The sequence below is a fragment of the Citrus sinensis genome, chromosome 6 (assembly GCF_022201045.2).
Source record: "Citrus sinensis cultivar Valencia sweet orange chromosome 6, DVS_A1.0, whole genome shotgun sequence".
Taxonomy (NCBI): Eukaryota; Viridiplantae; Streptophyta; class Magnoliopsida; order Sapindales; family Rutaceae; genus Citrus; species Citrus sinensis.
The window spans coordinates 12280372-12352460 of NC_068561.1; the positions used below are offsets into that span (position 1 = coordinate 12280372).

The 72089-nt window shown below is 37.3% G+C and overlaps 4 protein-coding genes and 1 non-coding gene across 5 annotated transcripts in view; 3 read left to right on the forward strand and 2 right to left on the reverse strand.

Annotated features, from left to right (window-relative positions):
• LOC107177351 (uncharacterized) overlaps window positions 1-1642 on the forward strand; it is a 1730-nt gene extending 88 nt beyond the window's left edge. The window contains exons 1-2 of the mRNA XM_015531040.2: window positions 1-778; window positions 877-1642. The exon at window positions 1-778 is cut by the window's left edge and continues 88 nt beyond it. Coding sequence (XP_015386526.2) covers window positions 1-778; window positions 877-1642 — 1544 coding nt within the window. The remainder of the gene's footprint in view (window positions 779-876) is intronic.
• Window positions 1643-5653: 4011 nt separating this feature from the next.
• Window positions 5654-7146, reverse strand: LOC107177349 (uncharacterized). Its single transcript, XM_015531038.2, has 2 exons — window positions 6930-7146; window positions 5654-6819 (listed from the first exon to the last, which is right to left on the reverse strand). Exons 1-2 carry the CDS (start codon window positions 7144-7146, stop codon window positions 5654-5656), a joined length of 1383 nt encoding a protein of 460 aa, XP_015386524.2.
• Window positions 7147-14663: 7517 nt separating this feature from the next.
• Window positions 14664-15673, reverse strand: LOC127903099 (uncharacterized). Its single transcript, XM_052443761.1, has one exon. It carries the CDS (start codon window positions 15671-15673, stop codon window positions 15131-15133), a length of 543 nt encoding a protein of 180 aa, XP_052299721.1. The 3' UTR covers window positions 14664-15130.
• Window positions 15674-30256: 14583 nt separating this feature from the next.
• On the forward strand, window positions 30257-31520 carry LOC107177348 (uncharacterized). Its single transcript, XM_052443820.1, has 2 exons — window positions 30257-30518; window positions 30636-31520. The coding sequence occupies exons 1-2, from the start codon at window positions 30308-30310 to the stop codon at window positions 30884-30886; spliced, it is 462 nt and encodes a 153-aa protein (XP_052299780.1). The 5' UTR covers window positions 30257-30307; the 3' UTR covers window positions 30887-31520.
• A 22172-nt stretch (window positions 31521-53692) lies between these two features.
• On the forward strand, window positions 53693-53796 carry LOC127903599 (small nucleolar RNA R71). The gene has a single exon (XR_008056308.1). It is a non-coding gene; the product is annotated as a small nucleolar RNA R71 (small nucleolar RNA).
• The last annotated feature ends 18293 nt before the right edge of the window (window positions 53797-72089 follow it).

A 72089-nucleotide genomic window follows, 5' to 3' on the forward strand; every position in this document is an offset into this window, starting at 1 on the left:
GAGCTTTTAATCACCCGCAAGCGTTGAGGGGATTAAAAAAAGGTGTAAGAATCAGCCGACTGTGGTATAACTTAGGAAGCCCCCTTGTACAGAATTACTCGTCATGGTATGAGCAGGCGAGGCGAGATATAGAAATCGAAGAGGAGAAATCGGCAAGAATAAAAAGTGAACAGTTGGACGAGCTGAGGCGAAAGGAACGGAGAGCCCCGACAGGGAGCGGGTCGGGAAAACGAGCTGGAGAATCTTCAATGATGGGCGGAATATCAGCTCGGTCCCGCCCTTACCCCATAGCTCCGAGATCACAGCAGTTCCAGCACAACCGGGCTCAACCTCCGCGTCCCCCATTTCTAGATCGGCAACGAGAATTCCGGCAGATGGCTGCCCACACCTATCACAACACTCCCAGAGCATTACATGCAACCAATTGCAGGACTAGTCGACCAGATCAGTTAGCGATTGTGCCAGCCCGAGGTGACATTCATGATAGCCGAGCAGTTCAGCTGGTAGACCAGAGCTTGGCGTATAGACAGTATACTCCATTAAAGATCTCCATGGAGAAATTGTATGAGAGGATCGAGGGACGAGGCCTGCTGTACCCTCCAGCCCCTATAACAAAACCGGTTCACCGACGGGATAAGAGCAAATTCTGTAAATTCCACGACACTCATGGTCACACTATCAGCCAATGTCGTGACCTGAAAATTCAGGTGGAGGATTTGGTGAGAAACCGTTATTTGGACGAATATTTAGATGGAATGTCCCCTGTCACTGAATCACAGTACACGCGGGATGAAGGGGCTGAGATGGGCTTGAAACGTGAATAGCCGACTATCCGTGTAATAGCAGGGGGCCAACATTGGCTGGGGATTTGAACAGGGCACGGAAGAACTGTGGGAGATATGCCCTGACTAGCAAAGAAGTACTTTTCAATTTGCTGGCAACCAAGAAAGCAAAAGTGCGACAAGTTCCCATTATTTGGACAGATGACGACGAAGAGGGTATCTTATATCTGCATGAGGATGCATTGGTGGTCAAGGCAATGGTGGCTGGTACAGAATTGCGACGAATACTAGTAGACACAGGCAGCTCAGTTGACATCCTGTCTAAGTCGACTCTAGATGATATGGGGATTGCAGACTTGAAATTGGAGCGGACAAATACATCCTTAAAGGGATTTGTAGGGGAACGGTTAACTCCCATGGGGATCATCGAACTCCCAATTACTATGGGGACGAAGCCATTTGAAAGAACAATGATGCTGGATTTTGTCGTGGTAGAGGAAAGAATGCCTTACCAGATGATACTGGGGAGACCATTCATGAGGATAAGCCAGTGCGTTGTATCCACGCATTACTTGGCACTGAAATACAGAGTAAATGGGGTGGTTGGTGTAGTAAAAGGCGACCAGAGGATGGCAAGGAGTTGTTATGCTACAGCGGCCAAGGAGACACTGCAAGTTACTTCTCTAGATAATCGAGGAGAATCCAAAAAGGGCCGCCAAGAGCCTGTTGAGAAACTGGAGGAAGTTGCGGTAAGCAAAAGCAACCCGAGCAGAGTAGTGAAGATCGGGTCAGGATTGGTTGGGGCAGTAAAAGGCGAGCTGATAAATTACCTACAGTCTCATGCGGATATATTCGCCTGATCTTATGAAGATATGCCCGGAATTGATCGCGGGGTAGCTTGCCACAAGTTGGCAATCAAGAAGGGGGCAAGGCCGGTGAGACAGAAGAGGAGATGCTTCAACCAGGAAAGGTACGAGGCCATAAACGCCAAGGTGGAGAAGCTGTAGAAAGCAGGATTTATAAGGGAAGCCAAGTACCCAGAATGGATTTCAAATGTAGTCCTGGTAAAAAAGGCCAACGGGAAGTAGAGAATGTGTGTGGACTTCACGGACCTCAATAAGGCATGCCCAAAGGATAGCTTTCCCCTACCTAAAATAGATCAGCTGGTGGACTCAACAGCAGGCCACAGTCTGCTCAGTTTCATGGATGCCTTTTCTGGATACAACCAGATACCCATGGACGAGCAGGATGAGGAAAGCACTGCCTTTATAACTAACATGGGTTTATTTTGCTACAGGGTAATGCCTTTCGGCCTAAAAAATGCAGGAGCCACCTATCAAAGGTTGGTAAACAAGATCTTCAAACCGTTGATTGGACACACTATTGAGGTATATATGGATGATATGATTACAAAGTCCAAAGAGCCGAGGGATCATGTGAAGCATCTAGAAAAGACCTTTGAATTACTGAAGAAGTATGAGATGAAACTAAACCCAGAGAAATGTGCATTTGGGGTCAGCTCGGGCAAATTTTTGGAATTCCTGGTAAGCCACCGAGGGATTGAGGCCAACCCCGAAAAAATAAGAGCGGTTACAGATATGAGATCTTCGCGGACAATTAAAGAGGTGCAGAGCCTTACAGGGAAGTTGGTAGCATTGAACCGATTCATCTCGCGGGCCACAGATAAATGCCACCCTTTCTTCCAAACCATAAAGAAATGGAGAAAGATGGAATGGACATCAGAGTGCGAGGAAGCATTTGGGCAGCTGAAGGAATATCTGGCCCGTGCACCGTTACTGTCAACTCCGAGAGAGGGTGACCAGCTGCTTTTGTACTTGGCAATCTCCAAGCGGGCTACCAGCTCGGTCTTAGTCAGGGAAGAAGAAGGGAAGTAACACCCGGTATACTACACGAGCAAGGCCCTGGTGGACACAGAAATCAGATATCCACTAATGGAGAAGTGGGCGCTGGCTTTGATAACGGCAGCACGCAAACTCCGACCATATTTCCAAGCCCACCAGATCGTTGTGATGACTGACCAGCCCATTCGGCAAGTGCTTCAAAAACTAGATGCGTCTGATCGGTTAGTAAAATGGTTCGTGGAGCTGAGCGAATTTGACCTGTCCTACAGGCTCCGAGGAGCAATCAAGGCCCAAGCCTTGGTAGAATTTATGGTAGACCGAGCTGAACCAGGGGAAGGAGATCGGGAGGAGCAACCGTTAGAGTAAGAGAAAACAGAGGGGATGTGGCTGGTAATGGTTGACGGATCATGTAGTGAGCAAGGATCCGGAGTAGGGGTTGTAATACGGAGCCCAGAAGGATCCGAAATAACGTATGCAGTGAAGTTCGAATTTCAGCTCACAAACAACCAAGCTGAATATGAAGCCTTTATCACCGGGCTCGGACTCGCACACGCCTTAAAAGCAGAGAGGGTAGAAATTCAAGCAGATTCTCAATTGGTATGTAATCAGCTCAATGATCAGTTCCAAATAAGGGGAGAGAAGATGGGCCTTTATTTGAACAAGGCGAAGCAGATGGTCAGGCTTTTCCAAGAGGTGGAGGTAAAACAGATATCCCGGAATGAGAATTACCGAGTGGATATACTGGCTAGGATGGCTGCAATTGCAGACCCGAAATTACCTAAGTTGGTTCCACTAGAGGTAAGGACCTCGCCGAGCATAGGGGAGGAAGTGGAGGTGATGAGAGTAAGCACTGGAGAATCCTGGATGCACCTGATTCGCGCGTATGTCCGCGACGGAGTTTTGCCTGAGGACAAAAGGCAAGCGAGAAAGTTAAAATGCCGAGCAGCGAGGTACACGCTACTAAATGAAGTGCTGTACCGCCGATGGTTCACTTTGCCCCTTTTGCGATGTGTGGATGATGAGGAGGCAGATTATGTACTAAGGGAGATTCATGAAGGAATTTGCAGCAATCACTCGAGAGCAAGAACTTTAGCCTTCAAGGCACTCCGGCAAGGGTACTTCTGGCCAACCATGCACCAGGATGCAAAAAAGATGGCAAAAAACTGTAAAATGTGCCAAAGCTTCTCTGAGGTCCCCACACAACCCCTAGAAAAGCTGACCACTATGACATCCCCATGGCCTTTTGAACAATGGAGAATCGACCTGATTGGTCCGTTACCGAAAGGTCGAGGAGCGGCAACCCATGCAATTGTAACAGTAGACTACTTCACAAAGTGGATAGAGGTGGGGGTCCTTAGCCAAATCACGGAGAGAAAGACAACGGATTTTATCTGGAAGAATATCATCTGCAGATACGGAATCCCTTATACCATCATCACCGATAATGGGAGGCAGTTTGACAACAACAACTTCAGAGAGTTCTGCCAAAACCTAGGGGTGGACCTGAAGTTCTGCACCCCCGCACACCCCCAGGCAAACGGACAAGTGGAAGCAGCCAACAAAATGGTAAAGAAACTCCTGAAGATTAGACTAGGAGAGAAGAAAGGAGCTTGGGTGGACGAGCTACCAGGGGTATTGTGGGCTTACCGGACAACTCACAAAACCGCTACAGGGGAAACCCCGTTTGCCTTAGCTTTTGGTCATGAGGCGGTAGTCCCAGCAGAAATTGGAGTAGGAACACACCGGACGGAATACTTCAATGAGGAGCAAAATGGCGAGCAGATCTGCTTGAGTCTAGACTTGCTGGAGGAGAAGAGGGAAGGGGCTTCGCAGAAAGTGGCCCAGTGTCAGCAAAGGGTCACGCGTTATTACAACAAGAACGTACGCGTGAGGCAGTTCCGAACAGAAGACTAGGTGCTCAGGAAGGTGAGCCAAAACACTAGGAATCCCAACCATGGAGCTCTTGGTCCGAAATGGGAAGGCCCGTACAGGGTGATACGAGCAACTGGACCAGGAGCCTACAAGCTGGCGTATCCAGACGGACGAGAGGTGAAGAGGTCGTGGAACGCCGAGCACTTGAAAAAGTACTTCCAGTAAGCAAAGTGCTATACTAGTTTTCATTTTGATAAGTTATTTCTGTTATGAGCACGGTGATTTGTGACACACACATATATCCCACACTTCTGTAACGCATTCAAAATTCAATAAAGATGAATTTAGTATGGAACCCTTCTGCTAGCAAGCCCATTAAATGCTTACTAAGGCAAGAAAGTGCATGTTTCTGCTCGGTCAACGAAAGACCAGCAGCTAAAACTTCGAAAAATCTACTAAGGCAACAAAGTGCCTGTTTCTACTCGGTCAACGAAAGATCAGCAGCTAAAGCTTCGAAAAATCTACTAAGGCAACAAAGTGCCTGTTTCTGCTCGGTCAACGAAAGACCAGCTGCTAAAGCTTCGAAATACTACTAAGGCAACAAAGTGCCTGTTTTTGCTCGGTCAACGAAAGACCAGCAACTAAAGCTTCGAAAATTCTACTAAGGCAAGTAAGTGCCTGCTTCTGCTTGATCAACAAAAGACCAGCAGTTAAATTCTGAAAAATTTTACTAAGGCAAGTAAGTGCCTACTTCTGCTCGGTCAACGAAAGACCAGCAACTAATTTCTCAAAATTTTACTAAGGCAAGTAAGTGCCTTCTTCGGCTCGGTCAAGGAAAGGCCAACAACAAACTCTACGAAAGTTTCTCTAAGGGAAGCAAATGCCTGCTCCTACTTGGTCATCAATAAACTAGTAGATAATTTTACAAAAATGGTGATCAGGCAAATAAATGCCTATTCCTGCTCGGTCCACCAAAGAACCAGCAGGCAAAATTAGATAAATTGTCAAGTTAATTTGCAAAAAACAATCCATGAGCAAACACCAGACAAGAGAGCCAATGGAAAGCAGCTAGAAATTTTATAAATGATTAATTGTTTACAAGACTAATGGAACTTTAAAATCTATACAAAAATAGACCTAAGGATTAGGAAGGTCGACAGCTTCAGCAGGTGAAGGATCAGCTATCTCAGGAGGTGGAAGATCAGCAATACTGGGAGGAGGCGGCACAGACCCTTGTCCCACTTCAAAAGCACGTCCCCCAGCTCCCCCCTCCTGCACCCCATCCAAAGGAGCCTCCGCCTGATCCTGCTCACCCTGTTCCTTATCTCCTTGGCCAACCTCAGCCATATACCTCTCCACTCCAGCCTCCAGTTTGCTCATGTCTAGTTCGGGATATTCTTCCTTGAGCACGGACTTAATGCACTTATAGCTGAAAGCAACTCCAGAGTCGTACTCGGCATCCAGCCGATCATCCACGTCAGTGGATTTGCCCTTCGCTTCGGCCAGCTGTTCCTCCAGGGATTTGATTTCTCCCTCAAGGACGGTCCTCAGAGTATCCCTTTCACTTTGGGTAGTCTGAAGATCAGACTTCAAGTCACCCAACTCGCCCTCAAGCTTAGAGGTAGTGGACTCAGCAATCGCAACTTTCTCCTCCAACTCCGTAACCTGCTTGTTTAGCTCGGCTAGCTTCTCCTTCGACCGATCAGCAGACTCGACCTGCTTCTTTAAGTCCTGATTTTCAGCTTGGAGTTTCCTTTCATGGCGCGTGACCCTGTTCTTGTAGCAGGAAACTATGGTAGCCAACTTGAAGGAGACCCTCTGGACAGAACCAGCCAATTCATTGAGATTCATACTCTCAATGTCTTGGACCATTTTCGGTCCCACTGACTTCCCATAATCCCTCTGATACGGGGTCAAGTAATCACCCTGATCACGAGCCGGAAGAGGGGAAGATCGATCCCCGGAGCGAGTGCTGACCTCAGAACTTTTTTCAGTAACTTTCTCCCCACCACTCTTACGAGGTGGGGGAGGGAGCAGAGCAGGAACATGAGCCTTGGAAGGGCCGACGCTGGACTTCTTTGGAGGAGGAGGAGGAGGATTGCTGGAGCTGCTCGAAGTCCGACCACGCTTTTTGGTCATAGCGCTGAGAATCTTGCTATCCATCCCAACAGCTATGTCGACTAAACCCGAGCCAACCAGATTGGTTGACGACATGAGGTCTTGGCAAGTAGACGCGTTCAATAGAGCCGTTTCCACCTGAAGCAAAGGTCGATCCTCAAGCCCCCCGATCAAACCCCACGACTCTGAAATAGCAAAGAAGGTTAAAGAACCCAATAAGTGGCAGTCTGATTAAGAATTTAGGCAAAAAATGAACGACCTGGGGTGACAAAATGTGTTGGAAGGTAAATATCACCACCCAACGAATGAGCTGCAGGACACCAACTTCCCCCAGCAAAGAAGAATTTGTTCTTCCAATTTTTGCACGAAGAGGGGAAGCCGGTGATTGGTTTCCTCTTCGCAGAGCTCGACATGAAATAATACCAGCCTGCTTCCTTCGGGCTGCTGCTCAGCTGGTATAGATGCTTCACTTCAACAAGGGAGTGCTCCTCTGATCCACACCTCTCCCACATCACTAACCGTTACAAGGGGCCAGGATAGACGTAAGCCCAGATATGCAATGGACATGCTCATTTAGGCCCATACTCAGGTCAGAATCTCCATATAAGAAAATGGCACCTCAGGTCCGCCCCAGCAAACAAAAGACCAGATGAGAAGCTCTCCGGGTTGGTGAGATTTGACCATCAGTTTCTACTCTTCACTCATTTCACTCGCCAGACCAGAAACTGAGGGACTGGTGTTGAGTACATAAAAGCACCAGGTCGGCCATGTTACTATTTCCGCCCCGGCACGGATCGCTTCAGCCAAAGTGATATGAGCAGAACACGGGGGCTAACATGAGCCGACCAGAGATGAATACAACCAGGGAAACATACCGACCAGAGGTATATACTGAGCCGGCACTCATCCCCAGAAAAGCGGGAACACGATCCCACAGAATCGCGGTAGTTGCGATTTTCCCAGAACCGTTGAAGGAAACGCGAGATCCACGTTTACCCACAATGTAACAGTTAGAGTCCCATGAGGGGCTGCCACTACCCGAAAAAGGTGGGATGAAGGGCAAACGGAAACGTGGGGACAGCGGCTATAAAAGAAGAAGAAATCGATGAAGAGGGGGACAGAAAAATGGTGAGGGGGAAAACGCTGCCAAATTGCAACCAGGCCATTTCCTTACAAATTTCTAACAAACTTCTTGAATCCAAATTACATTGTTTTCCTGTAAACACCTTGTGCTAACTTAGGCATCGAAGGGTTTACGCCGGCAAAACCACCGGCGTCTCTGACCCATTTTTGTGAACGCAGGTCTAGTGAGAGAAAGGAGGGTGATTCCAGCCTTAGTGATTCGAGCAAACAGTCGATAACATAAGCGTTGGTGAAAGAATCTGGTCGGTCCAAGGGCGAGTAGATTTCAGCATCAACAGGTAATATTGTCTTTGTACAGTCAACTAACGGTCAATGTTAAAGTTAACTGACGGTAGGGGATTTTTTACAAATAAACAAATTCTCGCCATCTACTTGCAACAAGCCCAAACTTCAGGAGAGGTTTTTAAAAATTACCCTTTAATTAATTGAATAATTTTTTAATCATAATTAATTGAAAATTTATGGGAAAAAAGTAAGGGAGTTGCCATAAACTTTTAATTAATTCTTAAAATAATTTTAGAAATGATTAAAAATTAAAATGCAAAATGTATGTATGTATATTGCATTTTAATTTTTGAAAAATAAATTCTGAATTTTTTTTCAGAATTAATTGAATATTTATAAATATTCCCTTAATTTTTTTCCACAATTTATTAATTAGGAATAAAAAATAAATCCTTTAATTAAATAACTAAAGGTATTCATATTCAAAACGTCAAACAACCATTAAGGGTAAAATGGTAAGATTAGCAAAAAGAAATTACACTTGGGAAGATTTAGATGTATTTTAAAATATCTTAAAAGTTTCAATTAGTTTTGTTAAATAACAGGAGAGTTTCCCATTTTTTCCCCCTAATTACAAATCAAGAAACTCAAGCAGTTCGGATGGCGCGCCTGATCCTGATTTCCAAAGAAGAACATCATCAACCAGGTGTAGTTCTTCTCAAAGAAGTATGAAAAAAACATGGCCAGGCATGACAGACTTTCTACACACGCAATTGCTTCCATGCTCCAAGAAAGCCCACGAATTTCTGCTTTATTAGTAGCAGTGCCCAAATGTTGGAGTTTCGTTTCTTTATTAGTAGGATTGTTGCAAATTTGTTATGGCATACAAATTAAACATTCTGCCTTCCGGTACAATTCGAGAAAGCCCAACTCTTCCTTCCATATCTCTCTCTGAATACCCTCTTATATATGCCAAAGTTTCTTTTAATTTTTCAGTACAAAACTCAGGGTAGTGCTTGTTAATTCACAGGAGAGTCAACTGGCTAAGCAAGGAATATGAGGTGAGGTTGATTGTTTGTTTTGTGCTTTTTAACATAATAAAAAGATCAGAAATTCCTTATAATTCCCACTCTTTTGATTGAGAGAAATTTTTGAGTTGCTAACGATGGCCTACCTGTTCATAAAAAAAAAAAAAAATACTGATTTTAGCATAACATACTCTACATGGATTTAAATATCAATCACTTAATAAATGACGTACTAGCTAGATATTATAAATAATATAGACCCACCATTAATCAGACGCTAAATCATATAGACAGACTTCAGAGGACTTGAAAGCATTTAACACGATGCTCAACTCTTTTCCAAGAATTGTCTTTGGCTGTGAAAATATGGAAGCTGCTTGTAATCATTACCGGATGAATCATAACCAAAACCATAGTTTAAAAAAATTATTAAGGACATAAGTGATAGAAACAAATTCTAAAACAAGAAGAAAATATGATTCTGCATTTTTTTATTAAAAACCTTCTTTCCGTCTTTTTTTTTTTTTTTTTACCCAAAAAGATTAATTTGGTGTCAGTTTATAACCATTCGTAAAGTTATTCACTTCACCTATAAGATCAGTTACAGATAGTATTATTTAATTACTAAAATAACTAATGATAAAATGTAAATAATTGTTTTCTTGTTCTTTATGTAAAGTGTAAACCGTTCTCCTCCCTGCACTCACCATTATTGCAATTCTTTCTTTCCTCAAAAGTTAACAATATTATGAACAATTTTGAAAAGCATGAAACTGTCACTCTATTATTATTATTATTTGGTTGCTTTCTGAGAATTTTGTTGATCTTTCAGGTTATGAGAAACCATTTGACCATCACAGTCGGCGGATCAAATGGCCAAGCCAGTTCTAATACCTGTACGTTCTCTCTTGTTTTAGCACTGCTACTTGCATCTGTAGGAGCGTAATGACGCCATTCCGTTAGTTTGATGTTGAATTTTATTTCCGTTTGTTAATTGATTTGAGCAATGTGGTGTCTAATGTGCTTGCTTTTGATCTAGTGGTTGTGAGGGTTTTAATAAGTAAGGGGTCGAGAGAAGTGAACTTTTTGATAGATTACTACAGGTGATCAACTTTTTCTTCAACTCTACTTCTTACATATTCCAAACACTACCACATAAATCATCGCATTATATATTTATTTACTGTTGTTCCACTTTGAGTGTGCACTCTTACAACAACGTATTTGCACCAAAATATTATTTTGAGGGGCAGAAATAATCTTAAGAACAGTGCTCAGCACACCTTGACTTTTTTTTTTTCTTCTTCGGCATCTTATTTATTATCTTAATTCTTCTACAACAAAAAGCTCAATATATAGCACCTAATTGCTATATGAACGAAAAAACATCATGAAAATAGATATGAACGAAAGAACATCATGAAAATAGTAAAAACTCGCAAAACAAACTCATATACGGTCTTCTCATATATTGATAGAATAGAAGAAGCTTTCTGGGACGAGATCAGAGTTTTACAGCCAGGGGGCGAGATCAGAGTTTCTAAGTAAGCAATTTCTTCCATTTTCGCAAAATGGAAGACTGAAGAGGAGAGTCCTCAGAATAAAGAGAACACTTTGATAAAAGGATTTTGGGAGGACTGTTTTCGGCGGTATGTTCATATTGCAATACAGCAAATCCGGGATCGGAGATCAGAGAGAGCCATTGCTTGCATACACACGCAGCAGTGACTTGACGGGCAATATTGAAAGCACCTCAACTAAGACGTCGTGAGGGAAATTTGACATTGTTTTCCTAGGAAGCTTTGCATGGCAGATTGGCCTTGCAGCTCAGTTATTTTTGTTGTTTAAATATGAGGTGATAACTTTGTTAGGGCAAGTCAAAATATACAGTGTATATCTATAAGTACTCTGATTCCTCAAAATTTTCACAATCCTATTGCGTAAGAATTTAGAGTCCTTCTGTGCGTGAATTTAGAATCCATGTGTGGGAGAAGAAAATCCCACATTTTTTAGTGCATGTGTTGTATGACTTATTTAATGATTATAAGTGTTTGTTTAATCCCATAAGCTCTTGTCATAATTTTTGTTGTTATTTGGTTGTTTTTCTAATAGAGCTTTTGAAGTTTAAATAAACTATTTTATCTTTACTAACAAAATCTCGAATTTTGCGCTTTTGAGAGTAGAGGTTGAAAAACTTTTTTTAAATGTTAAAATATCTAAAATATTTTCTATTTATTTGACAATCTTATTTTATTCTTTTCATAACACAACTTTAAAAAATTTGCTTATTAATGTTGGAGGATTAACAATTAAAACACACAAAAAACACAGTATTTTATTTCTTCAACAACACTCCTCACCAATTACAACTCTTATTTTTCACTCTCTACACCTTAGAGATTTTGCTGCTTCACTTGATGTTTAAACCAAAGGGGAGAGGGGGTATTTATACATGAAACAAACTAATCATAACCATTCATTTATTCAACTAATAAACAAATCCTCACCATCCATTAAAACATACCACTCACCAACTTCACCAACCACACCTAACACAAATAATTCAAACCTCACCAACCATACCTACTCATAGAACCTTCCATGAGTTGGGCTTGATTTATTCATCTTGGATCAAGTTTATGATCCAACACCTCCCCTTAAACTTGATCCTGTGACACCAAGCAAACTTCTGAATCTTACAAAGTCTTCTTGCTTGAGTGGCTTAGTGAAGATATCAGCTGCTTGATCTTGTAATTTTACATACTTGATTTGCACTTCTTTTCTTGCAATACACTCTCTTATGAAATGATAGCGAGTGTCTATGTGTTTACTTCGATCATGAAAGACTGGATTCTTGGATAGGGCAATTGCTGATTTGTTATCAACACAAATCTCGGTTGGCTCTTCTTGTACAAAACTCAACTCTTTCAGCAAATTTCTGAGCCAAATTGCATGACAAACACTTGATGTGGCAGCTACATATTCAGCTTCACAGGTGGATAGCGTGACAATTGGTTGCTTCTTTGACATCCATGTGAAAGCAGTATCTCCCATGAAGAACACAAATCTCGTGGTGCTCTTTCGATCATCTACATCTCCACCCCAATCGCTATCGCTATATCCAACAAGCTTGTAGTCATTAGAAAATGAGTATAGCAAGCCAAAATTAGTTGTACCTTTAATGTAGCGAAGGATTCTTTTTGCAGCTTTAAAATGGGTGGTCTTTGGATTCTCCATGTATCGGCTCACAAGTCCAACAGCATAAAGGATATCTGGTCTTGTGCATGTCAAATAACGTAGGCTTCCAACGAAACTTTTAAAGAATGTTGGATCTATATCTTCGCCTTCATCATGTTTGGATAACTTAACTCTGCATTCCACTGGCGTGCTTATAGGCTTACAATCATTCATCTTGAACTTCTTGAGAATCTCCTTTGCATAGCTTTCTTGGGAGATAAATATGCCTTTTGTCCTTTTGCTTGACTTCAATGCCGAGGTAATATGCCATCAGTCCGATGTCAGTCATCTCGAACTCTTTGATCATTACTCTTTTGAACTCTTCAAACAAGCTTGGATTACTTCCAGTGAAGATGAGATCATCCACATACAGGCACACAATCAAAATATCTCCATCCTTTTCTTTGACGTAGAGAGCATGCTCATATGGGCATTTGGTGAAGCCTTTCTCTTGAAAATACTTGTCAATTCTGCTATTCCGTGCCCTTGGTGCTTGCTTTAACTCGTAAAGAGCTTTCTTCAATCTCAAAACTTTGTCTTCATGTCCTATCACCACATAGCCTAATGGTTGTTCGATGTAAACTTCTTCTTCAAGGAATCCATTCAAGAAAGCAGACTTCACATTCATTTGAAAAATCTTCCACTTGTTCTGAGCAGCCAAAGAAATAATAAATCTAATAGTTTCAAGTCGAGCTACAGGAGCAAATACCTCGTCATAGTCTATGCCAGCCTTTTGACTATAGCCTTTTGCAACTAGCCTCGCCTTGTGCCTTTCAATTTCTCCCTTCGCATTTCTTTTTGTTTTATACACCCATTTGACATCAATCGCCTTGTGACCTTTTGGAAGAGTAGTAAGCTCCCAAGTATCATTCTTCACAATGGCTTTGATTTCTTCATCCATTGCAATTCTCCACTTCTCATCTAGTGCAGCTTCTTGGAAGTTGACTGGCTCACAATCAGCAAAGAGGCAAAAGAGAGTAAGATTATCATGTCTCTCAGTTACCTCATAGAGATCTTGAAGACTCCTTGTACGTTCTTCTGTTCTTTCATTTAAGAAAGACGGCGGTGAATTCCCGCATGTGGTTGGTGCTGGTGAGATAGGTGGAGTGGCAGGCTCTTGTTATTCGTTTACTTGTTTTATCTGTGTATGATCATCTTCTTCAATGGGAAAGAAGTTGAAGTCATCCACACCAGAGCCAAAATCTCATTCTCCTTCTTCATAAAAAATTACATCTCGACTGATCACGATCTTTCCGTTGTTTGGATTGTAAAGCTTGTATCCTTTGGAGTTGTTGTCGTAGCCGATGAAGATGAACTGCTCACTTTTGTCATCCAGCTTGGCTCTACTTTCGTCTGGTACATGTACATGGGCAATGCTTCCGAAAACTCTTAGATGGGTGATGCCAGGTTTTCTTCCACTCCAAGCTTCTTGTGGCGTCTTGCCCCACACGCTTCTTGTTGGAGATCGATTAGATAAGTAGATTGCACATGCAACTGCTTCAGCCCAAAATTCTTTAGGTAGCCTCTTACTCTTAAGCATGCTTCTTGCCATGTCGAGGATGGTTCTGTTCTTCCTTTCTGCAACACCATTTTGTTGGGGGGATCTTGGAACTGTCAAAGGGCGTCGAATTCCATTTGCTTCACAAAACTCTAAAAATTCTTTGGAAGTGAACTCTCCACCTCGATCAGATCTCATGGCTTTAATCTGGCATCCACTTTCTTTTTCAACTGCAGCTTTAAACTTCTTGAAAGCTTCAAAGACTTCTGATTTTTGCTTTAAAAAATATACCTAAGTTTTTCTTGAAAAATCATCTATAAAAAGAAGGAAGTAGTTACTTTTACCAAGGGAGTTTGGCTTGAATGGACCGCACACATCAGTATGAATGAGCTCGAGTGGCTTCTGAGCTCTTGAGTTTGACTCATTTGGAAAGCTCTTTCTGAACTGCTTGCCAAGTAAACATCCTTCACAAAGTTGATCAGGGTGATTGATGTATGGTAAGCCTTTCACCATGTTCTTCTTAGATAGTAGCTCCAGTCCTCCAAAGTTGAGATGCCCATATCGAAGATGCCAAGTCCAGGATTGATCTTTGTGACAGACTTTGAGACATTTTGCAACATCATTTTGAATATTTAAAGGAAACATTCTATTCTTTGACATTCTCACTTTTGTAATTAGATTTCCTTTGTCATCTCTTAGAAAAAGACTATAATCTTTTAAGTGAATATCATAGCCCTTTTCTAAAAGTTGACCTAAACTAAGAATGTTGCTTTTCATATTGGGCACATAGTAAACATTCGAAATTATTTGGTGGCTACCATCTTTTGCACGAAAAAGAATGTTACCTCTACCCTTCACTAGTACTTTTGAATCATCTCCAAAAGTGACACTACCATTCACAAATTCACTTAGTTGCACGAACATGCTTCTGTTTCCACTCATATGATTGCTAGCACCTGTGTCAAGATACCATGTATTTTCTTGACCTCCACTTGTGTCATTGCGTGCTAGTAAAAGTGTGCCATCTTCACCATTTTTCTCTTCAGCATAGTTCACTCTCTCTTCAATTCTGGTGCTTGGAGCTCTGCATTCTGAAGCATAATGCCCAAACTTTTGACAATTATAGCACTGTACTTGGGATTTGTCATACCTCGATCTTGAATTGCCTCTGCCTCGTCCTCTGGTTGAGCTTTCTCCTTTGGCATAATTGGAGTTGTTGTTGTTGAAATTCCAACCTCGTCCATGACCACGACCTCTACCTCGTCCTCGACCTCTACCTCGGACATAGTGCCTTCTCTCGTTGTCGGAGCTTTCTTCTCTTTTCTTTGGATTGACTTCCATCTTGAGAAGTTGTTCTTCGATTCCTTACTTCTTTTTTTGTTTTTCTTCATAGGCTTGCAACCTTCCTTGAAGTTGCTCGATCGTCATATCCTCCAGATCTCTTGTTTCTTCAATTGTCACAACAATATGATCAAACTTCGAGTCTACTGATCGAAGTATCTTTTCAATGATCCTTACCTCTTTTAACTCCTCGCCATTTCTTTTTAATTCATTGAAAACGGTCACAACTCGAGTAAAGTAGTCAGAAATTGACTTCGATGCCTTCATGTGTAAGGACTCAAATTCTCCTCGTAATGTTTGGAGACGAACCTTCTTAACTTGCTCCGCTCCTTTGTAAGAGGTCTCTAGTTTCTCCCATGCTTCTTTTGAGGAGGTTGTACCAGCAATCTTTTCAAAAGCATCTTCATCTAATGATTGAAAGATGAGATACTTTGCTTTATTCTCTTTCTTCTTCAAGTCTTTTAAATTCTCCTTCTGCGCCGCAGTTAAAGTGGCTTCATTTTCTGGCACAATAAAGCCTTTCTCCACGACATTCCATACATCATGTGCACCCAATAGAGCCTTCATTTTAATACTCCAATTGTCAAACTTACTTCCCTTTAATTGTGGAACTTGAAATGACATCATACCATCGTTTGTCATAACTCACAAATTGAGTGAGAATTTGGAGATTCTGAATGCATAGATGGATCCGGCACGTCGAAAAACCTTGGGAAGGACTTGAGTCAACTTTCGGTCAACGGTCAACGGTCAACGCTGGTCAACGGTCAACGTCGGTCAACGGTCAACACCGGCTTGGTAGTCTCGGTTCGGTCCGGATTGGTTCAGCTCGAGTTGGCTCGGTTCGACTTGATTCGGTTCAGCTCGGCTCGGCTTGGTTCAGTTCGGCTCAGCTTGGTTCAACTCGGTGAGTCGACTCAGCTTCAGGACAGAAAACTTCCGGCGGCAAGTGTGGGCGCGTCTGGTCTCAGATCGGGATGAGTTTTGCGGCGTCACGTTCCTCTCGTCGAGATCTTCGATTTGATATGCTATATGACTATATATAGCATCAAGCACTAGCTCTGATACCACTTTGTTGGAGGATTAACAATTAAAACACACAAAAAACACACTATTTTATTTCTTCAACAACACTCCTCACCAATTACAACTCTTATTTTTCACTCTCTACACTTTAGAGATTTTGCTGCTTCACTTAATGTTTAAACCAAAGGGGAGAGGGGGTATTTATACATTAAACAAACTAATCATAACCATTCATTTATTCAACTAATAAACAAATCCTCACCATCCATTAAAACCTACCACTCACCAACTTCACCAACCACACCTAACACAAATAATTCAAATCTCACCAACCATACCTACTCATGGAACCTTCCATGAGTTGGGCTTGATTTATTCATCTTGGATCAAGTTTATGATCCAACAAGTAATTTCATAAATTTTAAATAAAAACTTTTATTGATAACCAAACAACTAAAATTTTTTTGGTAAAAGTTCTATTTGTAAAAACTCTACTTAAATAAGATATACTTGAAAAGTTGTACCAAATAGAGTCTTAATCCCAAATTGATATGGGGTCAGCAACTTAATTAGTTCTCTTTAGGAAAAATATTAGAGCAGTAGAGGTGCGTATACATGAAGAATTATAGACCAACAATGGAGCCAAGAGCTAGCAAGCAAATGAGAGCTGCTAATAAACCTCCGGTCGCGATTGGAAGCCTGATAAACAACAAGGATAACGGTCGTAATCTCAACAAATAAAGAAAGCTTGCGACCCAGATAAGATCGCAAAGGCCAATCACCATTGCAGTCTCTAAAAACACCTCCTCAAGCTGCTAAAGCCGGATTGCAAACGTTAAACATACTGTATTTGGTACTGTTAATATTGTTGCACAAAATTTTCTCTTAAAAAGAAAAAAAAAATCTAACAACTTGTAAACGAACTTGACTCAAAATTTTCTTCATTGTCATGCATTTTTGTGCAATTATCACCACTTCAAATCCTCTTTAATTAATCAGTACATGCCTCGAGTTATCACTTGGAATGTGAAAATGTCACGCTTTAATTTCCCTACAAGAGTATGTTTTTTCTTTAAGGAAAAATATCCACCGTCCACCTGATTTTGTCCACTTTTTTAAAAATACACAAATCTTAATTTTTTTGGTTGCGCTCCACCTAAACTTATCATTTTTTCACATTTTCACCTCTGTTCACAAACCGTTAAGACGTTGCTGACATCATAAGGATAAAATGATAATTTCACTTGGGCTTCAAAAACGACGTCGTTTAAGATCTGTAATAAGAAAAAAAAAAGGAAAAAGAGGCATAGTGGCACCCGCACCAGCACATCAAGCAATGAAAACAGACATAGTTTATTCCCCACCAATGAAAACAGCCACAGTTTATTGACGATTTGCAGACAAAGAGAAGAGAAACAAAACGAGTGAGAACAATTCACCGCCAAACTTCATAACAAAAAGGTGTCCACCGTGGGCGAATCAACGGCCGCGATTGGAGGCCGCCAAGTGGAGAGAGATCAAACGGACAAAAAATAAAAAAACAACAGAAACAGAAAACAAAAATAAACATACGCGGGTTTGCCTTTCTCTAACTAATCTCTTCAACACGAATTTCCTCTCCTGGTTACCCAGACCTCTCTCCTCAATTCCTATCGGAATTGCCGCCTTCCTCAGAGAAGATATTTTTTTTAACCTAACGCGAACCAGCCCCCGGAGCTCCTTGACAGAGGAGCATTTCCGTGACTCGGAGCTCTCTCCGTTCTATTCAATGGACTATTTGCTAAAGTTCAAAGGCCAAGCACGAATAGGAACGAATGGATCTTACCTGACCAACCTTGACCTCTTCTCTCAAAAAAGACGCAGTGTGGGCAAGTCGATCAAAGTCAGAGCGGGGAGGGACGAAGTCAAAATGAAAATCTCAGAAGAAGAAAGAATAAGCGAATTTGTTTCTGTATTTGGAATTGGAGGTTGCTTCGGTTGGCTTGGAAGGCGCGTGAAAGGGGAGACTTATTATCATTACTAATTTTTTATTATCGGGGTTAAAAAGTAATTTGGACAAAATTCCGTTAATTTTATTGACGGTTTGTAGACGGAGGTGGAAATGTGAAAGAATTTATAAGTTTAGGTGGAGCGCAGCTAAAAAAATTAGGATTTGTGTATTTTTAAAAAAATGGACAAAATCAGGTGGACGGTGGATATTTTCCCTTTTTTAGATTATTTTAACACCAAAATTGAAATGAGATATTAACTATTTATTAATGACGCTGGTAGTTAAAAAAAAAAATTCAAAAACGAAAGAAAATCATTCAACATTTTTCAAACTGCAAAAAATAAAAAATGGAATCAATTTACGACAACTCATAGAGATAATCTATGATATCAACTTCAGGTATGTGAAATAATAAATAACACTTATTACACAACAAGGTTTGTTGCAAATTAGGATAAAAACATCATCTGATTCGTCGATTCTCAAAAAAAGAAATAAGAAGAGTTCCATCCTTAAGTGATAAATGGAAAATTCATGGAAAGAGTGCCACATCATTTCTAACATTAATTACTTATGATAAAAATTTTACATATTAATTTTGCACGTGTAGCACTACGTATACAACAAGAATTGAAATCTGATTAGTCTGCATTATGAGATTTGCAATATTATTATTTTTGCGCATTATTATTGTTTTAAAACTTTTGAATGAATAACAAAACACTCCAAAAGCATTTATTGCGTACTAAAATAATATAAATGAAAAATAATACTGCACATATGTACTAAGTTAGCATCTTAAGTAATGAAAAATTAAGTAGTTAATTATTTCACCACGAAATTGTACGACGATGAAATTCAAGTGGTCAAGTAGAGGGGCATTTTTCCTCCTCATCAATTTGATGGGAGAGACTTGATCTGTTAGAAGGACGACTTATTTCCATCAAATTGCATGGCCTTGGACCTTTTTTTGGGGGTTCCTTCCAGAGCTTCCAACTTATTTCCATCAATGAAGTTATAGACTAATGAACAAGAATGTACATCTTGAGTTTATATGTTTATGAGTTATGACAAAGATAGAGTCACAAATTATTGCACAAATTAATGCGACATAACTACATATTGGTTAGATCGAAATGCTTTGCAATCCACATGATTTATTTTAATTAATATAGTTGTACCACATTAATTTATATAAAATAAGTTTGTACTTCTATCACTATTCTTAAATAAAGTGTAAAATCATATTTAACACTTTCCAAGAAACATATTTCAAATTCAATGCAACAAAGACAAATACACTTACATGTGACTTTCATGCTATTGCCTCGTGTGTCTCTCTTTAGCATCTATAGTCTATATATATTGTTCTTACTCATCTACTCGTTTTTTTCCGTACTTTTTTCTCTCTCATTTTCTCTTTCCCTCTTGCTTAGTCTCGTTATCCACCCCTAGGCATTTGCAATCCAAATAATATTTACTTTGACCGCCAAGCTTATCAAGAACCTTCATTGCTACTAAATAATTTCTTTATTTTTTATTTTTCATTGAAGTACTACATATATATTTTTTTTCGCTTTTGATTGTTTACAATTTACTCTACCGATTGCCCACGTTTGAGAAGATCTATAAATTCTAAGTCATTCTTAATATATATACATTCATGCGTTTTGCAACTAAATGCTTTCGATTAACTTGGAGTATTCACTTTAGGTTTACAGGGTACATGGGACAAAGTTTCCCGAAATGCCATTTATCGGAACCCGTGAAAGGTTCGGGGCAAAAGAAATGCTGCAGAAACTATTGGCTCAAATTGAATCAATAAGTGCTGATGCCTTAAGCTACTACCCAGCTAGCTAGCAGCTATGTCAGATAGTTCATTTCGTAGTTCTGAATTACCTTCTGCCTAATCTGTTTGATATTGGCATTTAACCTTCTACTGCTTGGAACAAGTTCTCATGCGAATCTAATTTTCAGGCTCTTTGTATGTTAAATGCTGAAAATCTTGTAATTCCATCCGTCCCAGAACTTGTCCCAATGTGAATCTAAGAATTTGGATTTTCTCACATTGAGAATAATTTGATGATCGAGTTGATCAATTACAATACATTGACGTTTCCAACCCCGTCAGATTACACTAGTCCTTGTTGGTTCACGCTGTAGGGTCATCTGTTGTAGCTAGTGCCGGTCTTTCTCTATCTTCATAGAGTTTCAAGCTTAAGCATAGTTTCATCATATGTAGGGGCATCTGTTGTAGATAGTTCTTTCTGTTTCATTGGTCTTTCATATACAGCTAAACTATGATGATGCTTGAACACGAATAGTTCTTTCTATAAACGCGTTCCTTCTAATAACTTGTTTAATGAATGAGAAAATTAGTCTGGTAAGGCAAAATTTAATGATCCATCACTTCCACATGGTTTGGGATGAAATTTATAATAATATTAATTTTATTCATTACAGACTAATAAGTTAGACAAAAATTCAAGCTAAACTTGACTTAAAATCAATCAATTAAATAAATTGAGCCGTTTCAGTTCGATTTTATTTGTTTTGTTTTTTATTTCTGTTCATTTGACTATTTATTTCTTATCACTTTCTCATACATAGTCTATACCAACCCTTAACTACTAAAGAAACTGAAGGATGATAGTAGTATTATAGAGTTACTTGATTATTTTGTCCTTTTCTTTTAATGCCGTATAGTGTTATAGTTAATTATATCTTCCTCCGGTTCAATTTTTCTGTTTAAGTATCGGTTATTCTTAACTATTGTTCATTTGCAATCAAGACAAGTTCATTATCGACAACCAAGATTAGCTTTAAAAAAAAAAAATCTAGTTCTACGTACAAAATTCTCAATTTTTATACTTTTCATTAGAGAAATGCATCTTCTTGGCTATTCATACTTAAATGCTTCTACTTTTGATTGCTTATGCAAGAAGATTCAACCATATGGGATTCATGATCATTTTTTCAACATTTTTATCTAAGAAGGCCATTGATTCTTGATGACTGTTTGAAACGTAAAGAAAATGGCAAGCATGTCCAAAATTTAAGAAGATTTGTGGGTACTTATAAAGAGGCTGACTATCCATGGTATGTGACTGGTGCAAAACTAAATGATGAAACTAGTTTCATATTGCGAGAATAAAATAAAAAAACATAAGTGCAGACTTACTAACAAGATAATGAAAGTTACTCTTACTTGGGTTGCTACTAAAACAAAGAGCCATGTTACTATTGATCTAAAGTGAAGATTGATATTTTGAAGAATTATGTGCAAGACTTATAGTTTGAAGATTAAAAAGATGACATTGTATAGGGTTAGAGCGAAGGCGACACTTGAGGTATTTGGGGATCATTTGAAAGGATATTAGAAATTATTTACCTATGCTGTAGCCATTCAAAAAGTTGATCTAGGAGCAATATGCAAGGTGTTGTGTGATGTTGTTTCTATTCCTGACAAGGTGTTGTTCCAAAGGTTTTTCATTGCTTTCCCTGCATAAAAATGCATATCTTAATGGATGTAGATCTTTTATTGGAGTAAATGGATTTCACTTGAAGGGTAAATATGGTGGAGTGTTGTTAGCCGCTGTTGGCATGGATACTAATAGTGGGATTGTCCATCGGAAAATGGCAATATGTGCTGTGAGATTGAGAATACAAAGACATAAGGATAGTTTATAGAGCACTTGAATAGTTATTTGGATAATATAAGGTCGGTGATGTTTTTTAGTGATAGATAAAAGGGGCTAATTTATGCAATTTTAAAACATAGCCTACTGCCTATAACAAAGCATGTTCTAGGCATGTTTATGCTAATTTTTCCAAGTCATTTGTTGGTGCATAGTTGAAACAATTGTTTTGGAAAGCTACTAAAAAGCATTAGCAAGCATGATTTTGAGTGGTTAAAAAGAAAACTACATGATTATAATTAGTCGATGCACACATATGATAGAAATTACATGGTAGATCATATTGACAACAATGCATTGGAGTGCGTCAATAGCTAGATATTACCTTATCTAGGCAAACCTTGTTTGATAATGCTTGAAGAAATTAGATGTACACTGGCCTCCCTTGTCAACATGCTATGGCTGCCATAGGATATGCAAGATATGAAGTTGAGGAGTATATGCCAACATATTTTACCAGGCATGCTTACCCTAACACATATTCAATGATGTTTATCCTTCTTCCAGATCAATGTACACGGGAGCCTATAGAAAGACCATTGATTGATCCGCCAACTATGGAAAAAAAGATCAGACAGCCTAAGAAATCCAGAAAAAAGCAGCAAATGAGCCTCAAAAATAAAAAAAGACAATTCTTTATTATTTGGTCATTCTGTGATGGCTCTAATCACAATGTGAGGTCATGTCCATTAAAGCCATCTTTTGCAAGGGGAAATAGAGTTAGGAACAATAATTGTCATATATTATTATATGTAACTATTAAATTAAATATATTATATTTAATTATTATATTAAATATATTATTATTATTTATTACGTTTATGATTATTTATTATATGTAACACTTATTATTTATTATATTTATACTATCATAAAATAAAAGATACCATGTTTTTTAGGCATCAACTACTTCAAGTCAGCCATGAAACGCTTCAGAGCAGGCAATAAGGAGAAAAAAATAGGTGCTGGCTTGCATCTGTATTTAATTTGTTATGCATGTATAGTTTATTTTATGTATAACATAATATTCATTTAGAAATCAACATGTTTTATAGGCATTAGCAACAAAGTCAACTAGTTCAGGCCAACAAGCAGTTGTCTCATCCGAAATAGCAAGAAATGTGCTATCTTGATTGTATATTTGTGTATTTTTATTCTTTCTATTTTGGTTCTTAAACTAACATAACATATATTTAGATACCTAGTGGTTGAGGTTAGAGATCCAATGCTGGAACAAGAAAAAGAAGGGCTCGAGCTGGCTCTAGAGATGCTGGAATAAGAAAAAGACAATCAAGTTCGAGACTGAACCAATCCCAAAATCCATCCCAAGCTTCAAATGTCAACGATATGTTATTTTTTTTTATCAATCTAATTTCAATATTTGTGTTTCGTCAGATATTGTGCGAGCTTCTTTGATTTGTTTATTTCTTACCTTCACATTCTTCTTCTTCTTCTTCTTCTTCCTTCTAATAAATTGTTCAACTTTTTATTGTTTCCATTTAAATGTGAGTCTACCTAAAGGTTGAATAGCTCATGAAGTAAGAAATTTATAATCCTCATTTGGATATTACGAAGCTCTTTTCCTTTTTGTACTCTCATCAATCAAATTGTTGTTACAAATACTTCCACCAACATCTACCATAGACATTAGTTTCATTAGTTTCTTTTTCAGATCTTTCTCACCTCCAAAACCACATTGTGTTTATCCTCACTATCATCAGCCAAATCTACCAGTCAAATAAAATGAATTATTCATTTTATCAACTCTGAGAGCTTCAGGATTAGTGCTTCAATTATATTGTAACTTACCTTCGCCTTGGTTTGACATTGTTTAACATTTTTCCTCTATTACATTAAACTATATAGTGTAGGAACATAAAAAATTAAGCACAACAAATATATGTCGACGTAATATTCCTCTAAACTCATGGAATCAACAATTGCACTTAACTTCATTAATAGCCTCATTAAAGCAAATTGTAAAAGCGACATGACGATGAACTATTTATATTGTTCGACAAAAAATTTTAAAGTAGTTTTTGAATTTACATACTTCGAAAAATTGCAGCATGCTTTCAATATGTTGTGTAGTAAATATTCTTGCCCAAAAAGTATGCTGGCATCCAACGTTGTCTTTCAGCAAATAATTAATCCTACTAACCAATCATTGTTGTGAAGTTTTTACTTTTGAATAAACAATGCTCAATGTTCTTCAAATTAATGAGAGACTAATGAATCATGCATATCATACTCATTTGTTAAATATGTCAAGTCAAACATGATAACATCGCCAAGGTCTCTATTTGCAGCCCAACTTCTTGCATTAACCCAAAATATATTTCTTAAAAGACAATCTCCATCTAAATACATAGCAAACAAGAAGTTTGAACTATTAGCTGGCAGTTTAAAAAAATAATCTTGTACTATAATACCATTTTCTATCCCAAGTTATAAGTGCCTTTCTTTATTTTGGTGGTTTCTAGTAATTTTCTCTATAAAAGAATTCTCATGTCTCTGCTTCAATAACCAAAGAATGAAAACTTTTATTTAGCCTAATTCTAGCTGTATCATTCAATTCCAGTTTTTTTTCTTTTTACTTTGCCTTCATAGTTTTATTTGTTTTAAAGAACTGGTCTTTGTTTGGCATGCTAAGCTCATCATTATGCTTACTAGTTCGTTTTTAATTGTGGGACACAACCTAAATGCATGCCTTGATTCACATCTTGATTTGTCATTCCATGAACAGCTGAAAGTCACAAATTCCAATACCCCTTCAACATTTTTATGGGAGGCTCTCCTCATAACTTCAAACCCCATTAGTTTTTCTATACGATTTGTAGAACTGAAACAACTAATCAACCATACCAAAGATCATTTCAACTTTGGGCTTTTCTACTTCTTATTTAGTAGTTGTTGCCTTTTTTATTTCCTTTTTACTATTAACCTAATTCATGTGAAATTAGATTGTCCAATTAAAATAAAATAATAAGCATAATAATTAAAACCATATCTTCAAGAAATTCATAAACAATGTTAAAAAAAAATTTACCTCAAAATTAATATTTTCAAGTAACTAGTCTTCAAATTATCTTGATTCAAGTTCCTCTTGTTAGAAACTAATACTTGGTGAAAACCATCAACTAAAAATTTAGGAACATTTATGTTGTATCACCAAAAATTAATAACTGAATTTACGGAAGCATATGTGAATCTGTAATGCTTAATTACTGTCTAGAGCCATGTGGTTTGCCTTCTAGATCAATAGGTTATTCTTGAGAATCCTTTAAGTTTCTCTTTGTACTCTCTCTGATGATGGGATGTTAGAAAAGAATCAAATGTTACGTGTGATCTGAGAGCCATAACCACTTATGTAGATAACTTTCCTATTATCATTAGGTATTCCTATTTTAGCGCATCATAAAAATAAAAATTACCTTTAAGTCTTTACACATTAAAGGCTAACACCCTACTAAATACATTAAACCAAAATTACTGAGAACTTTAATTGATCACTTTTAATTGAGTTTAACCTTATAAAACATTTTGCAACACATAATTATTCACATATAAGCTCAATCTTGGATTTAGGATCCAACACCTCCATCTCAATCATTACAAATAAATTAAAAAGATAAAAGAATTTTGCTTATTGAATGAATCTGGAGGAGATTGGCTAGTTTTTATGGAAATATTAGAGATATCATAAGATGAATTGCTTATTAGAGGTGAAAATAAAATCCATATAATAAAGGGGTGAAATTATAATTAATCTTAAACTAACAAATATTAATAAACCAATCGGTGTGGAAATTAATAACCTATCAACGTTGTTATCATTAAGAATATGCCAATTACACCACAATCTGAATAATAATCATTATAGGGAATACATTCACAATAGAAAACTGTAAGTTCAAATTTGAGAATTTATTTATTAAAACAAAAGGAATCATTCTATGATGCTGTGATTTCAATCACAGTACCAATATCATAATTAAACATGAATTATGTAAATGAAACATAAGACATGTAAATTTAAAATAAAAAACATGTAAATCAACATAAACTATAAAATAAAATATAGATTATGTAAATGGAATATAAAACTTGTAAATGTAGTGTAAAACAAGTAAATTAACATATGAAAGGTAAATTAGAGTATTAATAGTTAATAAAACAAAAAATTACAGATGTAACATGTAACTTATAAATAAATATTATTTGTAAAATAAAATATACATTATGTAAATGAAACATAACATTTGTAAATAAAAGGTAAACAAGTAAATCAACATAAGAGTGGTAAATTAATGTAAAATATAATAAAAAATTGTAAATCAATATTAAGTGTAAAATAAAACATAAATTATTTAAATGAAACATAAAAATTGTAAATAAAAGTTAAAATAAGTAAATTAAGATAAAGTAGTAAATTGGCATATCAATGGCTAAAAAGAATAAAAACTTAAAAATATAACATAAAACTTATAAATCAACATTAAATGCAAAGTAAAACATAAACTTCATATCTCTTTTGGTTTTTCAGTGATTTAGGGGTGTATATTCCCATTCTGCCTAGATTCGGTATCATAAGTCATATCATTCCAACCTTTTTTAGAAAACCGATCTTCGGGTATCTAGGCATGGTTTATGCCATGATCAGTGTAGGTGTTCTTGGATTTCTTGTTCAAGGTTATCAGATGTTTACAATGGGCTTAGACGTTGATTATAGCAGTCCTCACTAGAATCAAAATCCTTAGTCGGATCGCTACTATGGTTGGGGGGGGGGGGGGGGGGGGGGGTTCAATACAATACAAGACACTCATGTTATTTGTTGTAAAGTTATCTTTTCGTTCATTATAGGTGGACTCACTGGAATAGTCCTAGCAAATTCTAGGCTAGACATTGCTCTACATGATACTTATCATAAGGTAGCGTATTTCCATTATGTACTTTCTATGAGAGTCATTTTTATTAGCAGGATTTCAGTATTGGATGGGTAAAATCTTTAGTTTGATATACCCTGAAACTTTAGGTCAATTTGATTTTTAAATCATTATTTTTGGGGTTAATCTAACCTTTTATTCCATGCATTTCTTAGGGCTTTCATGTATGCCACGTCCCATTCCAAATTGTCAGATGCGTATACTAGATGGAATGCCTTCAGCAGTTTTGGCTCTTATATATCTGTAGTTGGCATTTATATGTTTCTTCATGGTTGTAACAGTCACTTCTAGTAGTAAAAATAACAAAAGATATGTTCCAAGTCCTTGGACTATTGAACAAAATCTAACCTCATCGGAATGGTTAGTACAAAGTCCTCCCGCTTTTTATACCTTTGGAGAAATTTCAGTTACAAAGGAGACAAAAAGCTATGTGAAGTAAAAGAAGAAAAGATCACTGACTACTACTAAGAACCTAGTAGAACATTTCAAAATGTGAGTTCATACTACAACTCTCTGTAGGTCCAGGCTATCCAACAACTATCTAACATCAGTTATCTCTTCTCAATTCCTTTTTCCATTGGGCTTATTGTTGACTTGCCTTTCATCACGCTTTTTCCTTCTACTGATGAAGATCATCAACCAATGATGCCACTTATTTATCTCACTCTTCAGTGTGATCGAGTTTGGCTTCTCTCTCCCTATAGCTATTTGGTATGAAGCTCACTTCGAGGGCTTCCTTCTCCCCAGTCAGGTATGTGTTGAGCTACAGAATCCTTGGGTATTTGCCTCCTCATCAGGCTAGTCTGATTGGTTGGTGGGTCTAAAGGCTTGTTCTGTTTGCTTGAATTAAGTGTAACTCCTATAGGAAAAATAAAAAGGAGCTACCAACTTCCTTCTTAAGCCACATATCGAGAGCATGGGGATATACCTTTTAAATATTCTTATTAAGAGTGTTTAGTACATGGAATGGCCAATAGGACAGTAGTTTGATTGGTGGATCACTTTTGTCTTCCTTATTTTTAGTACATGAAATGGCCAATGGGACAGTGGTTTGATTTGTGGATCACTTCTGTCTTCCTTATTAGTCTAGCCTCTTCTAATCTCATTCCTAGTCCAAGCTCTGACTTTACCTAATGAATTTGTACGTAGACCAATAGAAGAGCACTTGTGGCATTAATCGGTATTAATTTTGGACACACAGAACATTATTCACCCTCAAGAAATTAGCGAAGCATTAATAGCTGAAGCTTGGACGGACTCCTTGAGTACTCATCCTTGTTTCAAAACCACCACCCAGTCAGCAAGGCATACTTGCTCAGTGAAATCTCAAACATAGTCTTATTAGTACTGAACCCCTACGAATAGGGTCAAGAGTGTCTTGTCAATGTTGTCACATATCCAACCACCTTATTAGTATCATTTACACTACTCATTTCTGACCCCCAGCTTCTTGCTTTCTGATCTCTAGCTCGAATAAAAGATAGGGCTTCATTCCTCTCCGAACATATAAGCACTGCATTCTATAAAATGCAAGGTCTATTAGCCACCAATATGTAGTTGGACTCCCGGTGGGTCCTCTTTCTAATTTGAAAAAAAAAACTTGTAAATGAAAGATAAAACAAGTAAATAGATGTTGGAATGGTACATTGACGTATTATTGATTTTAAAAAATAAAAACTTTGTGAACATAACATGAAATTTGTAAATCAACAATAAATGTAAAATGAAACATAAGACTCGTAAGTGGAAGGTAAAACAAGCAAATTAACATACAAATTGATAGACAAAACAAGAACTTAAAAATGCAACATAAAACTTGTAAATAACACTAAGTGTAAAATAAAATATAAACTATAAAAATGAAACATTAGATTTGTAAATAGAGGGATCAACAAGTAAACTAACATAAGAGTAGTAAATTGGTGTATTGGTAAACAGAATAATAAATAAAACTTGTGAATCAACAGCAAGTGTAAAATAAAATGTAAATTATATAAATAGAATATAAGACTTGTAAATAGAAGTGCTAAATTGGTGTATCATCGGTAAAAAAAAAAATCACACATATAACATAAAACTTATAAATCAACACTATGTAAAAAATAATAACACAAATTAAGTAAATGAAACATAAGACTTATAAATGGAAAGTGAAACAAATAAATTAACATAGGAGTGGTAACTTGGTGCCTAATTGGTAAACAAAACAAAAACTTACATATGTAACATAAAACCTGTAAATCAACATTAATCATAAAATAAAATATAAATTATGTAAACAAAATATAAGACTTGTAGATAGAAAGTAAAAAAAATAAATCAATATCTCTTCGGCAACGACCCTAAATAATCTTTGAGTAAAAGTAAACAAATACGTGAAGTATGTATAAAACTAAAAATTAGATCCAGCTTTATGAATATATCATACATGTCTATTTTTATTTATTTTTTTATTTTTTATTTTTGCTTAATCCACATCATGAAAGATAATTTTACTTAATTAACTTGTGTTGTAAACAAATACTATGATAGAAAATGAGAAAAAAAGTTTATAAATGTCCTATAATGAATATAAAATTTATGATTAAACCAATTAAATAAAAGTTATTCCAATTGTTTTCAATATATTTTTTTAATTTTTTTTATTGATAATTGATCTTTTCCTTTGTATAGTTAAGTTAAATACATAAGTTGTTTTTTGTTTATTTAAAGTTTAATGTTGATTTACAATTGTTTGTTTTGTTTAACAATTTTAAAACACCAATTTATTACTCTTATATTAATTTACTTATTTTACCTTTTTTTTAAAAAAAATCTATAACCATGAGTGAAATAAAAGTTATTGCATAACATACGGTAGATTCCATTAAATAAGCCATTATTAACTCAGTGACAGATTGAGTTGTCGTATAAAATATACTAAATAGAACTGAGTTTGCATATTGAATACGTAACTCGGTGACTAAAACTTACTGTACCGGTAGAATTTCCTTTTTTTCGTTTTCATTCCAAAAATACCAAAAAAAAAAGTTAAAAACCTTCCTATGTTTTAGTAAATTAATCATTTTCCCACCATATTTCAAAACTCATAAAAAAAATTTTCCTTGTCAATGAACAGATCTGATTAATTTTCAGCTTTTTTTTTGTCTTTTACTATTTTACCTCTAATACAGTGAAAATCACCATTGATCGAAATAAATTTCCAGTTCTCTAAAAAAATTAAAAAATAACGAAACTTTTAATGGCATGGAAATTTTGATTGGTTTTGAAATATGCAGATGAAATGATTAATTTTAACAAACAATAGGGTGTTTCGATAGTTTTCCCTAATAATAGTAATCAATTAAAGAGTACTGCATGAGAATCTATTGTATGTAATCTAATTTGTCTTTTGGGAGAATACCTTGGGCTCTCATTTCACTTTTTCTATATAACTCTCCAACAACCCTTATAGCTCTCATCATCACTACAGATTTTTAAGAGTTATAGAAAAAAGAAAGAGAGAGTAGTTGATATTTTTGTTTTTTTTGAGAGATAAAAAATGAGTTCAAGGCTAAGTCTCAACTTGAGTCTTAAGACATCTTATGATCCAAAAACCATTTACAATTTGGTCAAAGATCTGTCAGAAATGAACAGCGTATCGGACAAATTATCGGTCTTGAATGATTATCTTCTCAAGTATGAAGGAGAATTAGCGAGGATTGCGGCCTCTAAACTTGAGCTTCCTCAGTGCAAGTTGCTTCTAATTGAGGGTATATTTATCTTTGAAGAAAATGGTTCAGTTTTAATTTTTGCATGTTGTATAAATGTGAATGCTTGTTTGTATTTGTTTAATTCGGTTTTGTGCTTTTGTGTTTATATACATATAGCTATTGAAACCCTGAAGAAGGAGATCATGAACATAAAGAATCTTAAGGAACCCGAAACCAAAAATTCTATGAAGAGGAAGTATTATGAGAATCAACAAATGATTCTCTCGGATGTTCATAACAGAAAAGGGAAAAATCTAATGATCAATTTGAACTCTCCTGCTGAATCTGATCCTGAACCTTGGAACCCTACTCATGATCACAAGAAGCAAAAAACAATCCTTGATACTACCCTGGTAAAAAATATTTAAATTAGATGTAACTATAAAAAATTTTCGTTATATTTTGTAAGTTTGGTAATGACGCAGGTGGCAAATCTCACTCAGTCATCCATCAATCGGGCGCCAACTATGGCCGCTGATAGAAGTTCGGCCCTTGAAATTCAAAGCGTAACCGAGCCTGCTAATCTCTGTAGCTTTAATCTACGGACCGATCCTGTCACCCCAAATTATCACTCGAATCCGTTAACAGAACAAACAATGAAGAACAAAGGGAGATCCTGGACACCGCAACTGCATAGTGCATACAAGATTTCTAGAGGCTCTTAATTCCCTTGGCGGAGAACGAGGTCCATTCTTACTACATAAGACATTTATGATGGATGATCATGTTTTTTTTTCTTCTTGCTCTTATCATTGATTTTAAATTTATTCTAATTTTTATTTTATTTTCTTTTGGTTTTAATTTTAACGAGCAGTGGCTACTCCGACGCAAATCGGGGATGTGATGCAGGTTGAGGGGCTGACCATAGATCAAGTGAAGAGACGGGTTGACTTGAACTCTTTTAGGTGTATTGTTAGCTAATTTGTAGAACGTTGATGACCATGTGCATAAAATGCGGTAATTATTTCAGTGCTGTCATCAATTGTCTTCTTCTTGCTTTGATTGGATTACTTGTATACATATTTCAAATGAAAATTGGTTTACCATTATTCAATTTATGATTATAATTATTGATTATGTGGATCAGCCAGGGAAGTTGCTCTTGCTTCTTTTCTCAGTTTCTGTTCACTCATTACAACATATATATTTTAACCAATTGTAATATTCTAGCAACTAGTGAATGGATAATGAAGAATACTCTACTCTAGGATTAACAAGTAAGAACTTATATAACTATTGAGTGTTTCTGGAGTACTCCCTTATTTATTGAATTATTATCACGTAGTGAATAAAAACATGTCCAGTCTCCTCAACTTAGATTATAGTAAAGAATAAACAGAAGCTCCTTTGAAAAATAAGGTATTATTGGGAGCATATTGTAGCCAAGTATTGTTTACTCAAAAAGATTTATTTTTCAATAATTATTGGAAACTGACGAAATTCTGTGGATGAAATTCTGTTGAATGCAATATCTTGGCTATAGCCATCATTCGATACGCTGCTTACCACTTGCCTATTTGATATCAGCAAACTAAATGAATTATGTTGGTTATTGTTATCACCTTTACACATTTATGATGATACAACCGACATGTAGGTTTTCATTCAACATTACATTTTTTCATATACATCTGTTATTATGACTACTTGTGGAGATGAAGGTAACGATTGAACTTGACTCTAATTTCAGAAGCATCGACTGCACGTATAGATTCTGAGAGCTCAAAAAAAATTGTCACAAACAACTACTAGGAGAATCACGATCCATTGGTATACTATCAACCCTGACGCCCCATCACTTCTTCATTAGGGTACCTTTGAAAGGAGGCTCCACTTAGCAATTTACATTAGAAGAGTTCCGCAACATAGAAGATTTGGGGAAAAGTTATTAGAGAGCTGTAGCTGGAGGCATGAATTTCACATAGACTAGAAACTGAGGAACTTTTTTCATCAATTTGTTGACCACCTTGATATCCTGTTTGTTCAAAAGATAGTTAACATCAGTTTTATTTTTCTGCAATACAATACAAATTCTCTTAGTCTGAATAATATGTCCTAGGATTTGAAGCCTGGTATCTCTTACCCCAGTTTTCTCTGTTTCTTCTGCTGCTTCTGTGGTTTCGGAAATCTGAATGTTTTCCAGATTTCATTATGTCTTAGTTAATCACTTGCAGTATTAGGCTCAAAGCCTGAGATTGAAATATCCGTTTCCAGGCTCAAATGAACATATGGAGGCTGTAGTCAACAGTGTGACAATTCTGTACCGAATTTCCTTTATTTTCCCTCCTCTCAAACTGCAAAGCAAATTTAAAAAAATCAGATGGCTGTTTGGGGTTCTTTTTACCTGTCCACATGTCTGAAGGCAAAGCTCTGAAGCTTTGTCTCATCCATTATCAGATTTTACCTTCTCAGACCATTGTCATTCAGTTAAGGTTCTATATCTGCATCCATGACAATCAGGTTAACTGATTCCAAACATAAAGACAGAGCAGATGCTCATGTGTTCATAAGCTGAAGGATGTTGATGAACAGCCCTCCACAAACCGGAACATGATTCCCAAAGAGCTTCAAAAATCTTGCTCATGCATGTCCTCCTGCATTTGTGACGTATTGCTGGTCAAATACCATTGGCTTCACAATGCAACCTATTTCAAGTCATGGGAGGCATCCTATTTGGTCAAAAAATCTGATAGGCCACCAATTAGGTACACATATGCACGACGCAAGAAAGGAAGTACCTAGCTGCTAATTACCTTAATTTACGGGCAGTTTTGGGAACATTGTTCCGGTATGGAAATGGTAACCAATATCTGCCATAATGGTCATGGAATCTGGATAATTATGGGTAGGAATTATTTATGGTAATATGTAGGCAATAAAAAGGAACACAAGGGAAAGTGTAGGGATATTGAGAATTATTTGTATTGAGCCTTGGCCCTGGGAGAGAACTAGGTCTCTCGAACTACCTAGTTGTTAGCTTGTTTCCTTTAATTTCAATAAAACACATATCCCATTTCCTATCAAATTATTTATTTCCTTTACAACAAAATCGAGGGTCTATCATTTGGTATTAGAGCAGGCTCTGGGAATATGGTCACGAGGATGGAATCACGGGTGGAGTTCATGGAAGAGGTGGTGATGTCGGTACAGGGGGAGTTAGGTGTAATCAAACAAGAATTCCAGAAAATCCCTAACCTGGAGCAAGGAATCGCTGCCTTGATGAAGAAGCTTGATCAGGTCGTTCAGATACAAGAGGAGGCGAAGCGCGAGAATGGCATATTACAATCATCGATGGCGGGCAAGACTCCGAAGCAGACTGACGAGGCAATAGACAAGAACCATGGCAGAGAGATGATGCTTAACGCTCGGTGGGATCTCCGGCCTAGAAGAATTAAACTTTCCTCCTTTGATAGAGAGAACTTCGACGATTGGATATTAAAGGCAGAGAGATATTTTGCCTTGCATCGGATGACTAACACAGAGAAATTGGAGACAACCATTATCAGTTTTGAAGGGGAAGCCTTGATCTGGTTTGGATGGGAGAACCAGAGAAGACTAGGGATGGCAAAAACCAGGTCTGAGTCCGGGTTTGGCCTTTTCGGTTCCGGACCCAGATGCCAATTCTCCTTCCCAGATCCTAATAAAAACCCACATTTTCTTTCTCTGGGTCCGGTACGGGTTCAACCTGGAAAAATTCAGGTTTCCGGATTGCGGGTTTTAAACCCGAAAAGTTGGAGGCTGGAACAATGAAGCCTTTGTGCATGCCCCTTCTGACTCTGTATAAGAGTGGATTAGTGGTTTCTTTGAGGTGTCGGTTGAGACACCAGCGAGTCCACGAGGCAGCAGCCATGAAAGCAGTGAGCAAGGTTTGAGATCCAGCATCCACGAACAAGAGAGAGATGAGATCGAGCGCTGGCAAGAGTGGATTAGTAGCTTCTTTGAGGTGTCGGTTGAGGCACCTGCGAGTCCAGGAGGCGGCAGCCATGAGAGCAGCGAGCAAGGTTTGAGATCCAACATCCAAGAACAAGAGAGAAATGTGATCAAATTTGATGAGAGATGAGAGATAAGGTTGAATTTGATGGTGCCAAAGATAGTTTGTTGCTTTTGATGATGATCGATGATGAATTGACAATGATTTAAATTGATGTTGAGGATGATATTGATTGTTATTATTGTTGATGATGAATTGACGATGGGTCGATGATGATGAATTGAATTGATGTTGAGGAAGAGGAAAATAAAGGTGGCGGCTGGGGTGGGGATTTAGGGTTTCTTTTCGTTTTTTTCTTTTGACTTTTATATTTATATTTAATAATAAAAATTAATTAATTAATAAATTATTAATACTGTAGTGCGGGTTCAGGTTCGGTTGAACACGCAACCGGACCCGCATGTATCCGGGTTTGAAAAAATGCTACCCGGATCTGTATTTTTATGCACATGGGGCGGGTTTAACTCGGACCGGATCGTCCAGGTTTATCCGGGTCCGCGCCGGGTCTGAAAAAATTTTCCATCCCTGGAGAAGACCATTCCTGAGTTAGGAGGAACTCAAATCCCAACTCCTTTTGAGGTTCCGATCTCTACCCAATGGCTCTATGTATAAGGAATTTTCGGCTCTTAGACAAAATTTTCCATCCCTAGAGAAGACCATTCCTGAGTTAGGAGGAACTCAAATCCCAACTCCTTTTGAGGTTCCGATCTCTACCCAATGGCTCTATGTATAAGGAATTTTCGGCTCTTAGACAAAACGGATTCGTGAGGGAGTATCGAAGATAGTTTGAGCAAATGGCTTTCACATTAAAAGATATTTTTGAACAGGTTTTGGAGTCTACATTCATAAATGGGCTTGGGAGTGACATACGGGCTGAATTAAAGGTATGGGGTCCAAATGGGCTTGAAAAGGCTATGGGATTGGCAATGAAAATTGAAGCAAAAAATTTAGTCTAAAAGTTACACACGTGGGCCTGGGCATTCTAATTACTTACCCACTAGAACTCAAATGGGGTGAGGCACTACAACATTGGAGACTACAGTTCCAACAAAAGCTCACGAAGGCCGAGGATTTCGAAAATTAACAGAGGCAGAATTGCAATCCAATCAAGAATGTGGCCTGTGTTATAAATGTGACGAAAAGTTTTCACCAGGACATCGTTGTAGGAAGCAAGAACTGCAAGTGGTTCTACTTCAAGAATATGAAGCAGAGGCACAAGCGGTGGAAGATGTGGGTCAGGAAAGAGAACTGGAGTCCAAGCCAACGGAGGGGGCTAAAAATCAAGTGGTGGAGGTGTCATTAAATTCGGTGGTGGGCCTCACTTCACCTAAAACGCTCAAATTGGCGAGCGAGATTAATAATAAGAAGGTGGTCGTACTTACCGACAGCGGCGCATCACATAATTTTATTTCAAATGAGGTTGTCTTAGTCTTGAAACTTCCCATCACTAATACAGAACCTTACGGGGTGATTTTGAGAACTGGTTCAGCCACCAAAGCTCAAGGGATCTGCCGAGGCGTAGGGTTAATTTTACAAGGAGTGGAGATAGTAGAAGATTTTTTACCTCTAGATCTGGGTATTACTGACATTATCATGGGAATTCATTGGTTGAAGACTTTAGGAGCGACTCACATTAATTGGAAGACTCACTCTATGAAATTTAATACGAGAAATACTATTGGGAAAAATCAGTTTTTTTAAATTTTATAAAAACTTTTAGGATCAATCTCATACAATACATATGAATTCGTAATCTAGAAAATCATACATTGACAATCCGATTTGGCTATTTCATTGAATTAATCTAGGCTCCCAAATCACGATCCGTCACCACCACTCCTATTAGATCACGATCCGTCACCAATGATCTTTCAGGTTATGACTCAAGATTGATCTGCACTAAACGTGTGGGCGCTTTTATCACCATTAAAAGAACTAGCAAGAGAAAATATTTCTCTCAAAATTAGAGAGAAAAACTTTTTTTCTCTAATCTGTATATCGTGGCCTCCCTTTTCTTTTAGAGAAAATAAGCATTTTTATATCTCTATTTGGTGGAAACTTTAGGCTCTATATTTATTAATTTTTTAATTCCATTAAATCACATTTGATTTAAATTAAAAAATAATAAAACTAGAAGTGGTGTTACTTGTTCATGTGTTATAGGGGCCTACCTTATAAAATAACGCAAGACCCCTTACAAACAAGTATATTAAATGGAGTCTCCTACTAAATATTATATTTAGGCTTTTAAACTAAATAGCTGGTTATCTTACTTATTAAACCAGTAGCAGGGCAGTCAATTAAATGAGCTAACCCAGGGATTAAATAGGTTCATACAATAGTGGCTACAATAATTAGTCCTGTAATTAAATTAGCCCAATTATTTAATACCACATATACTCCACTAAAAGATTGGAATTGACCTCCATAATTGTATGTTATCTAGGATAGTGTTTTCAAATAATAATTCGACCCATGTCATATTGATTTCTTTACTGCATAATCCTTTGTACCACATCGTTAATTAAATCGATATCTCAGCCGTCCAATAAATTTAATTACATCTTATTCCTTGATACTTATTGGTTTTCTCTAATGATCATTTTCAATCTACTAAATATGTTGACACACTCTGGCAAGAGAATTCTATGATCAAGTGCTGAAAACCCTTCAAGAGATGTGTTGCGCAAATTCTATATTGGTAATATATAACTCCAATACTCATAATTGCTCCCACCAAGATACCGGGTAATCTTGACTATAAATGTGTGTCGTGCCCATTGGTAACTCAAATAGAATAACAATTACAATCATGAAATCATAACTAACTCAAGATTAAGATTACAGTAAAATCAATGCCTATGAAATTTAATAAGTCTAACAGTTATTATAAAGTTAATTAAATCTTATATGTGATCATGTTCAATTTAGTCGTACTACATCAATAAATTCATACATGGTTAAGACAAATCATTCAATGAATTTATTATAGTCTATACCTAAATAAAGTGCTCAACTTTATTTATCAACTGCGAACTTAATTTATTTAATCATAAGATAACTTGTATTTATTTCTTTTGTGAATCAACATGGTGATCACATAAATACATATAATATGATTAAATGAACTATACTCAAAATATTAATGCAATTAATATACTTGAATAAAATACCTCATTTATTTTATTAATCAGAAAAATTATTTATTACAATCAAATAAACACATATGCTTTTAAAGAGCATATTTTCCCAAAAAATACACTGGTGAATTTACAAGGGCATCCTTCATTACACAAAACATTGGTATCACTTAAAGCCATGTGTCATACTATTAAACACGAAGGATACAGATATGTAGTGGAGATCGGCGCAGTAAGAATTGCCACAGAAGAAACAATTGTTATTCCCCATGAGATTGAGACAGTGTTAGAAAATTCTAAGGAATTGTTTGAGGTACCTATGGGCTTACCACCTTTTCTTAGAAAGGAGCATGCCGTAATCTTAAAGGAATGAACTTCACCTATCAGTGTCATTTCTCATCGATATCCTCAAGTACAAAAAGATGAGATTGAGCGATTAGTAAGGGAGATGTTGGCGCCAAGATCATACAGCCTAGTGTGAGCCTTTTTTTAAGTCCAATGTTAAGTAAAGAAAAAGGATGGGAGCTGGAGATTATGTGTGGACTATCGTGCCTTGAACAAAGAGACAATGGCAGATAAATTTCCCATACCAGTGATTGATGAGTTGCTGGATGAGTTACATGGAGCGACTGTGTTCTCTAAGCTTGACTTGAAATCTGGATACCATCATATTCGAGTACGGCCTGAAGATGTTCCTAAGATGGCTTTCCGAACCCATGAGGGTCATTACGAATTCTTGGTCATGCCGTTTGGGCTAACTAATACACCTGCAACATTTCAAGCACTAATGAATCGGGTTTTTCGACCATACCTTCGTTATTTTGTGTTAGTATTTTTTTGATGACATCTTAGTATACAGTCGTAGTATGATAGAACATGCATGTCATCTGGCAATGGTCTTACAACTTCTCATAAAGCATCGACTATATGCAAATCACAAGAAGTGCTCATTCGCTTGTACCCATTTGGAATATTTAGGGTACATAATCTCCGGAGATAACATGGAGGTAGATAACTCTAAAATACAAGCCATGCTTGAATGGCCAGTACCACAGTCAATTCGAGAATTGCGAGGCTTTCTAGGACTTATGGGGTATTATCGTAAGTTTTTCAAGGGGTATGGATTGATTGCATGGCCTCTTATAGAGCAATTGAAGAAAAATCATTTCGGGTGGAATAATGAGGCTATGGAGGCATTTGAGGCTCTTAAAAAAGTTATGACCACAGTTTCTGTTTTAGCTCTTCCAGACTTCACTAAACCATTCGTCATTGAAACCGATGCATCGGGATATGGTTTAGGTGCCGTCTTGATGCAAGAAGAATGACAATGGCTTATTAAAGCTAAGGGCTAAGGCAACGAGCAAAGCTGTGTCTGATTTATGAAAAAGAATTGATGGTTATTGTCTTTACCATTCAAAAATGGAGCCCATAGCTGGTTGGGAGGAAATTCGTAGTTCGAACTGATCAACAAAGCTTGAAACACTTATTGGAGCAGTGAATCGTGGCACCTGATTATCAAAAATGGATGGCCAAATTACTTGGTATGACTCCAAAATTCAATATAAACTAGGTACAAGCAATGAGGTGGCTGATACATTATCGAGAGTACTACTTCCTATAGAGTTACACCAGCTGGTAGGCATATAGTGGTTAGATTGAGAGGCTTTGCAGGGGGAAATTGATAAGGACGAATTTTGAACAAAGCTGAAGGTGGACCTGTAGTAAAAAAGAATGTGAGCTACTAGATTTTCCTTGGAAAATGCTCGGGTTTTCTATAAAGGGCGTATGATGTTGCCCAAGCATTCCACCATGTTACCTTCTATTTTGAAGGAGTACCAATCATCCCTTATGGGTGGACATTCTGGAAAGGAACGTACTTATAAAAGAATAGTTGCTGATTTTTTTGGATTGCCATGTGTGGGGCCGTTTTCAAGTGGGTGCAGCAGTATGACGTATGTCAAAGAAGCAAGTCTATGTCCATGTCATCGGCAGGGTTGTTACACCCCCTTTCTTTACCTAACCAAGTTTGGGAGGATTTAACAATGGATTTTACAGAAGGGCTGCCCAAATTAGAAGGTATGAATACGATACTAGTGGTGGTTGACAGGTTGGCCAAATATGCCTACTTCTTGCCTTTGAAACACCCATTTACAGCTCGAACAGTGGCAGAGTTATTCTTGCGAGAAATCATTTGCTTACAAGGGGTACCTAGCACTATTATCTCTAGTCGCGACAAAGTCTCTCTCAATCACTTTTGGCAAGAATTATTTCGCCTCCAAAGATCGGAGTTGCGCCGTAGTACAACGTATCATCCTCAAATGGACAGGCAATCCGAAGTGGTGAATCGTTACTTAGAGACATATTTGCGATGCTGCGTCCCAGAGAAACCACGGGTTTGGTGCTAATAGTTAGCCTAGGCAGAGTACTAGTATAATACCACATACCATAACACCATTAATTGTACTCCTTTCAAAGCACTCTATAGGCTGGATCCACCACCCCTCATCCGTTATAAATCAAGGAGTACTCCAGTCTCGTCAGTGGAGCAACTTTTAAAGGATCGAGATGCACAGTTAGATGAGCTTAAACTACATCTCTTGTGTGCTCAGCAGAAGATGAAGTCCAAGGTTGATGCTAAACGGCGAGATGAAGAGTTTGAGGTGGGAGAGAAGGTTTTTGTAAAGTTCGACCTTATTGCTAGAAATCTTTGGCAAACCGACGCAATGAGAAACTTGCTTCACGTTTCTGTGGCTTTTTTGAAATTGTGGCTCGTGTAGGTATAATGGCATATAAGTTGTCCTGACCTCCCAGCTCATCTATCCACCCAGTCTTTCATGTTTCCCAGCTTCGCTGAGCTCATGCGGTGACTAATTCTTCTCCTCTCTTGCCACCACAACTGTCACCTGACCTAGAATTGTTAATAGAGCCTGCTGAAGTTCTTGGAGTGAGCCATCTTGACAATGACCGACCTGCTCTTGTTGAAGTTTTGATTTAATGGAAAGACTTACCTCTGTTTGAGGCCACTCAGGAGTAGTTTGACACCATTCAACACCAATTTCTTCTGCTTCCCCTTGAGGTCAAGGTGAAAGCATGGGCAATGGGTAATGATGGGCCACCAATTAGGTACACATATGCATGACGCAAGAAAGGAAGTACCTAGCTGTTAATTACCTTAATTTACAGGCAATTTTGGGAACATTATTCTGATATGGATATGGTTACCAATATCTGTCATAATGGTCATGGAATCTGAGTAATTATGGGTAGGAGTTATTTATGATAATATGTAGGCAATAAAAAGTGGCACAAGGGAAAGTATAGGGATATCGAGAATTATTTGTATTGAGCCTTAGCTCTGGGAGAGAACCAGGTCTCTCAAACTACATGGTTGTTAGCTTATTTCCTTTAATTTTAATAAAACACATATTCATATTCCTGTCAAATTATCTATTTCATTTACAACAAAACCGAGGGTCTATCAAAATCATATATTCAAGGATTAAAATTCAAATTTAATAGGTCAGAATGATTTGAAGCTGCCACATTTGCTTTCTAGTGTAATATCTTATCATTCAGGCTATACAAAACTGAACAGGTAATAGAACATCTAAAATGAAAGTACCTTATGCAATCACCCTATTGTTTATACACCATGTAATAAAAAGCTACAGTAACATCGAGGCCCAAATAACTATTTATGGAAAACGTTCTTGAGTTTCTTCAAAAGCTTTACCTTGAATCTTTTACATTGCAGTCAACTGAGGATAAAAAATGCTTATAAGGTAAATTACTAATTGAAACCTTCAGAAGCACGCAAATGGAGAAGTGGTGGGCAGCAAGGTTGATAGTGCGTCCATGGATCATCATTCTCCTGGTAGTAGTTGGTGACATTTTCTTGAGCTCCCAAAATCTCGGTACTTAAAAAATTAGTGACAAGATGGATCATTGTCTTCATCCCCATGGTTAGTCACTTCAGCTCATGTGATATAATATGCACAAAATATAATTTTGAAATTAGAGACAAGATAATGATTAATCAAGAAACATATATCAAACTAATAATAATGATGATCGAGAATTTACATATCAATTGTATCTAGAATGATAAATATAATATAAAGAGGTGTAACAATAACCACAAAAACATTCTGTCAGTTTACTGACATAAAAGGGACAAGTGCAAGATAACATATCATTCAACTGAAGAAACCAGCAACAGCAAGATACAAATGATTGTACTTTACTATTGATGTAGCTTATTATGATATTAACAATTGTTCTGATATTAACAATTCGTTATTGCATAATCTAAGATATTCTAAACCAAAATGGTCATATTCATCTAGACCATAGTCATTACTACAGTTTAAAGGTTCAAAATCCTAAAAATCCCACCAATATAGTCCTAGCAATGTTCACATAATAAGCAAAAAAAAAAAAGCGATTGATTCATCATAATGTCTATCTGCCAGTAAAAAACAACATATAAATTATTTATGCTCAAGCTCAATAACCAAAAACATGAAAACAAGTTACCTTAATAAGGTTGGGATAAATAAGTATTCTATATTAAGTAGTTGGGCCTAAACACAGCCTCAACTGCTAAACCTGGCCTGCGGTCAAGCTCAGCCATGACAGGGCCAAGGTTGACATTGTAGAAAATGTCAAGCTTCTAGACGAAGGCCTGACGAAACCTTTGGTAGCAGCCCCCTGTTTAGAGGTTCATGCATACCAGAGTATGATGCAAATAGGTTGAAAAAATTGGTACAAGGAGAGTTTGAAAGTTTGAGAAGCTTTGCGACTAAGTATTATAAAGATGTTACCGAGCTAGGGGTCTTTAATCACCTAAATGATCTAGAAAGATTAAAGAAAGGGTTAAGAATCAATCGATTGTAGAATAACTTATATAGTAAAGGGATAGCAACATATGCTGAGGTGTAAGATCAGGAAAAATTGGATTGAAAACTAAAGATGCAAAAGAAAAAAATAAGAGAATGAAAGAGTAGAGAGGGGGAGAACCAAGAAGGAGAAGATATAACTTTGGGTATAGCTTGAAAAGAACTCGAATGATAGGTTTAGTTATAGACGACCAGAAAGACCAGCTCCAGATTATGAAAGAAATCGTGAAAGAAGAGAAGTCTCATTAATAGGTGTTAACATAAATATGTTAATAATATTGATTTTGATGATAACAAATTTTAAATGTATTTTGACAAAAATATTGGAGCTATTTCTGAATAAACGAAAACCCTTTTAATCATTGCCTTATTTCTTCATAAAAGATGGATTTTCAAATTAGAAAGAAATTCTCTACAAAAACTTGTTTAAAATTGCAATTCTGGTCATAAACGGTGAACCGTTTATTTTAAACGGTTAACCGATTAAAGGCAAAGAGTAACACATTTCTTAAACCTCTAACCGTTTATGAAAAACGGAAAACACAAAAGATAGGGAGGTTACTGGAAATTAACGGTAAACCGTTTTCTTTTAAACGGTTAATCGATTAGCACCAGAGAGCAACATAGTACCTAAGCTCTAACCGTTTATGCTTAACGGAAAACACCCAAGATGGGAAGGCTACTGGAACCTAACGGTGAACCATTTATTTTAAACGGTTAACCGATAACGTCCAGAATTGATGGTTGTCCTCCTCTGGCATTGATTAACGAAAACTGATAAGGCTGAATTGTTGTGCAGGTTACTGGAGCCAAACGGCAAACCGTTTATTTTTAAACGGTCAACCGATAATACCCAGAGAAGCCACTTTATGCAATCCCCTAACCACTAAATGAAAACAGATTAACTTATGTTCATTTTGCAGGTTACTGGAGACAAACGACTAACCGTTTATTTCAAACGGTTAACCGATAATATCCAGAAACGTTACTGTTGTGCAAATTTTAATGTACTCGCAAGCGCACGAATCTATTGTAGTATAGACTAATGGTGACGAGTGTCGATCCCACGAGGAGGTGGATTTTAATTATGTGTATAGAATTAATTTTGTAAATAGGTTGTTGGATTTATGGTGGAAATGATTTGGAATATGCTAAGACTTAAATTAAAATGGCGAGAATAAATTCTAAAATTGGAATTGCAATGGAGAGAATAAATTGAAGAGAAAATCTATTAAATTGACGTACTTGGGTATCTGGATCCGTATCAACATGCATCATGGGCTAAATAATCCGTATTAATGCCAATTAAATCATGAGGGGGGAATCCACACCTCATGAACCACGCTCTAATCAATATGGTGCTAAGGGCTTATCGTGCCAAATAATAATAACCTTATACTAGAGAGCCGGTGTAACCAAGGCGGTATCTAGACAAGACTATTATTATTTGTCGACGAGAAGTCAAAACATCCACAAACATTAGAGGGGAAGAGAAAATAAATTTACCAAATTAAGCCCATGACACATGTTGAGACTTCACCTTCAACCCAAGCTTGAAAGAAAATTAGCCACTCATAATTGAACTAGGGGCAAAATGAGAATTTATTAAAATACGAAGAAAATACAAGATGGAGAAGGAATTACAGAAAATGGATCCCAAAAATGGATTCAGAGATATCAAATTAGGGGGGAGAGGCCCCCTTTTTATAGATACATGGAGTAAATCATGGCCATCGGATTAAAAACAGTTTGGACGCTCAGGATTGCGCCACGTCATCAGTCAACAGTCCACAGTTTGACCACGCGGATGAACAGTAACACAGTTTAACCCGACTTTGAACAGTAACGCGGTTTGACCCGGATGAACAGTAACGCGGTTTGGTTGAAAATAATCCTGTATGATGCATGCACCGTATGCGAGATTTTTCGTCCACTGATATGCTGCCACGTCACCATCAACAGTATATAAGAATTTTAGTCCAACAGGATCGTGACACCTCATCAGTCAATGCCACGTCATCGGTCTGTCTATGTGAACAGTGTCGTATACAGTACCGTACACGTGAATAGTACCGTACATGTGAACAGTGCAATTTTTCCTTTTATGCTCCTCCTAAGGTTTTCGACCGTCCTGAGTTCAAAAGTGATGTCCGTTTTGCCATCTGATTTCTCGTTTATTGTGAAATGACTATAATGCCCCTAAAATACATAAAATACTTAATTAAAATAAAACACATGTAATTAAATCACAAGTAGGTTAAATACATAAAAGTAAGGGTTGTTAGTAAGACTTGAAATGTAAAATGACGGTTTTCTCCTTTATAAATATGCATTTTCTAACACTCAACACACCCCCCAACCAGCTTATTGCTAGTCCCTAGCAAATGAAGCGAAAATAAAATTCAAATTCAGAATTATTTCTTTTTTTTTTTAATTTAGAAACACTCGTGTTTATTCAATCAGATTAATGATAGCAATCAAATAAAAGTATAAGCATTATCTCCAGTCTAAAGTAACATCACACCCACATCAACCATCCACATGAATCAGCCCAGTAGACTTTGTTATAGCTACTTTCAAGAATGACATGTCAAACCCCAAAATCTCACTAGAAGTAGTGACACTCTCACAAAGAAATTAAACCCAATAAAAATAGCCATTCCAATGAATGGCAATTGAAAGAAAATAATGAAGAAGTGATATCACATACTCTCACCAAGATGAAATAAATATGCCCTCAGCTTAAAAATAATACGATCTCAAGTCAAATAAAAACTGTTAGTCAACCCAATTTATTTATTTATTTTTTTTATATGTACCACTACATCTTTTTAGCCCATATAACTAGCTTCTACTTCAAATTATAGTTCCCTAAAATCAAGAAGGACTTTTATTAGGATGTAACGTAGGCTAGGGACATGGTTAACAAAGAAAGGAAATAAGGAAAACAAAGTGTATGTTTGAGAAAAATGCAGAGAATTTTTTTTTTTTTTGGAAGTTGCAAGGTGGATTTCACCTATTATTGTTATTTTTATTCTTTTGAAACAACAACTTTTGTTTTGTTGTTTTTTTTTTGGTATAACTTCACTGAACAACATAATTATTTACATTTTCTCAAACATAAATAGGTGATGGAACTTATAAGATATCGGGTAATACTCCAAATCGGAGTGGGTCAAGATGATAAGTTGACAAAGAAAATATATTTTTTTTTTAAAGGCTCAAAAGGGTTAACTATGGATATTTAATAAAAGGGATGGCTAGAAAGGCTCAAACGGATCAAAGATGGCCTTTCTATCGTCTTTTAGGGCTCTAAATAATCATCCATATCTACTAGTTAGATGGGCCTCCAAATGTAGCAACACACATTTTTTTTCTTTTTTTTCTTTTTTTTTTTTTAATTTTACAATTTTTTTTAAGGGTTAACTCAAAAGAAATATAGAGATCGTGTCTACAATAATAAACTATTAAGCTGTATAAAGAATGGGCAAAAGGGTTACTCTCCAAGAAAAATGATAGGCTCAAAAACTCACTTGGTACTTATTATGACATGTTCATTCCTTCAAGCAACTCATATATGTCTCCGACATCAACATGTAGAGTAGCAAACATAATGTAACATCACTTAAGACCAAAGATAATACAAATACTAAAATTTAAAATTAATCATGTCACCCAATGTTAAAACAAATCACACAATTTTTTTTTTAAACAACATTCTACCCCCCAACCTATTCTAAACATGAAAGGAAAATATGCATGCAGAAATGTGAAAATGATGCATAAAAACTAATTAGAAAAGTTACACGTAAAATGATAGAAAACGAAAGTGATTTTTTATTTTTTTTAAAAGAAGATGCGTTTCTAGAGGAACTACACTCCATATTCAGCCATCTTTGACTCAAAAGTTGGAAAATGTATATTGATAGAGGAGAAATTAAAAAGAAGAAAAATAAACATAAACACATAATAAAGAAAAAGAAAATGTCTGAATTTTTTTTAAAGTTTTTTTTAAAATTTTTTTTAAACGATGAAGATGCGTTTTTAGAGTCACTATACTCCATATTCAGCCATCTTCAACACAAAAAGTTAGCAACAGTTAGTTTCTACAACAAAAAATTAGTAAAAACTTAACCAAAATTTCACAATTGTCAATTATTCCCTCCCCCCAATCAGAACGAAATATTGTCCTCAATGTTTGAAATGAAAGAAGTAGAGTTTAGAAGACATCACCTGGGTGGTGCAACACAGAAGAAAATATTTACAGGCGGAGAGTTAAATCTAATTTATACTTCTTACTGTTGCTACTGTTACCATCATTATTTGGACGCCCCAACACAAAGGTCCAGGGGTCTGGCTCCGGTCTATAAGCTTGTAACAGATCAAGTAGCTCATTAGCAGTGTGAGCACAAATAAAAAGTTTTTTCACATTAGAATGAATGAAATAGTTTTTTATTGCATGGTTAAGAAATGCGATAAAGCCATTATAAAAGTTATTGACATTTAACAAACCGATGGGTTTCCTGTGGATGTGCAGATGGGCCCAAGATGCTAGTGTTATAAGTGCCTCTAGTGTTGTAAGATCTCATGGAAGGAAAATAAAAGCATCAGCATGATTAAGCATTTCAGTTATTCTTTCTTGCATACCTGAGATGACTAACTCTTCTCCAGTTGATGAGTCAGACGAACTGCCCAATGGTTTTAGGACTCTTGGGATGATGCCTAACACTTGACTTCCTCTGATAAAAGCTGCTTCTGAGACCATTTTTTATAACCCTCGGTTACCTCCTCCATACATCAAGTGTAATTTTCTCGCTGCTATGCTTCGACCAAGATCTATAGCTGCCTCAACGAACTCTTTATGTTTGCTATAAGTAAATCCAGAAAGCACACAAATATTATTGAATTGTCTATTGGGAGTAGCTGCCATTGTGATACTTCTCAAAAACAATTTGTGAGTGCTTGACAAAAAGGAAATCACATTTAAGAATCTTGGTGACAGTGGATCACAGTTGTGTATGAGGTAACATGTCAGTGTCAAATAACGCGTAAAGCACGTGGCTCGCTAGTCAAAAAGAAAACAGTAAAAGGGAAAAAGCAAACAGTAATAAGGAAAAAGCAAACAGTAATAAAATTATTAAAGACAATAATGCGCACAATAAAACAATAGTGAAATAAAATAACAGTAAAGTAAAAGGATATTTACAGGTAGTTGCGACTGTGGCTCACATCTTCCTCTGGTTTTACGTCCAGAAACGGCTTGAACGCCCTCTATGGGTCGAGGATAGGCTTCCCATCCAGTTTTCTTATAAACTGGCAAATAGGGTCGTTTATAGTCAGATTCCTGAGACTATATCGTGCATGCTCTTTCTGGAATAATGGCCATAATTGGAGAATCGTTCCTTGCACGTATCCACTGGGATGCGTTTCAAGAGATAAAAGGATATCATCCAATGACTCCTTATTCAAGCCATCCCTAATGAATTGAATCTTATCTTCCCTGTTATCAGACATCATTCCTAAAGAACATGGGTTTTTATTGCAACTCATTCTGGCACACTTATGACAAGCAACAGAAATTCTTCGAGCTCGTCGTTTTCTTGTATAATTTCCTTTACCACAACCAGGCATGTATGCAATAAATTTTGGAGGTAACTCACCTGCCGATCGTACTTTTGCCTCAATTAACCAACGAATATCAGCAGGTATGTTATTCCTCATGAGCAATCGCATGCGTTCGGACCGAGCTTTATAGATCGTAAGGAGGGCATTCTGAGGAAGTGAAGGGAATCGCTTGTGAAGTTTTGCTAGAATCTCGTTTCTGTCCATACCTTCGCCTCAGAATATCAGTTATTATGGGAAACTGAAGTAACCGACTTGATTGTCACGGAGTACCGTTATCCGCCACTTCACCGGGGTAACAAACTAAAGCACACAAACAGAAAAATAAATTAAAACACACAAAGAAAATTAAAATCGTCCTCTTATGGAATTTACCTCAAGCTCCAACTGGATGTTGTAAACACTTCTCTCAATGTCTCTGAGTTGGCTTTTTAAACCCTCAACATAAACTACTAACTCTGGTGGCTGTAGAGCCCAAATACGATGTGTTTTACAAAATTGAATCTGTCGTTTGAGATGAGTTTTGACACGTTGAAATGGTTTAAGAATGTTCAGGAGGAACGGTCTAAGTAAGGTACTCATGATTAAAAATGATAAAAGAAAACTGAATAATTAAACAAACACACTTATGCAAAAATAATTTCAATTAGCAGAAGAATAATATAAAGAAAGAAAAAAAATCAAATCAACGAAAAGAAAGAAGAAAAAATAAATCAATTGAAATTTGGTGGGTCACTCAAATTTATTTCGGTGTCTTCTCCATGTGGTTGGTACTCTAGATATGGCTTTAATCTTTGACCATTAACTTTAAACGTGACACCGTTCTTTGGGTCCTTAATTTCAATTGCCCCATGTGGAAAAACAGTATGAACAATAAATGGGCCAGACCAACGAGAGCGTAACTTACCTGGGAATAAGTGCAAGCGAGAATTGAATAAAAGCACTTTCTGACCTGGAGTGAAAGATTTTCTCATAATTTGCTTGTCATGGAAGACTTTCATTCGTTGCTTGTAAATCTTGGCATTTTCGTATGCGTCATTGCGAATTTCTTCAAGTTCTGCCAGTTGTAATCTTCTTTCTGAGCTGGCTTGCTGCATGTCAAAGTTGAATTTCTTGATGGCCCAATATGCACGATGCTCAAGTTCCACAGGTAGGTGGCAAGCTTTTCCATACACTAGCCTGTAGGGTGATATCCCAATCGGGGTCTTGAAAGTCGTTCTATATGCCCATAATGCATCATCAAGTCTTAATGACCAATCTTTCCTGTCTAGCCTCACCGTTTTTTCTAATATGTGCTTTATTTCTCGTTTGGATATCTCAACTTGGCCACTGGTTTGCGGATGATACGGAGTTGCCACTTTGTGTGTGATTGAATACTTTGTCAAAAGAGCTTTGAATGCTTTGTTACAAAAGTGGGCACCACCATCACTGATTATCGCTCGAGGGAATCCAAAGCGTGAAACAATATTGCTTTTCAAAAATCCTATCACCACTTTGTGATCATTAGTTCTGCATGGAATTGCTTCTACCCATTTGGATACGTAGTCAATTGCAACCAATATGTATTGATGGCCAAAAGAAGGGGGAAATGGTCCCATAAAGTCGATACCCCATACGTCAAAAATCTCAACCACTAAAATTGGATTTAGTGGCATCATATTCCTTCGCGTAATGCTCCCCATTCGTTGACACCTATCACATGAAGAACAGAAAGTGTAAGCGTCTCGAAATATTGTTGGCCAATAGAAACCACATTGTAAAACTTTAGTCGCTGTTTTCTTAGCACTGAAATGACCTCCACAAGCTTGTTCATGGCAGAATGAAAGGATATTTTGAATTTCACTTTCTGGGACACATCGTCTAACAATTTGGTCTGCATAATACTTGAACAAATACGGGTCATCCCAAAAGAAATTCTTTATTTCTGCAAAGAATTTAGCATTGTCTTACTTGGTCCAATGCTCTGGAAGTTTACCTGTAACAAGATAATTAACTATATCAGCATACCAAGGTAATACTTCCACATTCATTAATTGTTCATCTGGAAATGACTCATTCAATGGTAATGATTCTGTAATTGTGTCAAAATGGAGACGAGAGAGGTGGTCCGCCACAACATTCTCTGTGCCTTTCTTATCTTTGAATTCGAAGTCAAACTCCTGCAAAAGTAACACCCAACGAATTAGTCTGGCTTTTGCATCTTTCTTTGTGAGAAGATATTTAAGAGCAGCATGATCCATGAATATAATTATTTTACAACCAATGAGATATGATCGAAATTTTTCCAATGCAAACACTACTGCTAGCATTTCTTTTTCAGTAGTTGAATAGTTCAACTGTGCATCATTCAATGTCATACTAGCATAATAAATAACATGGGGAATTCGATCAACTCTTTGTCCTAATACTGCTCCTACTGCATAATCAGATGCATCACACATGAGTTCAAATGGTAAGCTCCAGTTCGGGGCCTGAATAATGGGTGATGATGTCAACAACTGTTTTAATTTTTCAAACGCCATAAGACATGAATCATTAAAGATAAAAGGTACATCCTTAGCAAGTAAATTGCATAAGGGTCTAAAAACTTTGCTAAAATCTTTAATGAAACGTCTATAGAAACCAGCATGCCCAAGGAAAGATCTTACTTCTCTGACTGTTTTGGGTAGAGGAAGATTAGAAATGAGATCCACCTTGGCTTTGTCAACCTCAATACCTTTGCTCAAAATGATGTGACCGAGAACAATACCTTGTTTTACCATAAAATGACATTTCTCCCAATTTAAGACCAAGTTCTTCTTGACACATCTCTGCAGAACTAGTGTTAGATGATGTAAACATTGATCAAATGAGTCACCAAAGACAGAAAAATCATCCATAAAGACTTCAAGGAATCGTTCAACCATATTAGAAAAAATGCTCAACATGCATCGTTGAAATGTAGCAGGTGCATTGCATAATCCAAATGGCATTCTCCTATATGCAAATGTGCCAAAAGGGCAAGTGAAAGTAGTTTTCTCTTGATCTTTTGGTGCTATGGGAATCTGATTATATCCTGAGTAGCCATCTAGAAAGCAATAAAATTCATGGCCTGCTAATCTATCAAGCATTTGATCAATAAATGGTAAAGGAAAATGGTCTTTACGTGTGACAGAATTCAACTTCCTATAATCAATGCATACACGTCATCCTGTAGTTACTCTAGTGGGTATCAATTCATTATCAGTATTGGTAACTACTGTAACTCCTGACTTTTTAGGGACAACTTGTACAAGACTGACCCATGAACTATCAGAAATGGGGTAAATGATACCAACATCTAATAGCTTAAGGACTTCTGTTCTAACAACTTTTTTCATATTAGAATTTAACTGACGTTGTATTTCCCTAGTAGATTTAGCATTTTCATCAAGGTGAATGTAATGCATGCAGTCTACTGGGTTTATACCTTTTATGTCTGATATGGTCCATCCTAATGCCCCTTTGTGCTTTTTCAAAACATCCAACAACTTACCTTTTTGTTCGTCATTTAGGGATGATGAGATGATTACCGGCAGAGTACTTTCTTCTCCCAAAAATGCATATTCCAGAGTGTTGGGCAATGGTTTGAGCTCGAGTTTCGGTGGTGATTCTGATGATGGAATGAGTTGCTTCTCTGATGGTGCTAGTTGCTCAACTCTTGACTTCCATTTATTAGTGTCCATGGATAGTGCGGAGTCAAGTAGGGCGTTGACCTCATCGACTGATCTGTCAATATCAAAATCCAAACCAAAGTGAGTTAAACATATTTGTAAAGGATCATCACTAAGGTTTGAAACAAAAGTATCATCAACTAATGCTTCAATTAAATCCACATCAACAATTCCATCATCTGCACTGTGAGGTTGTTTGGCAATGTTAAAAATGTTTAGCTCCATAGTCATGTTGCCGAAGGACAACTACATATTTCCAGTCCTGCATTGAATGTGAGCATCCGCAGTTACCAAGAAAGGTCGGCCTAGAATAATGGGGATGTGCTTCCTTGAATCCTGTATTGGTTGAGTGTCAATTACAATGAAATCAACAGGAAAATAAAACTTGTCTACCTGGATAAGCACGTCCTCCACAATACCACGAGGTATTTTCGTGGACCGATCTGCGAGTTGTAACACCACTGGAGTTGGGTGTAATTCTCCAAGTCCAAGTTTTACAAACACTGAATAAGGCAACAAATTTACACTAGCTCCTAAATCCAACAAAGCATTCTCAATTGTGTGGTTCCCTATACTACATGAGATAGTGGGGGAGCCTGGGTCTTTGCATTTTAAAGGAATTTTATGTTGGAGTATAGAACTAACGTTTTCTGTTAAAAATGCTTTCTTTTGAACATGCATATTTCTCTTTTTAGTACAAAGGTCTTTAAGAAACTTCGCATAATATGGAACTTGTTTAATAGCATCAAGCAAAGGGATGTTAATACTTACCTGTTTGAAGATTTCAAGAATCTCACCTGTGGATTTTCCCTTCTTGCCTTTAGCTAACCGCTGAGGAAATGGAGCTTTCGGAATATATTCTCGTGGGTTGGTTTCTTCTTTCTCCTCCGGTGATGAGTCCTCAACACTCACAGGAACAATTTGATTTTCTTTTGTCACTGGCATCTCCACTTTGTTGTCGACTTCTTTTCCTTTTCGTAAGGTCATTACTGCTTTGATCTCTCCATGCTGTTGTGGTGAACTGGTACTTGCTTCATGTACTCCTTTAGGATTAGGCACTGGTTGACTTGGAAACTTACCTTTCTCAACAGTCATTGCCAAGGTCTGAACTGAAGAAGCAAGCTGTCCCACCATCTTCTCAAGGCTTGAAACTGATTGAGCTTGTGAATTGAAACCTGCTCTCAACTCATTTCATAGTCCATCAATGGTGCGGTTTTGTTGCTCAATCGTGGAGTGAGTAACATTCTTGAAATTTTGGAATGCATCCTCCCATGGTCTGGGTTGAGAGTAGTTCTGGTTCTAATTGTATGGTCTAAATGGGAGCTGAGAGGCTTGAGAAATTTGAGGAATTGGTTGCATTAGTGGAGCTGGAGCTGCTGGTCCATTCTGTTGGAGTCCTTGAGACCATGAAAAATTGGGGTGATCTCTCCATCCAGGGTTATATGTGTTGGAGTATGGGTTGTAATTTGATGGCTTTCTCATTACACCTATGGCATTGGCTTGATCTGAGTATGAGTCATGGTCATGTGGTTCTGTTGATTTAGCAGTCGATAACGATGCTATTTGTCGAGCAAGACCTTCAACCATCTCCTTGACTTCTTTGATTCCCGAAGTTGACTCGCCAATGTGAACCTCATTTACTCCCTTAATTCTTCTAGTAGTCCTGAGTGATCGACTCCGTTGTTGGGAATTATCTGCTTGTCGCTGAAAGAATTCCCAAATCTCTGATGCACTTTTTGACATTAGCTTTCCTCCACTCGTTGCCATTAGCCATTCTTGCACATTCGGCAATAATCCCTCCAAAAAGTATTGGCATTGGTGTCATTTCTCATACCCATGATGTGGACACTTCAAGAGTAGCCCATTGAATCGCTCCCATGTTTCGAAAAATTGCTCGTCCTCTCTCTGTGTAAACTCTGAAATTTCCCTGCGAATAGCATTGGTTTTATGCACTGGGAAATATTTATTCAAAAATTTAGTTACCATTTGTTCCCATGATGCAATGCTATTGGCAGGCAATGTATTAAGCCATGAACGAGCTCATCCTTTAAAGAAAATGGGAATAATCTGAGTTTAACATCATCATCTGAAAAATTCTCGTATTTAAAAGTTTGACAAATGGCATGAAAATCATTCAAATGATTATATGGGTCCTCATTTTCTAGGCCATAAAATGTGGGGAGACAATTTAGCACACTAGGTTTTAGTTCAAAACTTCTAGCAGTTACATTTGGGTATCTTATGCATGATGTGCTCAAATTAGCTAAGGGACTAAAATAGTCCTTAAATGGCCTCTCCTGTGGTGCTTGTAAATCCATTCCAAATTTATTTTTAATGTGCTTTTGTGTGCGAAGTGTTTTTTCTAATTCAAAGTCTATAGGTTCAAGATTAGGAAATAATGACCTACGACCATGCATGCAAAACAAATAAAATAAAAATAAAGATGGGAACAAAACAAATAAAAATAAAGAAGATGGAGAAATTACGATACTAACCTTATTGTGCTATTACAATCTTTCTATAAAAATACACAAAAACAAATACGTAAAATAAATTAACTAAAAATTAAATTAATAAAATAAACAAAAATTACAAAGAAAAAATAAATTGAAAATTAAATTACAGAATTTTAAAGAAGAGAAAAAGAAAGAAATACTAACCTTTATATGTAGATTCATTTTTTTTTAATAAAAAAAATACAAGAAAACAATTTAAATGGAATTATTCACAAAAATTAATTCTATGAATTAAAATTACTTACCTCCCCGGCAACAGCGCCAAAAACTTGTTGTGCAAATTTTAATGTACTCGCAAGCGCACGAATCTATTGTAGTATAGACTAATGGTGACGAGTGTCGATCCCACAAGGAGGTGGATTTTAATTATGTGTATAGAATTAATTTTGTAAATGGGTTGTTGGATTTATGGTGGAAATGATTTGGAATATGCTAAGACTTAAATTAAAATAGCGAGAATAAATTCTAAAATTGGAATTGCAATGGAGAGAATAAATTGAAAAGAAAATCTATTAAATTGACGTACTTGGGTATCTGGATCCGTATCAACATGCATCATGAGCTAAATAATCCGTATTAATGCCAATTAAATCATGAGGGGGGAATCCACACCTCATGAACCACGCTCTAATCAATATGGTGCTAAGGGCTTATCGTGCCAAATAATAATAACCTTATACTAGAGAGCCGGTGTAACCAAGGCGGTATCTAGACAAGACTATTATTATTTGTCGACGAGAAGTCAAAACATCCACAAACATTAGAGGGGAAGAGAAAATAAATTTACCAAATTAAGCCCATGACACATGTTGAGACTTCACCTTCAACCCAAGCTTGAAAGAAAATTAGCCACTCATAATTGAACTAGGGGCAAAATGGGAATTTATTAAAATACGAAGAAAATACAAGATGGAGAAGGAATTACAGAAAATGGATCCCAAAAATGGATTCAGAGATATCAAATTAGGGGGGAGAGGCCCCCTTTTTATAGATACATGGAGTAAATCATGGCCATCGGATTAAAAACAGTTTGGACGCTCAGGATTGCGCCACGTCATCAGTCAACAGTCCACGGTTTGACCACGCGGATGAACAGTAACACGGTTTGACCCGACTTTGAACAGTAACGCGGTTTGACCCGGATGAACAGTAACGCGGTTTGGTTGAAAATAATCCTGTGTGATGCATGCACCGTATGCGAGATTTTTCGTCCACTGATATGCTGCCACGTCACCATCAACAGTATATAAGAATTTTAGTCCAACAGGATCATGACACCTCATCAGTCAATGCCACGTCATCGGTCCGTCTATATGTGAATAGTACCGTACATGTGAACAGTGCCATTTTTCCTTTTATGCTCCTCCTAAGGTTTTCGACCGTCCTGAGTTCAAAAGTGATGTCTGTTTTGCCATCTGATTTCTCGTTTATTGTGAAATGACTATAATGTCCCTAAAATACATAAAATACTTAATTAAAATAAAACACATGTAATTAAATCACAAGTAGGTTAAATACATAAAAGTAAGGGTTGTTAGTAAGACTTGAAATGTAAAATGACGGTTTTCTCTTTATAAATATGCATTTTCTAACACTCAACAGTTACTTCATGCAAGTCCTTAACCGTTTAGTGTAAATGGATAACAAATGCTCATCTTGCAGGTCTCTGGAAGTTAACGGCGAAAGGGCAACCCTAAACGGCAAACCGTTTATTTGAAATCTGGCCCAACGGTAACTTTGACCAGCCTAAACGGTTAACCGTTAATGGTTAACAGCGAACCGTTTTCTGTCCGACAGTTTGTAACGGCTAGATTTTCGGCTTCAAATATAAATAAGCTCATTCAAATTCAAAGAAGATTGATCACAACACAACCATTTGAGCTAATATTCAAGAATACAATCTTCATAGAGTTTAGAACACATTCTTGCTTCATCTATTCACATATTAAGCATCATTAAGTAATCTTATATATTGTGAGAGGCAAAACAATTTGTAATCTTTTACTTTGAGTGATTGTAAGTGTTGGGATACACTTGGGTTAAGAGATTGGGGATAATCTCTTGTTGTAAAGGTCTATTGACACCTTGGAAGTCAAGTGTAAGCATTTGAAGCCTTGGAGGCTTGCTTAGTGGAATCCTCAAGCTCGGAAAGCTTGGAGGCGTGGACGTAGGCGAGGTTGGCCGAACCACGTAAAAATCTCGTGTTTGAATTTCTCTTCCCTTATCTTTTTATATTGTGATCATCTTAATTGTTATTGCTTTGAATTTGAGTTATAATTGCATTAAGATTTTCTTTAATATTGAATTATTTTTAGAATCCCAATTCACCCCCCCTCTTGGGTTGCATACTTGTATTTCAATTGGTATCAGAGCCTCGTTCTCTTGTTCAAACTTAATCGTCTAGAGTAAAATATCCATGGCAACCCTAAATGACTCAACCTTTAGAGAAGGGCAATCCACAACTAGACCACCATTTTTTGATGGTAATGATTATGCTTATTGGAAAACTAGAATGAGAATCTATTTGCAAGCCTTAGATTATGAAATTTGGGAAGTTTGTGATGGTCCATTCATGCCTACGTTCAAAGATGAAGTAGGAGATGATATTCCTAAACCATCGAGTCAATGGAGTGAGTTAGAAAAGAGAAAGATGTCTCTAAACTCCAAGGCTATGAATGCTTTGTTTTGTGCTCTTGATAAGAAAGAATTCCATAGAGTATCTAGTTACGAAAGTGCACAAGAGATATGGAATAAATTTGAAGTTGTCTATGAAGGGACAAATCAAGTGAAAGAATCTAAAATCAGTAGATACACTTGTCAATATGAGTTGTTCCAAATGGAACAAAATGAAAATGTGTATTCTATGTACACTAGATTCACGGACATTGTAAACACCCTAGGTGCCTTAGGGAAAACCTTCTCAAATAGTGAGAAAGTTAAGAAAATCATTAGGTCACTTCCAAAAGAATGGAGACCTAAAAGAACCGCCATTGAAGAGGCCAAAGATTTAAATACTTTACCTCTTGATGATCTAATTGGTTCTCTTATTTCGTATGAAGAGGATTTAGCTGCAGAAAAAGGACATGAGGAGAAGAAGAAAAGCATTGCTCTCAAAGCTTCAAAATATGAGAGTGATGAGGAGAGTGAACCGGATGATGAAGAGCTAGCCATGCTAGCAAGGAGGTTCAGAAAATTCTTCAAGAAAACCAGAGAGCGAAGAAATTTCAGAAACTTCAAGAATCATAGGGAGAAGAAGGAGGCAATCACTTGCTATGAATGCAAGAAGCCTGGACATATAAGATCGGAGTGCCCACTTATCAACAAACTCAAAAAGAAAGCAATGGTTGCAACTTGGGATGATAGTGAGGAAGAGTCAAATGATGAAGAAGGATCGCAAGAAGTATCAAACTTAGCACTCATGGCAATATGAGGGGATGCTGATCTCAATGAGGTAAGTGATCCTACCTATGATGAATTGTATGATGCTTTTCAAGATTTGCATAATGAGTTGATGAAAATTGGTAAAAAGAATGTATGTCTTAAAAAGGAAATGACAAAGCTCAAAAATGAAAATGAATCTCTAAATGCAAGAATTGTATGCCTAGAAGTAGGAAACAAAATATTGCATAATGAAATTGTATTATCAAATAAGAAACCTAGCATCTCACATGAGCATTTGAAATCACACATAGATGAGCTGAAAAATGAGAACGAATTACTCAAGAAAAAGAATAATGAATTGAATGAAATTGTTCTGAAATTTACAAATGGGCAAAAGATGTTGGATAATATGCTTAACTCACAAAAATGTGTTTTTGATAAAGGATGACTTGGATATAAGCCTAACTTGAAGCAAAAGTATTATAAGAATTATTTTGTTAAAGCTACCTCCACAAATGATCATAAGATTGTATGTCATTATTGTAATCAAAATGGTCACATGAAATTTAGATGTCCCGTGAAAAGGAATGCATATTATGGTGTCAAATGCATTTGGGTTCCAAAAGGAACCGTTGCTAACCCTCAAGGACCCAAAAAGCTTTGGGTACCTAAAACTTGAGATTTTTTTCTTGTAGGGCTTGAAGAATAAGAAAAATAAATAGTACTTGGACAGCGGTTGTTCAAGGCACATGACCGAAAACTATGCATGGTTCTCAAGCTTCACCAAAATTGAAAATGGTGGAGATGTATCTTTTGGAGACAACTCAAAAGAAAAAATTCTTGGAATTGAAAATGTTGGTAAAGTCTCTTCAACTCTAATTGAGAATGTATGGTTGGTTGAAAACTTGAAACACAACTTAATTAGCATTAGTCAATTATGTGACAAAGGCTATAAAGTTATCTTTGATAAATTTAGTTTTGTTATTGAGAACTGATGTGATGGCAAAACCTTATTTGTTGGAAATAGATTTGGTAATGTTTATATCATTGACATAGAATGTGCATCTACTCTTGATAAATGTTTTTCGGCATTGCATGATGATTGTTGGTTTTGGCATAGAAGGTTAGGACATGCAAGTATGGATTTGATTTCAAAAATTTCGAAAGATGATTTAGTTAAAGGTCTTCCGAAAATTGGTTTTCAAAAGGATAAAATTTGTGAAGCTTGTCAATTTGGAAAACAAATTAAAACTTCTTTCAAGAATAAAAACCATATTTCTACTTCAAAACCACTTGAACTTCTTCACATAGATCTTTTTGGGCCATCTAGATATGCAAGTCTAAATGGCAAATATTATGCTTTTGTGATAGTGGATGATTATTCTAGATATACATGGGTATTATTCTTAGCCAATAAGGATGATGCTCTTGATGCATTTAAAGTGCTTTGTAAGAAATTACAAAATGAAAAAGGGCATGGTATTGTATGCATTAGGAGTGATCATGGAGGAGAATTTGAAAATCATGCATTTGAGAGTTTTTGCAATAATCTAGGCATTGAGCATCAATTTTCTTCACCTAGAACTCCACAACAAAATGGAGTTTTGAGAGAAAGAATAAGTCTATTTAAGAAATGGCTAGGACCATGTTAAATAAAAATGCATTACCAAAATATTTTTGGGCTGAAGCCGTCAACACCGCTTGTTATGTTTTAAATCGGGTGTTGATTAGACCTAATCTTAATAAAACTCCATATGAGCTTTGGAAAGATAGAAAACCCAACATTGGCTATTTTAAAGTTTTTGGATGCAAATGTTTTGTTTTGAACACAAAAGACAATCTTGGTAAATTTGATTCAAAATCCGATGTTGGTATTTTTCTTGGTTATTCAAATTCAAGCAAAGCTTATAGAGTTTATAACAAAAGAACTTTAGTTGTGGAAGAATCTATGCATGTCACATTTGATGAGTCTAACCCCTCATCTACGGAGAAAGTCATTGTTGATGATGATGCAGGAGAAGAAGAACAAGAAGAAGAAGCATCAAATGACAATAAAGAGGATGCACCACATGGAATTCAAGAGGAACATCATGAAGAACCAAATGTGGAGCAAAATGAAGGTACTTCTCAAACACTCCCCAAGGAGTAGAGGTATGTCTCTTCTCACCCTAAAGATGTAATTTTAGGAGATCCCTCACGAGTTATAACAACTAGATCATCACTTAGAAATACTTGTGAGCATAATGCATTCATCTCTCAAATTGAACCAAAATCCTTTGAGGATGCAGAAAATGATGAATCTTGGATTATGGCAATGCAAGAGGAGTTAAATCAATTTGAAAGAAACAATGTGTGGGAATTAGTTCCTAAACCTGAACATCAATCTGTAATAGGTACTAAATGGGTGTTTAGGAATAAGATGGATGAATTCGGTGTGGTTGTAAGAAATAAAGCTAGATTAGTGGCTCAAGGTTACAACCAAGAAGAAGGAATTGATTTTGATGAAACCTTTGCTCCTGTAGCAAGGTTAGAATCCATTAGGATGTTGTTAGCATATGCATGTCATAAAGATTTTATTTTATTTCAAATGGATGTGAAAAGTGCTTTCCTAAATGGGTATATTATGGAAGAAGTGTATGTAAAACAACCCCCTGGTTTTGAAAATGAAAAATTTCCAAATCATGTTTATAAGTTGCTTAAAGCTTTGTATGGTTTAAAACAAGCACCTAGAGTATGGTATGATAGACTTAAGAATTTTCTGTTGGAAAATGACTTTTCAATGGGTAAAGCTGATACTACTCTATTTGTTAAGCATAAGAACCAAGACATACTTATTGTTCAAATTTATGTTGATGATATCTTTTTTGATTCTACTAATGAGTTGTTGTGTAAAGAATTTTCATCATGTATGAGCAAAGAATTTGAGATGAGTATGATGGGAGAGTTGAAATACTTCCTTGGACTTCAAATCAAACAAAACGAGGAAGGAATTTTCATAAATCAAGCAAAGTACGTAAAGGATCTACTCAAACGATTCGGCATTGATGATTCAAAGACCAAGAATACACCAATGAGCACAACAACCAAGCTGGACAAAGATGAAAAAGGTAAAGAAGTGGACATCAAAATGTATCGAGGTATGATCGGATCCCTACTTTATTTGACTGCAAGTAGACCCGATATCATGTTTAGTGTATGTTTGTGTGCAAGATTTCAATCATGTCCCAAGGAATCTCATTTGCTCGCTGTTAAAAGAATTTTCCGTTATTTGAGTGGAACCATAGATATTGGCCTTTGGTATCCTAGGGGAACTCACATAGATTTAACATGTTTTTCGGATGCGGATTTTGCTGGTTATAAAGTGGATAGGAAGAGCACTAGTGGAACTTGCTATATTCTAGGACACTCTCTTGTTTCATGGTTTAGCAAGAAACAAAATTCTGTCGCACTTTCAACTACCGAGGCTGAATATATAGCTGCCGGAAGTTGTTGTGCACAAGCTCTTTGGATGAAACAAACACCTAGAGATTATGACATTAATTTTGAACAAATTCCTATTAAGTGTGATAATACTAGTGCTATAAACCTTTCAAAGAATCCCATTCAACACTCTCGAACCAAGCATATAGAAATAAGACATCATTTCTTGAGAGATCATGTTCAAAAGGGAGATATTGCATTAGAGTTTATTTCCACGGAAAAGCAACTTGCCGATATTTTCAAAAAAACCGCTTTGCGAAGAACAATTTTCAAAAATTCGGCATGAACTTGGGATGATGAAATTTTTGCATTAACGTCTTTATTCATGCTATTGAGTGTACTGAATTGATTGACTACTATTTATGAAATGCTTGAGCTTGGTAGACAAATGATGGATTTGCATTAATAACTCTTGATTATATGAATTGATTGGTTGAAAACAAGTCCATGAATCATGCATTAAATTGGCTCATAAAATATTTTCAGATCAATTAAATGATCTTGGAATATATTATTTGCTGGCAAAAAATTAAATCAAATGTGCGAAATTACAGATAAAATAAACGGTTAGCCGTTTCCTGTAAACGGATCACCGTTTAATTCCAGAAACGAGATTGTGTGTCTGTCTAGTTACCCTTTCACCGTTTGCCATAATCGGTGAACCGCTTTTGAACAGAGAGTCCTCTAACAGTTACCCCTTAGCTGTTAAGCACTTAGGCTTACACCGTTTCTGTTTCTTCAGCCCCTAGGAGTTACCCTTTAACCGTTTCAATAAACGGTTAACCATTTTCGCGAAGTATAAAAACTATTCAAAGCTTTTCTTCTCCTTCTCCAGTTACCCTCTCACCGTTTCCTCCATTGTTGGGCAGCCGAAGGTCTCCTTGTCCTCAAATCCTCATTTTTCTTGCTTTCCGTGCTAAATCAAACCCTCAAAATCATTTCTTATCACCTTTAGAACATTTCTAACAATTCAAAACTTCAAATTGAGCCTAAAATTCAAAAATCCCAAATCTAAACCCTAACTATCGTGGGTCGGGTTTCTTCGTCCTTAATCCGATTTCCACCTTTCTTCAACCAAATTAAACATCCTATTCACATCCTCTACTCTTCTTTAAACCTTTTATCGATTTACTTTCGTGTTTCCATGGCTGAACCCTCTCAGAGAAATCCTAGGCGTAAATCTGTGCCTCCAAGGAATCCCATACCACCTCGGGAGGTCTCTGAATTTTCAAGGATTCACTTCCCCACTCCTGCCTTGGCTAAGCGGTTTGAGGATCGCTTCGATGGTCGAAAGGTACTTGATCCTTTTTTTGTTGATATTGATGATTTCCACAACTTGGTTGTTTGTGGTAGACGTATTAGGGATATGCTTCAGCCTTGGGAGGCTGCTATTGACCTTGATGATCGGGTCTATCCAAATTTAGTGCGAGTCTTTTACTCCAACATGAAAATCTCTGATACTCGCCCAAATAGGATAGTCACTCAAGTCGGTCGTGTACCCATAGAATTTGATGATGCGGACTTAGCTAACTTTCTAGGTATCTCTTATGAGGGGCTTGACATTTACACCTCTAGGAAAGCCCTCTCCTTTGATACTTTTTCTCATACTCATGGCGTCCGTAATATATGTCGTCGTAGAGACTTATCGGATGAGATTTGTATGCTTTCATTTCGGTCTCAGCTTTTACCTCTCCAAGTTCGTATTATTCACTCTATTTTACAGACCGTCCCATTAACCTCGGGTATATTATTGTGCGACATATGTTGAGTACTCCAGCAGTCAACCACCGCTTGCTTCCTTATGGCAGTATCATCACTAAAATACTGCAACGCTTTGAGGTACCACTTCTTGATACCGGTCATATGGAGACTCGACGGATTGGTCTCGAGGCCGTGACCAGTATCGGATTCTCTAGGAAGAATGGAGTATGGATAAAGACAAGCAACTCCAAAAACCGGGATACCTTGATTGCTGCAGAAGACGATCGGATGCTCAATGATATCTATACTCCCGATCAGCTTCCTGACTTTAGATTAGGAGCTCTTCCTCATCCTCCGCATCGTCATTTTGTACCTCGGCCTCCTGCTGATTCAGACCCTGAGGAGCATGCGTTAGATCCTAACATTCCTTCCTCTTCCGAGCTGCCTCCTGCTCCTGAGCCTTCTGCTGTTCCCGAGCAGCCATCTGCCTCTATGCCGCCTCCAACTCCAGTTCAGGCCCCCTGCTTCAGACGCAGTGCAACAGCTGATCACTGATGTTCAGCGGATTTCGGAGCGCCAGCAACTGATTCTTGATCGGTTGGACACTCTTTCCTGTGACCACCAACAGCTGCGTTCTGACTTTCAGATATTCCAGCGGCAGAGCCTTGATCAGCAGATGGAGCTTATCGCTGGACAGTGCACTATTCTCGGCTATTTCGGCTATGATCCGGGGAGCACATCTTCTTCGCCTCTGTAGTTTCTGAGCTTTGTCTTCGTACATACATTTTACATTTTGGTTGCTAGCATTTTTATTATTATTTTGATTTTGATGCATATGTGTGTGATGTTCTTGATGATTAGATTATTGATGCTTTGTGATTGCCTAATTGGTTGGATATTGTAGACATGGTATATTTGTGGATATTGAAGTGTTATTTTGTCTTGTTCATGGAGTTGTTGGCTTGTTGAAAGCAGAAGTTAATGTTGATCTAATTTTGGAAGTGTTTTATCTCATTTTGTATTAATGGTTTTACTCTTTTTTAAGGGAAAACTCTGCCAAAATTTTCACTTGCCAAAATCGGGCACTTTCTTTAACGGATTTGCGTATTTCTTATTTCCTCTTTTCTTTTTTATGATGAAGGGGGAGATAATTTATAGTTTTTAAGATGATTTCTTTTTTAAATGGGAAATTTTTTTGATGGATTTAAAATGGGGAGATTTAAAGCAAGAATCCTTTTATTCACATTTCTCAATTTGGCCTTACATGTAGGGGGAGCACCTATTAAGGGGGAGCTAAAACATTGAATGAAATTTGTCATCATCAAAAAGGGGGAGATTGTTAACATAAATATGTTAATAATATTGATTTTGATGATAACAAATTTTTAATGTATTTTGACAAAAATATTGGAGCTATTTCTGAATAAACGAAAACTCTTTTAATCATTACCTTATTTCTTCATAAAAGATGGATTTTCAAATTAGAAAGAAATTCTCTGCAAAAACTTGTTTAAAATTACAATTCTGGTCATAAACGGTGAACCGTTTATTTTAAACGGTTAACCGATTAAAGGCAGAGAGTAACGCATTTCCTAAACCTCTAACCGTTTATGAAAAACGGAAAACACAAAAGATGGAGAGGTTACTGGAAATTAACGGTAAACTGTTTTCTTTTAAACGGTTAACCGATTAGCACCAGAGAGCAACATATTACCTAAGCTCTAACCGTTTATGCTTAACGGAAAACATCCTAGATGGGAAGGCTACTGGAACCTAACGGTGAACCGTTTATTTTAAACGGTTAACCGATAACGTCCAGAATTGATGGTTGTCCTCCTCTGGCATTGATTAACGAAAACTGATAAGACTGAATTGTTGTGCAGGTTACTGGAGCCAAACAGCAAACCGTTTATTTTTAAACGGTCAACCGATAATACCCAGAGAAGCCACTTTATGCAATCCCCTAACCGCTAAATGAAAACGGATTAACTGATGTTCATTTTGCAGGTTACTGGAGACAAACAGCTAACCGTTTATTTCAAACGGTTAACCGATAATATCCAGAAACGTTACTTCATGCAAGTCCTTAACCGTTTAGTGTAAATGGATAACAAATGCTCATCTTGCAGGTCTCTGGAAGTTAACGGCGAAAGGGCAACCCTAAACGGCAAACCGTTTATTTGAAATCTGGCCCAACGGTAACTTTGACCAGCCTAAACGGTTAACCGTTAATGGTTAACGGTGAACCGTTTTCTGTCCGACAGTTTGTAACGGCTAGATTTTCGGCTTCAAATATAAATAAGCTCATTCAAATTCAAAGAAGATTGATCACAACACAACCATTTGAGCTAATATTCGAGAATACAATCTTCATAGAGCTTAGAACACATTCTTGCTTCATCTATTCACATATTAAGCATCATTAAGTAATCTTATATATTGTGAGAGGCAAAACAATTTGTAATCTTTTACTTTGAGTGATTGTAAGTGTTGAGATACACTTGGGTTAAGAGATTAGGGATAATCTCTTGTTGTAAAGGTCCATTGACACCTTGGAAGTCAAGTGTAAGCATTTGAAGCCTTGAAGGCTTGCTTAGTGGAATCTTCAAGCCCGGAAAGCTTGGAGGTGTGGACGTAGGCGAGGTTGGCCGAACCACGTAAAAATCTCGTGTTTGAATTTCTCTTCCCTTATCTTTTTATATTGTGATCGTCTTAATTGTTATTGCTTTGAATTTGAGTTATAATTGCATTAAGATTTTCTTTAATATTGAATTATTTTTATAATCCCAATTCACCCCCCCTCTTGGGTTGCATACTTGTATTTCAATAGGAAATGGCTGAGAAAGAGAAAATAACTATGAGATGAACGAACGAGAGAACCGAGTAAGAGAGTATAACAGGGTGCTACTGCCTATAGGTCGGAGAAGATCTAGATCAGATCATAGGGTGAGCTTGGTAGAGCAAGGCAAGAGATACAAACCTTTGAACACGAGTAGAGTATAAATATATCATGCGATAAAAGATAAAGGACTACTAAGCCTGTCAAAGTATATCATAGGGGTTTTAGGTGAAAATGCTCACTACAAGTATTACAAATTTCACAAAGTGTCTGGACATAGACCACAAATTAAATAGACTTGAAGAGTAGATTGAGTGGCTAGTGCAAAATCAATATCTAAAGGAGTATGTGGATAACTAAAAAAAAAGTGCGAAAATAGGGAACATCAGAGATAATATGACGATGATGATCACAAAAAGGCTAACCCTAGTAACAGACCCAAACTTTTTGATAAGAAATTATAATAGATATTCTCTGAAAAGTTAAGAGATGAATTTTAATGTTCCGATACCAAAGAAACAACGGGTTTAAAGAGTGCCAATCATGTTCACAGACAAAGATGAAGAACCGGTCGTTTATCTACATGAAGATGCTCTTGTAGTGAAAGTTACCTTGTGTAACACTCTAAGCAATCCCACAAGCCTTGGTGTGTGTCACCACCCACGAGGTTTTTAGAATCATGGAGGCTTTTATGCATGTTGTAGATAATTCTATATAATTAATGAGTTACGTGGTAGTGGAGATAGTTCTAGGCCACCATCTAAACACTTTCTTGTACTCTATAAATAGGAAGGGCCTCATTTGGCTAACACACACAAGAAACACATAAGAAATCCAACACACAAATCACTGTAAGCTTTCTTTTGAGCAATAAGGGTTTTTTCCTATTATCTTGAGCGAGTTTGAGTGAATATTTTCCCTACTTTCAAATCTATGAATGTTTTGAGTGTGCAAGGCTCACTTAAGGCCAATAGAGTGGGATTTGGTGCCGAAGGCAGCATGATTCAGCAAGGAAACATGTGGTTGTGATAGTTATTATCAGAACTATAATCACTCTCAGGGTAGTTGTGTTGTTTGAAAGGAAGAATGTCGGACTTCACTCATAACAACCAAAAGGAAATAGACCAAAATCCCAATGCGAAAAAGAAGAAAAACAACGAGCAGAAGTTCGTGGACATGTTGAACGCCATGGAGAATCGGTTTGTCCTTGGGGAAATTATTTTCGTCGAAATAATGGAGCACTTCAAAATCTTTGAGCAGAAGATAGAGAAAGTGGATCATTTGGAGGGATGGATGAGTGACTTGAACCAAGATGTGCTAACGTAACGCTAAAGTCTTAAAAAGTTCCAAGCCGTGGTGATGAACTCCATTGAGGCACTAAGGGCTCAAATAGAGGAACTTCACGCGGGTCTTGAAGAGACCAAGAGCGATTGGGCACTTTACAAGAAGGCGATGGCCAGCGGAGTACTCACCACCAATGTTATACTTCCAATGAAGGTTAAAGTGTCGAGACCAAGGAGATATGAGGGCAAGCGGGATTCCCAAGAGATTGAGAACTTTCTATGGTCCATGGAGAGATACTTTGAAGCCACCAATGTTCAAGGCAAGCAAGAGAATGTGAACATTGCGACGAAGTATCTTGAAGATCACGCTACCGCTTGGTGGCAGCGGATGTAGACAGAGATTGTGTGCAGGACGTGCATTATTAACACATGGCACTTGCTCAAGTGCGAGTTAAAGAAGAAATTATATTGGGGGAATATGGCATATGAGGCTCACAAGAAGATGAGGGAACTAAAGCATACGAGATTTATCTCGAGATATGTCGATAAATTCTTGAAGCTAATACTTTAAATCGATAACATGAACTCAAATGACTTGTTATTCAACTCTATAGAAGGACTCCAACCGTGGGCATAACGGGAGCTTCAGCAGCGCTAAGTGAATAACATCTCCACTGCTCTCACTGAGGCAGACATACTTGTGAAGTTTCAAAAGATAAATCATCCAAGCCAAAGAAGGATGATAAGCTCCAATATGGCAAAGGTGGGGGGAGCGAAGGAAGACAAGCTGCCATCATGATGGCAAGAAAAAGTCGCAACAAAAGAAAGATGGCCCGAAAGATGGCAAAAAGGAGGTTAAACGCAAGACAATTGCTTCATTTGCGATGGAGACCATTGGATGAAGGACTGCCTAAAGAAGAAGGCTTTCAATGCCATGTGCAGCGAGTCTAGAGAGAAGCAACAGAAGTGCCACCATTTGAGTCCTCCAATATGGGTTACCTTTAACTTTTCAATGCTTTAAATGCCAAATAACTTCCTGCGAATGTGCAAGACAAGTCGTTAATATATATGGAGGCCACAAAAAGAGCTCAAGCCTTGATTGACACAAGAGCGTCCCATAACTTCATCAAGATGGATGAGGTCAAGCGACTTAGTTTCAAAGTTGAGAAAACTGATGGTTAGCTCAAGATCGGGATTGCGGACACCAAGCCACTGAACAAGCTAGCACGGGATGTGCAGCTACATCTAGGCACTTGACGTGGTAAGTTAAACTTCTTCATCGTACCTGTAAATGATTTTACTTTAGTTTTGGGTATAGAGTTCTTGCGATAATTCAATGTCATGTCACTTCCAATATATAACTTGATGCGCACCTTAGAGAGAGCCCCATGCTTGGTTCTGACCATGAGTAAAGTAGCACCACTAACCCAATTTTTTGCAATGCAAATCAGTAAGGGTTGCAAACAGCATAAGGAGACTTTTCTCGCTACCATTCATTAGGTTGATGACGGGAAGAATACCACAACCATAGAACCAATATCGAAGGCGATACTCTAGTCCTTGATGAGTATAAGGATGTGATGCCACCCGAGTTACCAAAGTAATTGTTGCCACGATGGAAAATGGATCATAAGATAGACTTTGAGCCGAGTGCCAAGCCACTCGTAAAAGCGCCATATCGAATGTCTCCACCGGAGTTAGAGGAGTTGCAGAAGCAAATTAAAGAGCTGCCAGATACGAGATATATCTAGCCCTCAAAGGCACCATATAGGGTGCCGGTTCTCTTTTAATAAAAGCATGATAGCTCGCTTCGATTGTGTATTGACTACCGGACCCTCAACAAGCTGACCGTGAAGAACAAGTATCCCATCCCATTGATTGCGAACTTTTTCAACCAAATTAGACAGGCTAAGTACTTTTCCAAGCTTGATTTGAGATCGGGATACTATCAAGTGCGGATTGCGGAAAGAGATAAGTCGAAGACTGCTTGTGACTACATATGGGGCGTACGAGTTCATGGTCATGCCTTTTGACCTCAATAATGCTCCAACCATTTTTTGGACGCTCCTGAACCGCATCTTCCAACCGTACCTTGATTTTAATTTGTTGTAGTATATCTTAATGATATTATGGTCTATAGTAACACTTTAAAAAAACACGCAGAGCATTTACGAACTATTTTCAAGGTGTGGTAGGACAATGAGCTCTATGTTAAGTAGGAGAAGTGCTCGTTTGCAAAGTTGGAAGTTGATTTTCTTGGCAACAAAATCAGAGATGGTACATTATTCATAGATAAGGCTAAAGTCAAGGTCATTACCGAATGAGAGTCGCTAACGAAGGTTATGAGGTCGCGTTATTTCTTAGTCCTTACAAAAGGTTTATCAAGGGTTATTCCGCCATTATGCTCCACTTACCAACTTGCTTAAAGACTTCCAAGTAGGAATGGACGGAGAAGAGCTAATAAGTCTTTGATGCCTTCAAAAAGACTGTTATAGAAGAGTTAGTTTTAGCACTACCAAACCATGCATTGCCTTCCGAGGTACACAATGATACTTCTGATTTTGCTATTGGAGTTGTGTTGATGCAAGGCTAACATCCCACAGCTTTTGAGAGCCAAAAGCTAAATGATACAGAGAGGTGTACGATGCAAGAGAAAAAAATGACTGTAGTAGTGCATTGTTTACACACGTAGAGACATTACTTACTTAGGTCCAAGTTCATGGTAAAGATGGACAATATAGCGATTAGCTACTTTCAAAGCCAAAATAAACTAAGTCCAGAACAAGCAAGATGGTATGATTTTCTTGTTGAATTTGACTATGTCTCAGAGTATAAGTCAGGAAGGGTCAATATGGTTGCGGATGCCTTGAGTTACCAGCATGAGCAAGATACAAGGAGAATTTCTCACACTTATAAAGGAGGGCATGGAAAATGATCTATTTAGCAAGCAGTTGGTTTCTCTTGTGAAATAAGGGAAATCCAAGAAATTTTGGGTTGAAGATGGTCTTTTGTACAACAAAAGAAGGCGTGTATATATTCTGAAGTGGGGAAACTTGAACCAGAATTTGATTAAGGAGTGTCATGATACCAAGTGGGTTAGACACTTAGGACAAAGACGAACACGAGCATTGCTAGAGTCGGGATACTATTGGCCTCAAATGTGAGGCGACGTGGAATAGTTCGTGAGGACATGTCTTTTATGCCAACAAGATAAAGCGGAACAACAATATCCCGTGGGGTTACTTGATCCACTTCCCCCTTCGGATTGACCATGGAAGAGCATATCGACGGATTTTATAACTTTTCTTCTGCAGTTCAAGGGGTTTATGACTATTGTTGTAGTGGTGGATCGATTCTTCAAATATACTACCTTCATTCCTACTTCGTAGGAGTGCTCAGCAGAGGACACCGCCAAGCTTTTCTTTAAGCATGCGGTGAAGTATTGGGGACTTCTGAAATCCATCATTAGTGACCGTGACAACCAATTTACCAGTAGGTTTTAGATTGAGTTGTTCAACCTTATAGGATCGGTGCTACACTTCTCTACAAGCTTTCAACCATAAACTGAAGGGCAAACGAAGAGAGTGAATGCTTTGCTAGAGCTGTACTTGTGGTATTTTGTGAGCAATAACCAGTATGATTGGGCAAAGTTGTTGGACGTCGCTTTATTTTCTTATAATTTGTAGCAGAGCGAGTCTACCTCTAAGAGCCCGTTTGAGGTGATTATAGGACTGAAGTTGCTAACACCATATACATTCATTACAAATTATATTGGGAGGTGTCTCACGGTATAAAAGGTTGCTAAGTTGTGGCATGAGTAAGTGGACAACAAGTATAGACATGTGGAGTTCAATGTGGGGGACTTTGTTTTAGTTAAACTTCTATTGTCCCAACACAAGTCTACCCGCTCACTACACAAGGGCTTTGTTTAGCAGTATGAGGGGCCATTTCTTGTTATTAACAGGGTTGGCAATGTATCATACAAGCTAGAGTTGCCTTCTTAGTTTAAACTTCATCCAGTTTTTCATGTTAGTTATTTGAAGCTATAACATAAGGATACAGAAAATCTGATACGAGGACAGTCCAAGCGCCCTCTACTCGACAACACAATGGTATATGACAAAGAACTAGAGAGTATTTTGGCTGATTGTATTGTTCGAAAAAAAGAATTTTTCACCGTACCAAGAGTACTTCGTTAAATATAAATGACTATCCAAGAGCGAAGCTAGGATCCTGTAAACAACTTGTGACAGTTCCAAGATAAGATCAAAGACTTCCACAATGAGTCGACTAGGACATCTCTGGATTTGGTGGGTGAGAATGTAATGCCCGAAGTATTCTCACAAGCTTTGGTATATGTCACCACCCATGAGGATTCTCGAATCATAGAGGCTTTTTATGCATATTGTAGATAATTCTATATAATTAATGAGTTAGGTGGTAATGGATATAGTTTCAGGCTCTATAAATAGGAGAGGCCTCATTTGGCCAACACATGCAAGAAACACACAAGAAATCTAGCACATAAAGCATTGTAAGCTTTCCTTTGAGCAATAAGAGTTCTTTCCTCCCATCTTGAGCAAGTTTGAGTGAATATTCTTCCCTACTTTCAAATCCAACAACGTTTTAAACGTACAAGGCTGACTTAGGGCCTGGAAAGTGGGATTTAGAATCTAAGGCCTCACGATTCGACAAGGAAACAAGCGGATCATGACACTTGGTAGGGCAGAAGTTGAATCAGGCTCTTATAGATGGGGGTAACCGAGTCAATATTTTATTTAAGCAAATATTGGAGGATTTACAAATAGGTGACCTTAAGCTTGATCCTATCAAACATTGTTAAAAGGGTTTAGTGGAGTAAAGCTGATTCCCCTTAGGGTGATTGACCTTCCATTGACTATAGGGTTTAGCCCACTACAAAAGACGAAGATGGTCAAATTGGTGGTAGTTGATGAGTTTAACCCTTATCAAGTTATTTTGGGCAGATCGTTCAATAGGATAGCAGGAGCAGTGAGTTCAATCCACATG

What these genes read in the sequence shown, in the direction of transcription:
- LOC107177349 (XM_015531038.2), bottom strand. Translation starts at nt 7,146, where the DNA reads ATGTGGGAGAGGTGTGGATCAGAGGAGCACTCCCTTGTTGAAGTGAAG. An exon ending in TGCAGCTCATTCGTTGGGTG is followed by an intron (nt 6,820 to 6,929) that starts GTGATATTTACC and finishes TTGCTATTTCAG; the next exon opens with AGTCGTGGGGTTTGATCGGG.
- LOC127903099 (XM_052443761.1), bottom strand. Translation starts at nt 15,673, where the DNA reads ATGAAGGCTCTATTGGGTGCACATGATGTATGGAATGTCGTGGAGAAA.
- LOC107177348 (XM_052443820.1), top strand. Translation starts at nt 30,308, where the DNA reads ATGAGTTCAAGGCTAAGTCTCAACTTGAGTCTTAAGACATCTTATGAT. An exon ending in CAAGTTGCTTCTAATTGAGG is followed by an intron (nt 30,519 to 30,635) that starts GTATATTTATCT and finishes ATATACATATAG; the next exon opens with CTATTGAAACCCTGAAGAAG.